This window comes from Ixodes scapularis, unplaced genomic scaffold (genome assembly GCF_016920785.2).
Source record: "Ixodes scapularis isolate PalLabHiFi unplaced genomic scaffold, ASM1692078v2 PGA_scaffold8__174_contigs__length_109621045, whole genome shotgun sequence".
Taxonomy (NCBI): domain Eukaryota; kingdom Metazoa; phylum Arthropoda; class Arachnida; order Ixodida; family Ixodidae; genus Ixodes; species Ixodes scapularis.
The window spans coordinates 47,351,036-47,423,124 of NW_024609883.1; the positions used below are offsets into that span (position 1 = coordinate 47,351,036).

Here is a 72,089-nt window from a genome sequence, read left to right on the forward strand (position 1 = left end):
AAAGGGGCTGCCTTCGCAAAGACTTATCTTCAGGGTTATCCCAACATTGAACACGAGAAGATTTGCTCCTTGTATGCTCTTGAAAGTTCGACCCAAAGTTAATCGTACAGTGGATGCTACCCTTGGCTTTGGCCTTCAGGCAGGTGCCGTGCTGTGCCTTATCTCTAGCTTGGAGACTGTAATCCCGTGATCCTACTTGAAGACCTGATTGGCCTGAAACAAGCATAGCGTTTACTCCAAACTGTAAACAAAAAGTAACCCGGATGGGAGTATTAAAGACTAAGATGCCGATTAAACTCCCAAGCCTAACGCATTCACTCCCGCACATGAGAGTATATAAACTAGAAACCACCACTTTACTCTGGTCTTTAAAAGACGGGGTATAAAAGCTACATCACCTGACTTTAGCCCCATTTTAAACTGGAGTTCTTGCATGACAACACTCCGCAAGACGAAATGGGAGTTGAAAATACTCCCATCCGTCCTCTCGTCTCGGGAGATCGGCCGCCATTGACGCAGCCGGCGTTTCCCCCGTCCCGCCCAATCCCGGCTCTGACGCCAACGGGTTTCCCGTAATGAGAGAGGCCGTTATAAAAGGTCCAAAGCGTTTTGGGCCTGGTTTCTGTCCAGAATCCCGACGCCGGGGAACACCAAACATAACGCCAGTGAAACACCAATCACAAAATACGAGATTCTCGCTCAATCTGCCGAATTCCGAAACGCTGAGGGGACCATGGGGAAGCAGACGACGAACCTGCTCTTTTCGGGCTTCTCGGGCAGACGCGAGCGTGATGCAACCATTGTGTGTCCACACGGCGTTTCTGGCGCATTTTTCTGGCGATGCATTTTTCCGGCGATGCATTTTTCTGGCGCGAAACTCGTTTCGCGAAACTCGCGGACGAGCTTCGCGAAATGAATTCGCCGCCTGAACAGAACAGAAAAACACGCAAACACGCGCGTGTGCGATTCTCTGAGTCCTGTCAACCACTCGAAAAAGTCGCTAATGGCTTCTCAAGAAAGCTCTCACGCGATCTCAAAAGGGGGAGCGAGCCGTTGGCGGGGCCAGAATTTCTCCCGATCTATCCAAGCCACAGCAGAAAAAAGTAAACAAATATGGTGCCGTCCACGGATGGATGCGTAGGTCATGTTTTTTTTGTTTTTTTTTTGGGTGCGTACATGCCGGCGGCGCGTGGCAGCTTTCTCAATTTTTTTGTGCACCCGTAGCGACGAGCGCGAACATTGAATCATGTCGCCACCAAACATGCTCTATTCGCGTCGTGGACGAGCGCAGCCCAACGACGGTGACGGTCCCAGAAGCCTATGCGCGAGCGTCCCATTCAGGAATTCGGGCAGTCGGGGACAGTGTGGTGTTCATTGCGCTTATTTCTGCGATCTGAACCTGCCGTTTTGAACCTTCTGTCCACGTGTTCCCGTGTTGGTGTGTATATTTAACGTTAGTGCGCTCGACTGGGCGGTTGTGCGCGTGGACGTGGACTGCTGCTAGGATGTGCTGCACCCGTTAAGCCTATCTCTCTAACGAGCTCGGGCCCATAGGCCTAATAGCCGGTGGTGATGGGGGGTCGGCAATAGCGGGAAGCTCAATGACGCGCCAAAGGTAGAGTAAATTATAATTAAGGATGACCTAATATGTGCGCTATAAATTACGATGTGCTAATAGGCACTGGCAGCCGTTTCTAATCAAAACAACCACCATCGAATGTACGGGAAGGCAGACCCAGTGACACATTTGAACCAATAGCCGGCCAGAAATTTTCAACTGGGGTGTCTCGCTAAGGTACACGACAGTAGCGGTACGCGATGAAAATGGGACTGAATCCTGCATTGTTTATAAAGGTTCTGCGAACTGCGCTACGATTTCAAACACGTACATTGCGTAATTAGGCATCCTCCGTTCTCTCCGGTGTCACCTTCTTGAGTCAGCGTGAAAGTCTACTATGATGATAACAGACCAGCCAGTGTCAGAAAGATGTTACTGTGGAATATCGATTTCATCGAAGCATTCCAGCGTACTCACCAGTGTCGCTCCCCCCCCGAAAATTCATGGTTGTCCTCTCACCCCCTTTTACCTTCCAACGTCAGTATGTTTGTTTGTGTGTGTTTCGTTGTTTTTTTAGGGCATTAAAAATCCAATGTGTTTCTTGTTCTGTTCGACAACCCACTACGGCGAGGGGCCGGTCCCACAACATTCCAAAGTAAAACGAAGGTGACGACGCTGTCCGTGAACTGCGTGAGAAACACATGTCCGGCTCCGGCTCTTCGTAAAGCTCTCGCCAAACTTGGCCGTAGCCTTTCTTCAGGCTCGCAGGTGCGAATGGCTTAGCTCCCGACGTCACAAAAGCGGCGAAATCCAGAGCTCGAAAGACGCTGGCCTGGCTTCGCCTAGGAGATTGCTGGCGGCTTGAATGAAGTTCCCCTACTTTTTCAGTCTCAAGGACTCGACGACAACTTCAGGGCAGCGCAAAAATATTCCAAAATACCAGTACTCTGACCTTAGGAACCCTACAATGAGGAGAAAACCGGACGGCAAAAGGGCAAACAGCTTAGCATTTTTTGTTTTCTTTTTGTCCCATATTTCTTCTTTCTTTTTTCTTTGGGGGGGGGGGGGGGTGTTTACTCGTCTCTAATTCTTTCGTTTCAGTAATTTGTTTTCTTTTTGTCCCATATTTCTTCTTTCTTTTTTCTTTGGGGGGAGGGGGTGTTTACTCGTCTCTACTTCTTTCGTTTCAGTAATACACGAACAAAAATGAAAAAAGAAAATACAGTCTAAAGTGGCTCATTACAAAAAAAAAAATAATAATACCGGGAAGTTCATCTGAGCTGTCTATGAAACATCGCGTGTCGATGAAATTATTGTACCGCCAGTGAGTGGCGACTGCCGGTGGAATTTCGGGGAAATAAATCTGCCAGCTGCTGGGAAAATAGACACAACCTAACCGCCGAACTCCAGAAACCTCACTCAAACTACACTCAAAATGAAGGGCTCCTCCACTTCCTCGAGGAAGGAGCGCGGGCCGGTGCTGGCCAATCGCGAGGACGGATCCGCCGTCGCGATTGGACAGCGCCGGCCCTCGCGCCTTCCTTGAAGAAGTGGAGGAACCCTTCAGTTTGACTGTAGTTTGAGTGAGGTTTCTGAATTCGGCGGTAAGAATGACCCCGGTTAGGGTGCCTTCATGTGCGCTTTGCTTAGGGTGGAGACATCTGGCCATTTTCTCCCACACGTTTATTGTTATTTTTTGTTCAGAAGCGCGTGAAAGAGCCTGTGCCTTCACGCGTCTGCGGCGCTGATTGTACTATGGCGACATTTTGTTTTCGTCGATTTTTTTGTATTTTCCCCGTGAGCGCGTGCTGTCGGCATCGGGTACTACAAAGGGTGGCATCACCCTAAACAGAAGGACATTGAGGCACCCTAACCCCGGTTCTTGTTGGCTTAATAATCTTCTCAGTTGTGTAACAGCTTCTTTGTACCTCTTCACATATCTCGGATTGCTTGCAAGTTTGTACTTGTTTACGGAGTAGACTGTCTAATAAACTTCTAGGAGATTTGAAAACAATGCCGTGTTTCCGTTCACCTGCCTTTTTGCAATCATCGAAGCGCATATGATTTTTAAGGGTTTCCTTCATGTCTTGAATAGGTTTATGAAGTTAGTTATGAAGCGGATGCATAAAGTGGTATGGCGGAGGACCTTTGAATCGGGTGCATCTTTGTTTCCTTTTAATTCAGTGAGTGTAGAAAGGGGTGCAGCAGTACACTATTGAACGGGGTGCTCCCGTGTTCCCTTTGAGGGCAGTAGGTTTAGAAAGGGGAGTAGTGGTACACTATTAAGGCTGGGTACACCTTCGAACGGGGCGCATCTGTGTTTCCTTTCAATTCATTGGGTGTATAAAGAGTTGTAGCCGTACACCATTGAATGGGGTGCACCTGTGTTCCCTTCGAGTGAGGTTTCTGTAGAAAAAGGTGTACATGTGCACCAGTAAACGGGTGTACACCTACTCCCATCTTAGGGGTCTACAACTATTCCTCCAAAGGGTGTAGTATATGTGACAAACACTTACACCCCCTGGGGGGGGGGGGGGGTGCACCCCATTACACCCCTTTTTTAGAGTGTTGTTTAAACCATCATGTTTTGACGGTATTCCCATTTAAGGTTGGAACCAGACTTGTACACGTTACTGAAAAATAGTAACGAATTACATTTACAATTACTCAAGGCTAAATTGTAATGTATTACAATTACAATTACCCTCCCATGAAAGTAACCGACCGTTACCCCAAAAAGTAATCCGTTACTTTCGTGGCGTTACTTTTAACATTATTGTCCTCAAGTAAGAAACAAAGGGAAGAGGGTTATTCAAGTTCTTATTGTTGCAACCTGTTCCATTTAACGACCTTGAGTATTTTGAGTAACAGCTGGCCCTCGAAAGTCTCGTCAGACATTTTGCGTTATTTCTTACTCAATATGTCGACTGCTACGCTGAGCACCATTTAAGCCGAGGCACTGGATGGGACTGCCATATTGTTCCTCACGAATGCTTCATGCTCTGCATTGAGCTTTTTCAGCGAAGCAAGGGAAGTACTATTTACCTCGAATGTAGAGAAAAGCTTCGTCTTTGCAGCCGTTGCCTGCTATGCAAGAGATTTAGTAGCTCCTTCCGATACCTTCGATACCCGCGATAACGATATGATGCATACGCAAAGACGGCGGCGAAGTATCGGATATCGTTATCGGAGTCATCGGAACGATCTACTGAAATTCTCCATTGTCTAAATCGCGAAGCTGTGGAAGTCATCAATAGCAAAATATAGTTGTAACAGTGAGGTGATAATTAAATAATAAATAATGTTTGGCTCGATATTCTTCTTCCAATTGGTTCTGAACAGCTCAAGCCTCACTTGAGACGTTGGTGAATAAAAGCAAGTTTCCAGTATATAAATATAAGTAATAAAAGAAAAAGAAAGACACTGATAAGAACAATTAATTAGCACGTAGGTTAAAACAAGGAAATGTAAACGCACGTTTGCCGTGTGTACCTTTCTTGGTGCCGTTAAAAAACACACGGAGCACAAATCGACTGCAGTTTACTCCGGTGTTCTCCAGATAGACGTCCGCTGATGCCACGGGCAGCAAAGGGTAGAAGTAAGCCGCGCTATAGCCCAACTCACGAATTTCACTCTTTCCTCAAGCCCAGAATATCAAGTCTACGTCTGCCACCATTATGTTTTATTTGTAAAAATATCTGCTTGAGATAAGATGGGCCTTGCTGGGGCAAAACAGGAAGAAGGAGAAGGGAAGACTATTAGCATTTTCTAAGTGCTCGCAAAAAGCTCACTCACAAAAAGTGTAGGGTAAACGGAGCGTTGCCTCGTGTTGTGACATTATGAAAATGGTCGTAGAAGGACATTGTTAATTCTTTTCAGTGCATTTACCGCCTCGAGCTTCTCGAAGGGCGCACAATCACTTGGTGTCCTCCTCTCCCCGTCTTCGATCGCAAAGAAAAAACAGAGGGACTAAAAAAAAAGCGGAAATGACTTGCCACCTCCGCCCTGCCCCCCCCCCCCCTTTTTTTTTGTTAGAAATGTTTATTTTGATTTTTGAAATTGTTGTTAGGGTCTAAAAAAAAAATAGACACAGGGGCTTGGTGTTGCAAAAAAAAAAAAAGGCTCTGCGGAACTGAAGTGCCAAGCCTCCCTTTGCGCTGGTCAATTCGCGTGATAGTGTCACTGCGCTCGACTTTACAAAAATGAAAAAAAAAAAAAAAAACTTTATGTAGAAGGGGGAAGGGTTGGTTCTGGCAAAAAAAAAAATGTAACGGATTACAAGGAATCCGTTACGTCAAAAATGTAAGGGAATTACTTTAAAATTGCTCTAGAAAATATGTAATTATTCCGTTACTAAATTACTGATAAATGTAAAGGATTACAAGTAATTTCGTTACTTGTAACGGATTACGTACAAGTCTGGTTGGAACAGGCTTCGGAAAAGTTCAGTTGGCAACTTTAAAAAGTTTCGAACATATTGTTATATGCTATCATCAGGAAACGGATGGGAATATAGGTTCTTTAAAAGCATATTTGCTATTTATACACAATAGCACATAGTTCACTTTAGGTTTAGACCAAAACCAAAAAAAAATCGGTTCAGCCCGACGTTTCAAACCCTGCTCGGTTTCTTCATTAGGGGTGATTCAATCGCGAGGAGCAGCAGTAGTTTTCATCTTCTTCTACCAAGCAGTTTTTGAAACGTCGGGCTGAACCGTTTTTGGTTTTTGGTTGGAGCTCTTTCGTCTAAACCGAATCTTTCCCCAACCAGACAGATTTCTGTCAAACATGTTAACATTCAAATGGTTCACCTTTCAGTTGATAGTGCGAAACCATCTTCTTAAGTTCTTAATTTCCTCCGTCTTTCGATTGGTTCTTTTCACGTGTGTTATAGCCTAAGTTCCTGTTTTTTTATTTTATTGATTAGGAGATTTTGTTACAAGTGGACTGCAGTGGTTTTAGCACGCGAACTCAAAGCGGCGCCAAAACCGGCGCCGACGTGCTGCACGTTCTAACGTGCCGGCGTGATACCGCACGATGGGTTCGTAAAAGAGATCGTGCTTGGATTCGGACGGGGCTGGTCGTGTCACTTCTTGATCCTGGGTCAGCGTTCTCGGACCCACTGAAAATATGACATGGACCTAATTTTATTCCTATTTTTTATAAACAACTGTCACGCGCTGCAGTGCTATAGCAAACTCATATTTAAAGCAGCCTTGAAATGGGGGAAAACACTGCGACGCAGGAAGGCCAACCAGCGAAGCTTTTGCGATTTGAAATGTTGTCCTGGCATAGTTTGGTTAATGCGATCTCACGGCAGGCACCAGGTGGGAGAACTTCCGGTGAGCGCACGAGCAAGGTGTTGACCTGCTTAGCGGTATGGCGTGCTTGACGTGGGAGGTAGGAGCGAGGACGTTCGTCGGGAGCAACTCATATATGTACAACTTACAAAAAATATAATTAAGTTAAATTACTGCGGGACTTGAGAAGTAATTAAGGTAGTGTAGAAATTACTAAAATAAAAAGTAATTCAGTAAATTACTAACTACCGTAAGAAGTATCGATAATCAAATTATTTTAAAGTTACTTTTATCATTTTTTTTACGATAACAAAAAGCACATAGGTTTTGATCCGTTAGCGAAATTCTGTCAGACAAATATAATGGTTCTTGTGTTTTCACAGAAATGCTTTAATACCTGTTTCTGCTGCTGCGTGCTTAATTGTTTTTTTGTTTTTTTTAATGTTGGTTCGGAAAATGATGTACAGCTGACGTACCATTTCTACTTTGAGGTTTAGCACTGCCTGAGCTTGATTTTGCAGATAGTGTTTGCTTGTTTACAGTGTTGGGTAAAGTACATCTAAAAGTACTTGAAGTAAAGTACAAAGTAAATGGGAGGTCATGTACATCAAGTAAAGTAGGAAGTACACCGGGTGCAATGTACTTGACAAAGTAAAGTACCATAAATACAATGTACTTTTAAAGTAAAGTACAAGTACTTTTTAAAACCAACTTTCATGATGCCCTCGCATCCGCTATACAGTATGTAATCGGAGGTGCGACAGTGTTTTCTTTAATGCGATTTCTGGGTAAATTTTAGTCGCCATAGTGCAGTTTTTTTTATTTTCGCTGACGAACTATTTACCAACATAAACTTATAAGGCACTTATTTGTATCGGTTTTATAGCCACCATTACTTCACCCAGAGAAATGACCAGATGACTTTTGACAGACAATAGCGAGTTTTCGCATGACGATACGCCATTTATTGTTTTTCAAATTTGAAAAATATATTTTGAAGTCGTACTTTTCTTAAAAAGTACCAGCGAATATATTTTTGTAAATTACAACTTACAAGTGCATGCTCAAGATATGTACTTTAAGTTTATTATTATTGTTTAATGTAAATACGTTGGGGGAATTACTAAAGTTTCTCGAACGATCTTCGAATCTTGGAAGACCCGAATATTCTGAGTTTTGGGAGGAAAGGCAACGCTAAGAGGTCACCGTTGCGTTACACTTTAGGACATGATTCTTCAAGTACAGCACGAAATACGGGAGCACCAGATGAGCTTCAGAGCGGGTGCTGCATTTTGTTGCCTCCTTTGAGGGAGGCTGCAGTGTGTACACCTCCTGTAGTGGGCCAGAGTTTCTACTTTGCGGAGAAGCGGGGACTAGTCCCTTTTTCAAATGCGTCAAGTCTTCCTGAACTTCGGGACACAAAGAAACGCCAGTCTTTAGTGCTAATCCCGCAGTTACTCTACCTCACTCACGACGTGTATGTCTGCTTCGCGCACTTCGTAGCAGGGCTGTTGCGGTGGGTTTCGGACACTTCAAATTGCCCCCCCCCCCCTCCTACCTACGCCACACGCTTGCGCACGATTCGTCCTCCGGATCGTTTTAAACGCTGCATACGTAAAACCCTTCATTTTTACGATCCCAATTATTCGCAAATTAGGCATAGGAGCCTATTCGCAACCGCTAACTCTCGCGAATTCTAAAGGCTTGAGTTTTGGCCTCAAAACAAGAGAGGTATTCGCGTGCCTTTATTTTTCGCTAATTTTGTGATTCTCGAACATTTGGGACCCGTGAAGTGTTTTGTAGGAGGCGGTGCAGTCACTTCAGAAAAAGAATGGCTCGAGCTTCGTATGTGGCACCCATGTCTTTTAGTGAGCTGCTAACCTCAGATGTAATCATGCTATTTTCATGTAGCGTGACTTGCCGTTGAAAATTATTTGTTTTTCAAGTGAAGTGGTACAAAACCTTTGTCACGCGGAGGGTAAGCAAAATTCATGGAGTATAAACAAGTTATTGATTAGGCTCAATAGTCCCTGTTGCTCCTTCGGTAGATTGGCCAGTTGCCATCAGCCATATAGTTACCGCGTACTACCGACCGAACTTCAAGAAAATTGATCAGGTGAGTCCGACGCACACGCGGCAACGTTATTAGATTAGCTGAGTTACGAAACTGTTTATACACGCTGCATGCACGAGCAGTACCCCCCCCCCCCCCCCCCCCCCTCACTCACCACGACTCGCCTCCCGTCGGTCGACGCTCCGGACGGCTGCTTTGGTACCTGCAGTGTATGCTATGGAATACGTACGTTTCGAAGGGCAGCGTCTAGATGGCGTTTCACCGTACTCTATGGTTACTCTATGAAACACACACAGTGCGTAAACGAAATTCTAGATGGCGCTTCGAACGACGGGAGGCGAACTAAAGTGAGTGAGGGGGGGGGGGGGGGGGGTTCCCTCTTCCGCGGGAGTTCCACAACTGAGGTTATCTAGTAACGCTGACACGCAGGCACTGAGCGAGTCACTTCTGCTGCAGTCGATGCCTCCCTTAGAGTGCATTGTGTAGGGGGGCTGGTAGGAGTGACGATTCTACAATGTTTTAAAAGTCGGAATCTTATGCAGTAATAATTTCGTGGCATTTGCGTCCTCTCCAAAAACACCGCAGCCGGAGAACCCACACTAAAGGCGCGTTCACAGAGGCAATATAAAACAATCGCACAATGCCACTAAATCACATCGCAAAAAAAAAAAAAAAAAAAAAAATCAGATATGGTCCCATTGGCTTGCGCGATGAGCGACTCGCTTCTCGAAAACTTTTGCTCCGAACGCCGCTGATTGGCTCAGCCGCTCTGCGACTAGATCGCATCGCAAAAAGTCGGGTCAGCTAGCGACTTCTCAAATCGCGTCGCTTTTTTCCCGCGACTAGATCGCATCGCCGGTGTGAACGCGCCTTAGGAACGTTCACACTGCCCAGCAGCGAGCGAGTATCGACGCGACTGCTTTACGCGTACTGTACCTTGGGCCGCTCGTGACACGAATGAAAAGTTTTATTTTTGTTGTTATATTGGTTGTCATGCATCTTTGGTTTGAAGTATCCGGCGGTGAAGTGTTTACAGCAAACCATCGCGTGAATCAGATCTCAACTTCGAGAGACACTCTTTCCTCAGCGCGCCGGCCACTGGATATCGGTGAAAACTGACCACCACCTCGGTGAAATAGGTATTGCATTAAGGCGATAAACAGTATGGGACCATTTTTTGTTGAAATTGCTTTCACAGTGATACTGTACGAGGCAAAAAACGCGATATTCTGCAGGTTCTTGGCCGCGACCGCAGATAGTCTCAGGGGCAGCCATCTACCTACCGACATTGATGACGACGATAGCGCGACAGAAGCGCCACCTTTAGTTAGATCTCGAGGCGAACCGGTGCAAACCAAATGTCAAGAACTATAGTTCTCCATATTCATAAGTTATCAGTGATTTCTTCAAAGTTTCAATAGGAAAATGGCGTCTGACGGTGTCTTCGAACTCTACAGCTACAGGGTATGGGCCCAGTTTTCCCATTAAAATATTCATAACATTATTTATAACTTTTGAAGAAATTAACGGCTAGTTATGAAACTTCATTCGAACCGCTAGCGATCGCTACCTTTGAGCAGAAATTGGACTTTCGGCGAGGCTCATTTTTTATGGTGAAAATAAACACGGTAGATTATTTTGGGGCGACACGCCGTACAAAAGTTAGGAGAAGGAAAACAAATTGAACTCCCCATCGGCACGCTGAAATAAGGTAGCTGTTGCAGCAGGTTAAAAACAACGTGCTCAACGCAAAAAAAAAAAAGACTACTGTAGGTAACATTCTAAAATTTTATTAAATCATCCCCTAAAAGGTTTTGGAGATACTGGTCGCCAAGAAAGAGTGGTATCTCCAGCTTGATTGTTGAAGAAGAAATTGTCACCGATGTAAGAAAAATGTGTACTTTGCTTAACAATTATTTCCAGTCGGGTTTGGCGCGTGATGACGAAATTATTCACCACTGTGAACTTCATAAATCAGCTTTTTCTGGTGTTGAGGATGTACGCATTGATCCAAGAGGTATATTTGATCTGATTTTAAACTTGAATGTCAAAACATCACTCGGACAGGATGGAGTGCCAAACATATTTTAAACAAATACGCTGAATTGTGCTCTCTTCACATTGCGGTTATATGAAAAAAATAACTGCATTTTGGACGCCTTCTACGAGACTGGAGTCCTGGAAAAATAATTCCAATACTAAAGTCAAGAGAAAAAAAGATCGAAGGACACCTAAGCTCTTCTTATGAGTTGTGAATGCGAAAGCATGTACGTCAATCTTGCTCTACCCGTGTTGGCGCGTTGTCTGGCGCTGAAGGACACGCAACGCCATGAGGTGGCCGGTCGTTGAAACTGAACCGCAGCGTCAGTTTTAACGACCGGCCACCCCATGGCGCTGCGTGTCCGGCAAATTGGAGCTTGGTCAACGCGCGCTAGCCAATGGAATCGCAGCGGTGTAAATGGTGCCGTTGGCTGTGGAAGCGCGGTAGCCAATGGGATCAAAGCGGTGTAAAAGAGTCGTTTGGCGTGGTTTGAAAGGTAATGACGTCGGCTCGATTCATGAGACAGTTAATGCTTTCACATTAATAACAAATAGTCAAGATTACCATCCAATTGCACTAACAAGTACAAGTTGTAATGTTCTTGAACACGTCCCTGCTAAACACCTTATAAAGTATGTCGATAATAACAACCTCAAAAGAAGTCACCGATATGAATTTAGACGAGGATGCTCTACTGTTGTGATGCTGTGCACTTGGATTTTGTTAAGGCCTTCGACCGTGTGTCACATCCAAAGCAGCTTCATAAACTCAAGTACATACTAAACAATGATCAAATTTTAGCATTGCTTGAATCTAATCTTATTGGCAGACAGCAGTTTGTCCAATTAAGGAATGTAACTTCAGATGACCTATCAGTAACAGGAGTACCTCAAGGATCTGTCCTAATGCCCTCGTGTTCATTTTGTACATCCTAACATCTGACCACGCAATAGTCGTGTGTGACTTATCTGCTCCGCATTATTCGTACAAAGTGCGCGAGGTTAAACGTTATCGTGATTTCACCCTTCCAAGAAGTCGATATTCTCGACTTCTTGGAAGCTGCTCTTGACAGATTTACAGTTTTTTACGAGGAAAACGAGGAGTCAGTGGATAAGCTTTGGCGCCTTTTCAAGCAGGTTGTCTTTACATGTATTGAGAAGTTTGTCCCAGAGCGTTCAACAAAAAGAAAGAACAGTCCATGGGTGACGCGAGATATCTTACATCTAAAGCGAAAAATAAATCGATTAGAAAGGTTCCAAGTTTAAAATTTAAGCTTTCACATCTACGTCAAGAGTTACGAACCTTAGTGCGCACATCTAAATATCGTTATTTTGACGTCACAATGCACAACTTCCTAAAGGAAAACCCAAGAAAGTTTTGGGCGCACTTGACCAAAAAGAGTGTGACGATTAAGGAGCTTAGTCATAGCGGAAGGGCGATTGTCGATGAAGAGAACATCGCCAAGCGAGTTCAATCACTTTTTTTCTTCTGTGTACATATTCGACAAGTCTGTCTTGCCGTCATTTACTTATGACAATTGTGGGTTCGGTGACTTAGTGGTCTCAGTAGGAGGTATTTTTGACAGTCTTTTGCGATTAGACATTAGGAAGTCATGCTGCCCGGATGAAATTCCTAATGTTTTTTTACATAAGTATATATATGCTGAATGGTGTTCCAAGTTTCTTTTTTTGGATTTACTTTTGCAGTTTAAAAAGGGGTGAGGTGCCACTAAACTGAAAAGGAGCTGAGGTAGCGCCCATATATAAGAGTGGCGAGAAAAAGAGTGTTTGCAACTATAGACCAGTGTCGCTTTTAAGTACGAGTAGCAAAGTTCTTGAACATTTTATTTTTAAGCATATCATAACTTTCCTGGAATCAGAAACGTTCTTAGTTTATGAACAGCACGGGTTCCGACGAGGATACTCGACAGTGACTCAACTTCTTCACATGATCCACAACTTTGCCTCAGCCATCAACAATGACGGTCAGGTTGACACTATTTTTCTAGATTTCGCTGAAGCGTTTGACAGAGTTTCGCATAGGAAGTTATTACATAAGCTGAAGCAAGTACTTGGCAATGAATGTCTCCTGGTGTGGCTGGATCCTTACCTCACGAACCGTAAACAGTTTGTTTGTGTGGGCAAAGCTGAATCCACTGAGTTACCTGTTCTTTCTGGAGTGCCTCAGGGCTCGGTGCTCGGTCCGCTGCTGTTTTTGGTTTTTATAAACGACCTGCGAGTAGATAAGCCCTTTATACAGTGTCGTTTTTTCGCTGATGACTGTGTATTATTTTCCCAGATATCTAGCGTGTCGGATCAAAAATGTTTAGATGACAGCGTTAAAATTATTTTTCATAGTGTCAGAAGTGGCAAATGAATTTGAATGTTAAGAAGTGTGTGCAAATGTCTATAACGCTGAAAAAGGTCCCCCTTTTCTTTTCCTATACCATTGACTCAAACGATTTAAAACTAGTTAATGAGTATAAGTACCGAGGTGTTACAATCACGTCAAACTAAAGTTGGGCTCATGACATTGGGCATGTTATTGCAAAAGCGTTCAGTAAATTGTGGTCGTTACGAAGGACTATGACCCAGTGTACTTCTGAGACGAAGCTCACGGCGTATAAATTTTTAATCCGGCCTCTGCTGGAATATACTGTTATATTATGGTTCCCTTGTTCACAATCGCATTTGATCAGCTAGAAAGCATAAAAGAAATCTCTTAGATTTATTTATAAATCCTACCGCAAAGATTCACATGTGACATCGTTGTATGCCGCACCCGGTCTAACCGAGCTATCACGTAGAAGGAAATTAACACGTTTGAAATTTTTGCATAACGTAATATATGAAAAAGTTGGTTTGAAGTTTATAAGCCTGCAGTATAATGATAGCTGTGATACAAGGCAAAAACATAAAAAAAACTACTCCGTAAGTTCCTTTGCTAGAAAGATGTTTTTAAATATTCATTTTTTCCTCGAATCGTGTGCGAGTGGAATGCATTGCCCCACAGCGTGACAGCTATTGTTTCTACTGCTTGGTTTGCTAGTGCAAATCAATGATCTTTTCTTTGTTGCCATTGAATAAATTACCTGTTTGTTTTATTTTCATGCCTGTATGTACGCCCACTAGCTTTCCCTGACGTTATCTTTCCACCACCATGCCTTGGCCCTCAAAAGTTGGCCGGCAGTATTCTCAAATAAATAAATAAAAATATGCCGGGAATTTGAAACTTAAGTAAAAATCATTTTGCCGACGAAACACTTATACATTCAAAAATACAAACATACGATGATCAGCAGAAATTAAATGAGCATTCAAATGTAGTGACGAGCTGAAGCAATGATTGGCAAATGAAAATCAAGAAAAAGAAAACTGTTGACATGATTGTAACGCGGAAAACAATACCGCCACAATTAAACTACAGTATAGAAGGTATGTCCTTAGAAAGTCTCCAGGAATTTAAATCCTTGCGTGTCCATTTAAAATCAAACTTAAACTGGAATTCACACGCAGAAAATGTTTGCAATAATGCATTATCACAATTTTTGACACTCAGACGGAAATTAAAATTTGCTACTCCAGAGTTAGAATTAACTGTATAAAAACCACTAAGCAATGCTTAAATATGTAAGCGCAGTCTGGGAGTCATTTACACACACAAAAGAAAAAAAATTCCATAAACTCTAAAACATCAAAAGTAAATTGCTGTCCGTTTAGTTTTTAATCGCTACATATCTACATTGTCCGTTTCCCAACTGACATCCGCTGCAAACCTCCTTCCTATTAGCACTAAAATAATGTTGAGCCGGATGAAATTATTCTTAAACTTGCTTTGGGGTCAATATTGCCGCGCGCAGGGCTGAGAAAGCAACGCTCGATCAGGGACCTCTATCTCCACGAAAACTTTTCTTGGCAATGCAGTGGAAGGTACAGGCCCGCGTTCCCTCCCCCATTTTGAGTGTACGCAGGCTCTCCTCCTCCCCCATTTCCAGGGAGAGGAGGAGAGCCTGCGTACACTCAAAATGGGAGAGGGGACGGGGGCCTGTACCTTCCACTGCATTGCCAAGAAAAGTTGTCGCGGAGTATAGAAAGTTCTGGTTTATTCTTGTACCAGACGTAACTTCTATCGTTTATCCCTGCTTTTGTTGTTCTAGAAAGTGCGTGTTCATTCTCGCCCCAAGTACGCTACGCTCGAACCTTCTCCGCCGAATCTTCCAGATAGTGACTCACCTTGGATAAGAGGCCACCCGCGACCTTGTCGAGTCAGTTTCGCCTCAGCGTTCGATCCTGCTGCTTTGCCGCCTTCGACGCCCGCGACGCTCTGTTGTTATCTTTCTTTTTCGTTTTATTTTTGGCCACAAGTTCGCCCCATTAAACGTTTCAGTTTCCCCAGTTATTCTTCCTTTCATTTGTTCATTCGTGACATTCTGGTGGAGGTGCGGGGTACCGCATGCCCGTGCAGCGGTCCCCTCCGCGGTCCCGCAGTGCAACTCCGAATCCAAGCCCCCAAGAAGCCAACGAAGACCAGGCCGGTACCCGATCAAGTCGCCGGAACCTTGGCCTACCCCCGGAACTAGAACCGTTGCAATCCAAGACCAAGCCAACAAGGAGGACCACGATGGCAAACCAGTCGGAGACCCCGGCCGCTTCTGCCGTCGTATATCTGCCCGTCGCACCCCGGACTCCGACGCCTTTCCATGGGGAGATCAACGAGGACGTTGAAGATTGGCTACAACATTACGAACGAGTGGCCCGCCATAACCGATGGACACCGGAGCAGTGCCTTCAGAATGTTTACTTCGCTCTGGAAGGCACGGCACGCACCTGGTTCGAGAACCACGAAGCGTCGATTTCGTCGTGGGAAGAATTGCAGGCCGAGCTGCGACGCACCTTTGCCAACCAGCACCGACGACAGCGTGCCGAAGAACTCCTGCGACCGAGAACCCAAGGGCCGACCGAAAGCGTCACGAGCTTCGTCGAAGACGTTCTCCACATGATGAATCGCGCCAACCCAAACGCTCCCGAAGAGAAAAAGCTCCGGATCTTGATGTGCGGCGTGAAGGAAAACATTTTTGGAGGCCTTGTTCGGAGCCCGCCTACCACCGTCGAAGGTTTCATCACAGAGGCCACCAACATTGAACGTGCCCTTCAAGCACGCGACGCCCACTATCACCAAGTTCCCGGCGTCGCTGACTTTTCGTCTTCCGTCTGCAACACCACGGACATCCGCGAGATAATCCGGGACGTCGTGCGGGAGGAAATCAGGAAGCTGCTACCTGCTGCCACAAGCCCGGCTACGCCCTCAGTCACTGAGATTGTCCGGAAAGAACTTCAGCAGGCGCTGCAGCCAGAAGTTCTCGCCAGCGCCGCCCCTGAACCACCGAAGCTGAGCTACGCCGCAGCTACCCGACGACCACCGTCCCCTGCTCACCCGTATACGGCGCCACCTTGACGTGAACATCTAGCGCCGCAGTATTCACGACGCCATGAAGATCGGGCGTACGTCCGCCCAGAACAAGCTGCTCCACGAAAGACCGACGCGTGGAGGACCGCCGATCGACGCCCGTTGTGCACTGCGGTGAAGCCGGCCACATTTACCGTCGATGCCCCTACCGACAACTGGGGCTGCGCGGGTTCCACCCGAAAGACCCGCGCCCAAGGTACGACGAACGCCTTCGTGACATGGAGGAGTATCTCCGACGTTCGCCATCTTCAACGCCGTTCCGCCGTGAGTCTCACTCACCGTCGCCCAGACGTTCAGCTTCTTCAGCGCCACGACCACTCCGAGAGAGCCTGTCGCCCTTGCGTCGCCGGGAAAACTAAGTGCGGCAACGCCTGGAGTTGGCGTTGCCGAAGACGACCGAAGTAAAGAGCCTCCAAGAACGCCGGAGCGCTCCCACGCTCTCGACGCTACGCATCACAACGACGTCCCTGCATCGATGTCCAACAACCTAAACATCAATATCGACGGCCTCGACGTATCGGCACTCGTGGACACCGGAGCAGACCACACAGTCTTGAGTGGGAGGCTCTCTCGCCGCCTGCGAATGGTGACAACGCCGTGGGAAGGCCCTCAAATACGAACCGCCGGTGGGCACCTCATCACACCAGTCGGGCGATGCACTGCTCGCGTCGAGATCCACGGTGAGACGTGCCCTGTGAAGTTCGTCGTTCTGCAGGACTGTTGGAGGGACGTTATCCTCGGAATGGACTTCCTCCGCAAGTATGGCGCCGTCATCCGGAACACTTGGCAAAACTTGGCAACTTCCGGAACTGCTGTGGAAGTTGCCAAGTTTTTCATTGAATCCATCGTCCTCCGGCACGGCGCTCCCGAAGTCCTGATTTCAGACCGTGGATCCTCGTTCATGGCCCAGCTGACACAAGAAGTCCTTCGTCTCAGCCACACCAGCCATCGTCGCACCACGGCGTACCACCCTCAGACCAACGGGCTGACGGAAAGACTCAACAAGACCATCGCCGACATGATTTCCATGTACGTCGACGTGGAGCACAAGACATGGGACAAGGTGTTGTCCTACGTCACCTTTGCCTACAATACGACAGTGCAAGAAACCACCGGGGTTACACCCTTTCAACTGGTTCATGGTCGCAAAGTGACGACAATGCTGGACGCAATGTTACCACACGAACCGGCTGTCGACGGAAGCGACGACGCCCAGGTGGTTGCCCAACGGGCAGAAGAGGTCCGCCAGCTCGCCGCACTACGAATTAAAGACCAGCAACATGTCGACGCCGGCCAATACAATCTTCGTTGCCGCGACGTCCACTTTCAGCCCGGAGACAGAGTTTGGGTGTGGACGCCGATTCGTCGCCGCGGTCTCAGCGAAAAACTCCTGAAGCGCTACTTTGGGCCTTTAAAAGTGCATCGGGACGATGCACTTTTAAAGGCGGGGGGGGGGGGGGGGAGGATGCCGCGTGCAGGGCTGAGAAAGCAACGCGCGATGAGGGACCTCTAGAAAGTTGTCTATCGTTTATCTCTGCTTTTGTTGTTGTAGAAAGTGCGTGTTCATTCTCGCTTTAAGTGCGCTACGCTCGAACCTTCTCCGCCGAATCTACCAGATAGTGACTCACCTTAGATAAGAGGCCGCCCGCGACCTTGTCGAGTCAGTTTCGCCTCAGCGTTCGATCCTGCTGCTTCGCCGCCTTCGACGCCCGCGACGCTCTGTTGCTATCTTTCTTTTTCGTTTTATTTTTGGGCACAAGTTCGCCCCATTAAACGTTTCAGGTTCCCCAGTTATTTTTCCTTCCATTTGTTCATTCGTGACAATATGTTATAAATTTTCACAAATATATTACCTACCAAAGCCCTGATTGTGCGACTAGAACCATATATAATATGTTGAGACCTAAAGAAATAAGAAAAGCGTTGTGTCTCTGGTCTGCTCGCGCATTAGCTTTGCAGACTTAAATCAGATTATAAAATAAATAAAAAAGGCTGAGCGCCAAAAAAAAAAATTTAAAGTTAAAAAAAAAAAAATTAAATTAAATAGTGAAACCGCAGCCCAGGGGGCGGGCCCGGTCAGCGGATTTAATTTTCCCTCCCTTTTTTCCCCTTTCCTTTTTTTTTTTGTTTAATCCCCCTCCCTCTTGGTTTTGTACTTGACGCACGATTTTCTTCGAGGTTGATTTTCATTCCTCGTCCTTTGGTGATGATTCTTGGTCCTTGGGTTTTTTATTGTAGTGGGAGGGTTGGTGCTTGGTTTGAGATGCTGTTTTCTCTCTTGTAATTTCTGTAATGAGCTCATAGAATGATTATCCCCCCCCCCCCCCCCATCGTCCCCTGTCGTGCCTGTGCCTAATTTTTGTTTCCTAGTGGGTTTCCTAGCAGACCAAGGAGTTACTGGTTATCGCTTTAAAACAGACTATTCTAAGTATTATGTTAAATCCACCGATCACTGGAACTGCCTGCCAAAGTACGTTGTAAATAGTGTGAGTGTTTTTATGGATTCTTTGTTATTTTATGTGTGATACCATGCCAGCCTTTGTGATTGTAAGTGGGAGGGTGCTATTATACTCTACAGTGTATCATCCTGCTTTAATTTCACGTCTGGTATTATTTTTTTATAAATAAATAAATACATAAGTAGGAACAACCGTTCACAGAAAATTGGTCTTTCCGTTTTGACGTTCGTGAGCAGGTGGATGCGTGCTCAATGCATAGTAACACAAACGCACAGGGCCATCACGAGGGCATGTATGTGCTCGCACACATGTGTAGCAGATACACACTCTCTCTTTGTCTCCAATAAACATACGCACAAACACACATACATGTGTATCCTGACGTGCTCCCATAAAAGATGTCCTATGGTCGGCTATGGAAAATTCTTTGTATGGTCGGCTTTAGCTATTTAGCCCAATTAGCTGAAGAATTTTCTATGTCTGTCTTTAGAATTTTTTATGGTCGCCTTATGGGCCTTTTTAGCTTTGTCTATGGCCCTATCGCTGTCCAGCCTAGCGCTTTTTAGCTTTTCTAATGGTTGGCTAAAGACTTCTCCGTGGCTTACCCTATGCCTCTCTTTAGCCAGCAAACTCTAAACAAAAAAATACTTCAAGTTCCCCCACTTGTGACCGCTACATGGTAGATATACATACATCTCTGAACACACAGAATAAAAGTAGAACACTACCCCACAAAACAGCAACAGCAACAACGCAGCGAAACCGCACTCCCACCCCTCTCTACATATGCTGTGTTCGCACTAGTTATATATGGCAGTCTAATTTTTGAATCCGACTTCGCCGGTGACCCATCATTTGTCGCAGAAACACGGAGAGGCGGAGCAAATATTACTCGTACTTAATACATTATTTAAATTTTCTCTTGGAATAGCCCCCATCTTATAATTCAACAGCCTGAGCAAATGAAATGTAGATCATTAGCCTAAATAACTAAACTGTATTATTTATCTTTCTGATAGGTTTGATGAATCGTCTTGACAATGAAGTGTTGAAATGCAGTACACTGGTGGTGAACATTACTTGATTGCAGTGTAATCTATTTTCAGTTTTGGTGGGGTAATAATTAATTTTAATTGTTGCACAAGTATTTCAATGGATTTTTGAAGCAAACAATATTACTGGTTTTCAAGACTCGTTGCAACAGCAGAGAGCATATCTTGGGTCAGGCTTTGCCACCTGTATTACAGAAATTTAGCATTGCTTTAATTTTCTAACCTGGAGCGTTTTTCCTACAAAAAGTGGGTGCTGGGAGTGATAAAGACCCACGTACCATGACTTGGGTGTCACAGCAGACGACTAAAACGAGACTGTCTTCGGTGATATAATGCGACCGCTTGAAAACATCAATTCGCCCAAGCCATAAAGTTCAAAAGACCATGTTGAGAGTTTTAGTGCATCGTTTAGCAGACCGCCGCTGCCGTCGTGAGCATGGAGGAGAGATTTTTAGACTCATTGCCATAAAGTTTTCAATGGACGGGTAAAGAAGATTTATTGGTTCCCAGTCCTTAGACTCGGGGCCATAAAATTTTCTATAGGCGGGTAAAGACAATTTATTAATCCCCAGTCTTTAGACTCGTGGCCGTAGAATTTTTTATACGCGTGTAAAAATTCCTAGTCTTTAGACACAGGACCATAGATTTTTCTATAGCTGTCTGTAGCTATATATATATATTTCTATGGCCGACCATAGAAGGCCTTAGGGGTGATAGCCTGCCAAAGAATATTTCATAAACGACTATAGACCATTTTTGTATGGGCTCAGACGTCCAAGTTCACACTGTGCACTCGAAAGTGTACCTACAGGCACCTGCAGTAATACCAGGGCGCCAAGAAAAGTGTACCTGCCGCTTTGAACTGATTTGACAAATCCTAGAAGCAGCAGCGCAAGAAATGGTCTGCCCACCGCCACGAATGGCAGCTTCGCTGCTACGTGTGACGACGTCGTGGTGACACTGGACGACACTGAACGTCTCACAAACTCCAGTCAGAAGACGGGGTACTTCGACTACTACGACTATGGTTCAAAGCAGGAGCAGACGCATCGGGAGAACATGCCAGCTTTTATGAGGTACGTGTGTGGGTGCCCGTTTATTAGGATGCTCCCCGCTTTCTTATTTTTGTTTTGTGGGCGATTGATATAGAACTGGTGGATCAGCGCTATTAAATTGAGCTGTAGACACTCAGCATTCTAACCAGGCACAAAACATTCTCACTGTATAAAAGTTTTTTTTTCTTTTAATGACACCACCGGATGCACCCCACTCCGCACTATGCGTCTACGTCGGTCTTGTCTTACTCCTAAAAAAAAAACAAAAAAACAATCGGGTCGTTAGTTTCCCGATAAACAGTACATCTAAAAAAAATATTGGGTTGTGTGCATGTTTACACATACTAGAAATTGGTCTGCCTCAACGGGCGACGAGTCTCATAGCTGTAGATGAGAAAAAAAAAAGAATTTAGCCAGTGCAGTACAACCGCTAGCCCAGGGTTTTTGACGTGCATCACGCAGTAGTGATACACGACGCACGCCAGTACGATGCTCATCCAGATTGAAAATAGCACTCATATATATATATATACAGGTTGTTTATCTCGTAAGAGTGACCGAAATTCCTACAATTAGTGTATTCCAGGTAAAAAGAAAATTTTCTAGAGGACCGTATTACTCGTGGTGGTGGACGTCAGAATATGCGCAATACTTCCTAGTTCCCCAATTCATCGGAAATGACTCATTAACTTTTTAATTCGTGAAAATAGACATATGGCTCCAATGAGGAACTTGCCTGAGCGCGTCATCGAAAAACACGATATTAGTAATTTTCAGAAAAACGTATTGCATTGCGATTATTAGTGCAAGGGTGCTATTATACTCTGTGGTTTACCCTTCTGCTTTCGCCTGACGGCTGGCAGTATTTAAAAAAAAATAACTAAAGAACGGTCTGATTTTATGGATTCGTTTTATTGCCTGTGCGATCCTATGTCAGTCTGTGCGATGGTAAGAGCGAGGGTGTTATTATACTCTATGGTGTACCCTCCTGCTTTCCCCTGACGGCTGGCAATATTTTTTTAAATAAATAAATAAATAAAAAACGGTTCTCAGAAAATTGGCTTTCCCATTTTGTCGTTGGTGAGCAGGTGGATGCGCGCTCCCCGCATACTAACACAAAACGCGCAGACAGATCATGATGTCATATATGTGTTCGCATACATGTGTATAGCGCATACGCGCACTCTCTTTGTCTCCAATAACCATACGCACAAACACACATACATGTGTGTCCTGACGTACTCAGACGTCCAAGCTCACACTGTGCACTCGAAAGCAAACCTACAGGCACCTGCAGTAGTACCAGAGGGCCGCGAATAGCGTACCTGCCGCTTTGAACTGATTTGACGAATCCTAGAAGCATGAGCGCAAGAAATGATCTGCCCACCTCCACGAATGGCACCTTCACTGCTGCGGGTGACGACGTCGTGGTCACGCTGGACGACATTGAACGCCTCGCAAACTCCAGCCGGAAGACCGGGTACTTCGACTACTACAACTGTGGTTCAGAACAGGAGCAGACGCTTCGGGAGAACATGTCAGCTTTCATGAGGTACGTGCCCGTTTATTAGGATGCTCCCCGCTTTATTTATTTTTTTTTTTTGTGGGCAATAAATGTTAAACTTTGCGGTGCGATAGGCGGTCGATCAGCGTTATTAGATTGAGCGGTAGGAACTGAGAATTTTCAGCAAGCACAAAGCATTCTCATTAATTTTTTTTTTATAACGTCACCCCCGGATGCATACAGTCCGCACTTAGCGCCTACTTCGCTCTTGTATTATTCCTAAAAAAACAACCGGGTCGTTAGTTTCCCCATAAATATCACTCAATCACTATATTACTGCCCGATAAATGGCGAATAAACTTTTTATTTAGTGAAAATAGACAACGGTTCCGATTAGAAACTTGCTGAGCGTCATCGAAAAACACTAAATCAGTAATTTTCATAAATACTTTGAGCGCGTGAGAAGCGTAGGTTTGCACTAAATTTACCGCTCGTGGAGCAGGTACAAGGCTAGCGGTTGCGGTAAGGCACCCGAGTGATTTTCTTATCTCTTATAAAAGCCCGAGTCTTGTAGCTACTCCACGAGAGGTAACTTTAGCGCACTACTACGCTTCTCACGCGCTCAAAGTCCCCCTGAATATTACTGATTTAGGGGTTTTCAATGACGCTTAGCAAGTATCTTATTGGGACCATATGTCTATTTTCCCAAATTAAACGGTTAATTAGTCCTTTTGAATTAATTAGCGAACTAATTAGTTAGTATCGCGTATTTTCTAACGTCCGCCACAACCAGTAATCGGTCCCGAGAAACTTCTCCTCTCACCTCAAATACACTAATTTTAGGAATTTTTGTCTCTCTTGCGTGAAACACCCTGTATTTAAATTGCAGAACAATTTTCAGCGATATATATTGCAATAATTTACAATGTATATGTCTACAACGTGATAGCTCCTTTTTTTAAGTTGTAAAATTTTCGGCCAGTATTTTAATACATTTTTCCCTCTTGAAAAACTTGACTATACGAAGTTCATATCACCACAAGCTACGTACACGGAAGTACGCTACACGAAAACATAGCAGCTGTTTGGCCGGTCTGCGGAAACGTGTTTCTTTTTTTTTTTAATATTTGATACTGTGAAACACCCGGTAACAGGGTATGAAGAGATGAATTATGCGCTCACATGATAAATCTGAAGGTAAATACGCAAAACATATCACTCTTCCAAAGGATTCGATACACGATGCCTTAGTACAAAACAAATTCACATGGAGATGCAATTATATTCCTAACATAGATCACACTTGGGCATCAACATGAGCAAGAAATGTTTTAAAATACTGCCGCTGAGAAGTTCATGATACATTCGATTTTACGTGCACGTGGATTTCAGTCCTCACAGCTGAGCTTCGTCAGTCACGCGCTACAACGTTTTCTTAGTCACCGTACCAGCGAGACTGCTCCATACTGGAAAACTCCATAACTTGGACGGTGTCTGCTTGACTGATGTGTTGTAGCTGCTGCATTTCAACAGGAAACTTGACTTTCTTTTATAAATGGCTAGCGCGTGACGTTCTGGCAACATGTAGGTGGTCACTGCCAATTTTTCTCGCAAAGTAAAACAAATTTGGTGGTGAGAAATCTATGCTGAAGCGCGGCCGGATGGGAAGCGCGCGCTTTCTCGCGCTTCCAGTCCGGCCGTGGCTGAAGAAGGCACGCGATCAGCAGCAAGGCCTCTTAAATTGCAGCTGATGTGGTCAGTGCGAGGAATGTATTCCAGAGAAACTAAATAGTTTTGATTGGTGCGGCGTTGTGATGAACGGAGAAAGCGTGCGGCAACATAAAAACGCGATTTCTGGCACGAATGCTTGTGCCGAAATATTGTTCCAGTGGCCACGCTCTCTTGTTTCTGTTGTATCTGTCTCAAAACTATTTATAGCGTTATTTTTTACCTGAAAAATAAATTACGCATCAACGAACACTCATCGCCTGCCCATTTGTAGCTCTAGCGGTTCGAACAAGATGCCAAAGTTTCACAACTAACGGTTACCTTGTTCAAAAGTTATATAATTTTCTGAAACTTTCAGTGGGAAAATATGGCTTCGTTGCCGCCATTTTACCATTGAAAATTTCAGAAAATCACTTATAACCTTTAAATAAGGTAACGGTGAGTTCTCAAACTTTGACCTCTAGCTCGGAAAAGAACCCTGTTTTTGTTTTATTTTATTCTTTTAGGGGGGAGGGGGGCACATTAAGATACGGCGCCAAAGTACCTTTACAAAAAAAAAAAGTATGTTTCAAAAACTACCCTCCCCCTTATTTTCTGTCCTTCCTCAGGTTTTTGGACAATAATTTTTAACTGTCATTTTTCACCCAAGGATGGGGAAGTTTAAGCCAAATACGGACGTTGTGGAACCTGGTAGCAAGAACATAAGAACGATCCTCCCGAATCGTGCGAAAGTTAACCTCTAAGTGCCTGCCAATGTCTCGCTGATGGAGAGAGCTCCTCAAATTTTGAAGTTTCTTGTGCCTCTGAGGCCACCGGGGTCTTTCTTTTCATATACCCCCGCTGGGTATATGGCAACGTACTTGATTCGGTGGGACAAGGCATCGATATACGAGAGTACAACGGGTCTGGTAAATAACTTTTTTTTTTTTTTTTTTTTTTTTTTTAGGGCTACTGTAGCCTTTAAACATTCTCACAAGGGTCGATGTGTTTCTCTGTCCTGGTCCGACATCTTTTTTTGCGCTGTTGCCACCAAACAGTATGCACCATCAACTAGCCAAACTGCATGACTTGTTATGGAGAACATAATGTGCAAATCGTAATAGTTGAGAAAAAATTTGTTTCCGAAGAATTGGACGGAACTTAGCGCCACCTAGTGTAGACATTTGCAATTATTCTGCCTGTGACTGCTGTCTCGTGGCTTGCGATTTAACCTTCTTTCCTGCTTCGCGATATTTCCTAAACCGTGCAATAAGCCAAGTGCTGCTTTCAGTTCACTCTTTCGGGAACTATCGTTGGTTTCGCGAATGGTTTACCACTCCTGTCTGATGTGCGTTACTAACGAAGAAAATGTTCCTCGGGTAATTGCAGAGGTGAGACCTGATGTGTGCGCAGCGGCCGGTTTGAGTTTCTTCGTTTAGCATCGCAGTGTTGAAAACGGGAAGACTGAGTCACAGCGTTCGAAACGCCTTTCCTTATGAGCACGGGGAGCCCGCGCCGGTAGTATAGATATACAGGGTGATACAAGGAGACGCCAGGCTCTTTAAATCGACCGCAAAATTCGGTTTCTTAACCTAACGCGCTATGACATTGTGCAGCGTTGCGCACGGATGGTGCATTTTTTTTTTGTAAAATTTGCAAAGAGCGAACTTACCTGAGGGAAAAGTAAAGAAAGAAAAAGGCTTAGCTCCTATGGAAACGCAGCGAAGCCACCGGTCTTCAAACAATACGGCGCCCTATGGTTTAAAGACCGGTGGCTTCGCTGCGTTTTCCAGGAGCTAAGCCTTTTTTTTTTCTTTACTTTTTCCTCGCTTTTTGTAAATTAAAAAAAAAAAAGACGCACCATTTGTGGACAACGCTGCACAAAGTCGTAGCGAGATAGGTTAAGAAACTGAATTCTGCGGATGATTTAAAGAGCATGGCCGCTCCGTGAATCACCCAGTATTAGCGGCGAGAAGTTTCGGTGGCGCCCTCATTCGATTACCTTTCGTGACGTCATTACCTTGTGAACAAAAAGTTCGATGGTGTTTGTAATGGGCATGGCGGAAACCTGAAATCATAGCGCTATCAAAGCAACGCATGCCAACACCGTCAAAATTCAAGTTCTTACATTCCTCTTATTTCCGTTGATGAGACACCCTTTGCTGACGTCATAGTCAGTATTCGACCAATTGTGTGTGGGCCGACCACAGCGACGCTTTCGATCGCTCACGTCACCAATAGTTCGTGAAAAGCTGTCACGTTTTCATTTTGTGCAGATCCCGCTTCGAAAGGAGAGACTTGCTTGGATGTGCGCAAAGCGGTTGACTGCGTTTCTTGCAATAGGGAGTATTCACTGGTGGCCATAGCTGTGTGCGCGAATGCTGAGCGTATGCTCACGGCGAGCTTCCACAGTTCTAATGCAACGTGCATTCCGCACCATCAAGAGTGCCGGTCTTAGCAGCCTATTGATGTTAACTCGTTCTGAGCATGCGCTCTAAACAGCACTCACGAATATGGCGTCCAGTGAATACTTCCTATAGCTGCATACCAGGCCCGGGGGGGTGGGGCATCGATGGTGCGAGGTAATTGCCTGTCCGAAAACTATGCTGGCTCTTTTCGGTTGACTCGCGGCAGCGCTGCGCGTAAAGACTAACACTATGCGTAGCGTCCTAACATCCTCATTAAGCCTTACGGAGCTCGATTCACTCGATTTGAAGCCGCCATATTGTAACGCACACGAGGGAGGAACTTTGCTGCCCCGTTTCCAGGGGCGAACGTTGCTCTGTTTCTAAAGGAACATAGGGGACAAGATCGTTCCTCACTTAGTGAAAAAATATAAATACCTTTTCCTTTTTTTTTTTGTTAGGAGTGCCGGATTTTTTTATACAGGAAAAGCCCCGACATTTCGCCAGGAAAAACAAAATGACTTTGCCGTAATAAAAAAAATAAGAGGACAAAATGGCGGTCGAGAAAGGGTTGCGTCAGCGTTCGACCAGGATTCGGATCCAATCAGACGCCTTGTGACCAAGAAATGGCGGCCGTCAATCCTGCTTGATTAACTTTTGACAGGGGTCTATTTTGAGACCGTATGTGTATGTGTGTGTGTGTCTGTGTGTGTGTGTGTGCGCGCATGTGTGTGTGTGTGTGTGTGTCGAATACTTTATCTTTTTGCCTTGCCTTGAATTAGGAATTTTTCCCGGTTCGCCGTTGACGTGGACTTGCGTCCGCAGGTTGCGCCTGCGTCCACGGGTGCTACGGGGCGTGGCGCAGAGGAGCACGGAGGTGACGCTGCTCGGAGACCAGAGGCTCTCGTTTCCCTTGGGCATCTCGCCCACGGCAGCCCACAAGGCGGTGCACAAGGATGGGGAAGTGGCCACCGCAAAGGGTGAGTCCAACGACGTCACCGTGTGAGCATCACGAAGACGCCGCCCAGCTATCTCCAGACTATCCCACTCGACTTCAGCTGGCGTCTAATCTCGTTCTATTAGCGATGTGCGCGACCAAAACGTCGCTGCGGTCAGCTTTCCACGATTGGACAGACCTTGGGCGTATGAGCGTTGTCAGAGTGTCAACTTTGACGGTGTTAGTTCCGTTTGCGATGGTTCCTAGCTTCCACTGTGCTTTCAAAACACACCATCGCGCTCGTCGTCGCACCTGGTGGTAAGTCGCCAGCGTAACAACTGGTGACGTCATGGCGAGGCAAAGCCCAGTCGTGACGTCACGGACGGAAAACATTAGAGGGCGCCACCGAAATATCTCGACGCCAATAGACTCGTAGGTAACTCCTTGAAGACAGCATAACAAAAACAAAGCAGAACGCATGAGAATTCTTTTTCTTAAAATCTTACTCCTCACACCTTTTTGTCGACTCATCATTCGGGTAAACGAAAGAAACACGAAATGTGTCGTGCCTGCATTAGGATTTTGTCGTTATTTATTATACAGTGGGTTATGAGGAGCATATAGTTATTACGATAAACGCTAGAGGTTCAGGTGGCGCTAGTGTGCTGTTGCATTTTAAAGAAGGCAGCAAGCAGTCTAAATTTGACTTCCGGTAATGCATTCCAATGAGAAAACACAAATGTGTTTTCTCTTCGCGCTCGATATAAGAGCAAATTCTGCTTATTGTTGTGTCAGAATAGGAAGTTTGGAACGTTTTACAATCGGATGTACAAAAATATGTGTCAGTTAAAGCGTTTTTCTTTGAAATTCGTGGCGTTGAAATCGGCGCTGAAGTAGCCCAATGCACAAGTACATTACGCGTTGACGTTACAGACTGCTATTATAGGGCACGAATTTACGCATATGGTCAATACTATGAAGCGTGCAGGGCGAATCAGCTCGAAAAAAAAAAAAGGATGCTAATATATGTTAAATCAAGCAATCAAAACTGGCATCAAGAACGAAGCATGAAGTTATGGAACGAAGAACACGTTCTGTATTAGTAACAAACTCAGCATTTGTAACAAACTGTGTTTCCGCCACCTGAATGCTAATATAAAGCTCTTGAATAAACCCTATGCACTTTTTAATTGTTCTTTTAGAGCGCAACTCATAGGCACCCGCTTCCGGGTTGAGCGGCGTCGCTTTCAGTGCCGGCGTCGGCGTAACCGTGCGTTGCATTTGGGGACGTGTGACGTCACACGTTACGTCACGAGGGTTACCCTTACGAGGGAAACGCTCACGAGGGTTATCCGTACGAGGGCGCCCTTACGAGGAAGACCCTCAAGAGGGTTATCTTCACAAGAGTAACCCTAACGTGGGTTACCCTCGTGAGGATGACCCTCATCAGGGTTACCTTCGTGAGGGCTAGCCCCGTGAGGGTTACCCTCACGGGGGTCACGTTACCCTCACGGAAGTGAGGGTAGGGTAATCATCGTAAGCTTACTCCCGCGAGGATAACCCCCGTGAGAGTTACCCCCGTAAAGGTTACCCTAACGGGGGTAACCCTCACGAAGATTACCCTTACGAGGCTAACCCTTGTTACCGCCGTGAGGGTAACCCTTGTGATGGTTATTCACCCGAGGGTCACGAGGGTAACGTCAAAACGCTACCCTCGTGACGCCACATGTGTCGTCATTATGAAAAACACGGGACGTCACGTTACGTATGACATCAGCGTATCTAACACTGTAAATATTTCCGCTAATTTAGCGGGGAAGGAGGAGGCCACAAACCCTTCCCCCCATACCCTCCCTTCTCCTCAAGAGCTGAGCTCTAATTCGTCGTTACTGAGAATTGTAAACGGCTTTCATGTTTTTTGCTTGAATTGATAGCTTATATTGACATATCAATGTTGTACAACATAGACCTGCGCCTTAATTTTCGCTAACTTAAACATCACTCAGTAGTAAAAAAAAAAACATTAACTAAATAAATTACTCTTTTATAATGTGAATTAAGCTACATAGTACCCGTTACGACTAAAGAAACTACGCTGATGCCTATTATTTGCGGGTGAAGAGAAAAACATCACGTGCGGTTTCCCATAGGAACAGGAGGACTGCAAAAGTAGACTGCTTGCGATCTGCTTCAATTTGCAACCGGAAATTCCGTAGACACTAGCGCCAGCTCAGCCTCTAGCGTTTTTTGTAATAACTCTATGACGAGGAGCTTTCGGCAATTTCGCCCGAACGCACAGAAATAAAAAAAAAAATAAATAAATAAAAAGAAAATAATGGTTCCTTGCTTTCGAACTTTCTAGCGCTGCTGTTCTGAAACTTTCTTATCTTATGTACGAACCCCTAAGACTACAATCGCCAAAGCTTAGGCCATTCGTAGCTTTTATTCTCCATTGAGCAAAAACGTGTCTTGCTGTTGTCTGTTGGCATCCTGTAAAGACGCAGTTTTACTGCTCATGCATCATACAAAAAAACAGTCTGTATCTGTGGCGTGTTTCTTCCTGGTGTGACGTTCCCTTCAGGTTGCTCATAAAACAACTGTCTGCAGACTTCTTCGAAGCATGTATATATAAAGAAACCATGCTTTTAACATTCTTGTGGTGTGTTCGCAGATAATTATGTCATCGCGTGTGCAGCGAACACCGCGTATATTGCATTTTTGTCTAACGCACGCGCAGTGTGAGGGCGGCTCAAGCCTACGTATTATTGCCAAATGCGTCACCTTACTGATTCTCGATGTCTTCGTTACCAGCTGCTCGGGATGCGAAGACAGTCATGGTTTTAAACACCTTCAGCCACACTTCTATTGAAGACGTCCGGAGAGCGGTCCCGGATGGGCTCTTCTGGTTCCAGACGGGCATCTACAAGGATCGAGATTTTACCAGACATCTCGTGCAGCGCGCCGAACGAGCGGGTTTTAAGGCGGTGCTTCTGACCGTGGACATGGCCGTTCCCGGATGCTGGAAAGACAAGCTCGGCGCAGCGTCCACACTCTCGAGCGATCCGCCAAAGTACGTAGGTTGACAGGTGGCTCGGCTTACAGCATTTGAGAGGATTTTTTGACAGCTGACCTTCCCGGGCGAAGGTCAGGATGCATTAATCGAAACACCACGTATGGTGGTTAAAATACTGGACACTCGTGTCGTCGGTGGGGCGATGGGGTGGATTGAAACACACTGTAGCACCCATAGCATTTTCGACATGAACAGGGCGATGAATAATCCTTCCCTAGCCGCGGCTAGGGAAGGATTATTCCTCGATATCAAAGGCAATGTTTCACTGCACTTTTCGCCGCAGCTTTTACCGAGTACACACGGGTAATTGTTATTCCTTTAAGATGTTTTATGTACACGAACTACGCTTTCTGACGCCATGTACACCAATTTGTTGTTTGCAAACAACACATTGGTGTATAAATCCCCTTCGCCTTCACGTGAGCTATATCAACCGTGTTTCCTCATTCGTTTCCCAGAATGGCCAATCTGCTAGGCACTTCGATGCACCACTACACAGAAGGGGCAGGTGGCGGTTACAGCGACATGATCGACGCCTCCGTAACCTGGGCCGACGTCACCTGGCTCAAGAGCATCAGCAAGTTGCCCGTGGTCGCGAAGGGGATTCTGACAGGTGCAATTCTTTTGCAATCATCTCGAGAAGTGGCTGCTGTAAGAAGCGGGCTGTCGAAGCGCGAAAACAGCCGCAGTCGAGTCGTTAATACACCGTACGAAATAGAGCCTGCAAACAAGGTCGAAGGCATGCTTTATTTCCTGTACGAAGGTCCGTCACGTTGGTGGTCATGCAAACACTGTGCGCGGATATGTTCGATCATGCTCGCGAATACGTGTGCTGTACGTGTTCGGGAGAACGGGCGTGGGTTGTTTTTGCGTCTGTGTCGGAATGCGGCCGGCGCGCGTGCACCTGCTTCCTGACGTGGAAATGGAAAAAACAAACAGTTTTCCTAAACGATCGTTCGCATTTGTTCTTGTATTACTTTTTCCCGCGAGGTTTTGCTCATTCCACTCATTTACTATACCGCACACGCCATAGGTAGGACTGGTAAGCAGCCCACAATACTGCTCGTGCACTTACCGAGTCTTTTGACATCTGCTGCTTGTTGTGCTCTCGCATTATAATTATGTATGGGCTGAAACTAAAATAGGAAAAACAACTTCACATGTTGACTTTCTTGAGCTATTTTGTTTTACTTCGACTCAAGGGTGCTGTAAATATCAGGTTGCTGTGGCGGTGTAGCGCGTGACAATCAATCAAGCAAAAAAAAAAAAAAAAACATAAAAAAACTTGGTCGTCTTGTACGACTTGGCGTATAAAAGAAAAATGCAATAAAAACACACACAAAAAAAAAGAAACGAAAATTGCACGAAATTCGGAACATATTCCAAGTCTCGGGTTAAGTTGCAGCATTGCAATTAAAAATATTTCCTCACCATTACTTGCAAAACGGATCAAGCGTGGTTATTTCCACTAGTTCAAATAATCTTTTAACGAAACTGTAGCGGCCGTTTACATGCAGTACATGCCCTCTTTTCTTTCCTTTTTTTCTTCTTTCCGATAGCAGTTTTGAACATTGTCGCATGCTAGGAATGTCGTACAATTTCCGGGCGAGTTTTCTATGTCTGTTCCAGCCCTAATTGCGAATTGCGCTGATTTACGATCTAATACGCACATGGCTCTACTAAGTACCGCTAGGCGCACACGCCGTTTTTGCGTCGTAAATAAGTACAGGCCTGCGTGTGCTTGAGCTACGCAGTTACTCTAAAGCCGCACCTCCCCCCCCCCCCCCCGCTCATGCATCATGCAGTGTCCATAGGACAGGTGGTTCATAGGACCAATACAGCGTCAGACAGTGTTTATAGGACCAACGTAAAACGAAGTATAGTAGAGTATTTGCCGGTACCACCATCTACGAAGCAGCACCGGACGGAATGCGAAGTTTTCTTTAGACGGTATACCTTCGCAGAGGGGTCGACAAACCTGTGTGAGCACGAAAAGAGCTCACCACAGTGACAAAGCAAAAGAAACACGCGAAATAAGAACACCACACACGTGTGCTAGGAATGCCCGAGAAAAAAGACTGCCTCGCGGACAAATCCGTGTTGTAAAGACACGAAGAAGAAGTCCATTCACCACACTTAAAAAAAAAAAAAAAGAGAGACCATGATCTTGTAGGTTTGAGAACTAATTTGACTATATGAGTGAGAAAACAATTAACGAGGGAAAAAAATAGTAAAGTTGACTTACCCTCACCCTTTAGGCTGGCAATGCCCCTCTAGATTATTTCGCTACTATAATCACCGACAACTTTAAGAGACGCAGGGCGGGGCTTATTATGTTCGTATTTCTTGCTTTGAGATCCGCTCTTGGGCGTTATCTTTCAATGCCACAATATTGTTGGCTGCGGAACAATAATATGTTGCCCGGGTCTCCCCACGACCTGCGTTTCTTAAACATATGGGGTGTTTGAAATGCCAAGTCTCCGTCTAAAAGGGACTTTACAAATCGGCGCCTGCACGTAGCAATCTAAACTTTTTGCCAAAGGCGTACTTGAACGGTCGGTTTTAAACTGTAAACTTACAAGGCGTAGCTCTCCTTCTGCACAAAATAGGGCTTAAAAAACTTGCCAGGGTCAACGGTGGACGGTGGCCCTGGCACTTTATATAGGAAATGGCCGAAGCGGAAAGCTCTAACTTTCACACTGAGCAGGTCTATTTTAGGTAAACGGTCAGCTAGAACGAGAGGGACAAACACAGACAGGGAGAAACAGAGACATACACACCGCTGACTATCAACTAAGACTTTAGATTTCTTCTTCATCACTTCGACCCACAGATTCACACCTAAAGTAAATGAATGATCCTAAATCCTTACAGTACACTACTAAATCAAAATACTGATTAAATAATATGAAATTAAAATTGAAACTTAATAATTACATTAAATTATTAATTATTAATTTTGGTCGAACCCACAGACCACTGCCGAAACATATCCCTCCTAGTCCCTTTCACGGCGCCGTGCCACACTGCAAAAACTGCCTTTCTTTCTTGCTGACCGTGGTGGAGGGCATGCTCACGCAGTCGTCGCCGGTTTGCTCAATGGCCAGGGCCTCGAGGATCTCGTGCGCAAAAGCATTCCTGTGTCTGTTAATAATGGAGACGCTACTAAACCGTGGCCTGCACCCGCACGTGCGGCAATGGGCAGCAAGGTGCCCAGCTCCCGTGCCTTGCACCGACGCCGCGTGCTCCCTGACTCTGTCGTTAACGCAGCGTCCCGTCTGCCCAATGTAGCAGCTCCCACATGACATAGGAATCTTGTATACCACACCGGTCTGGCACATGGTGAACTTATTCCTGTGTGCAGTATTGCAGGTTGGCTGGCAGTTCGTGGCCCGATTTACTTGGCGGCACATAGAGTTCCCCCTGTTCGGTGCCGAGCACACCACCCTGACGTTTTGTCGTGCGGCGATCTTTTTGAGCCGGTGGGTGACACCGTGGATGTAGGGGACTACTGCGAAGTTCGCTCGTGAAGTCTGGCTGTCTCGCTCGGTACTGGGTGATCCTCTTGAAAATTTCCTGCAAATTGCTTCACATACGGCTCCAAGGAGGACACCTGGGTACCCGGAGTCACGAAGCCGGGCCATCTGCTTCTGAAAGCTGGCGTCAGCTTGATGGTTGCATGACTTGCGCAGCGCTGACACGAGCGCCGTGTTGGCAACACTCCGTTTTACGGTTTTCGAATGGCAGGATGCAAACGGAAGAAACCCTTTACTGTAGCGAGGTTCGTACCTCCAGCATACATGTCCATTCTTAAACTCAAGTGCGAGGTCCAGGAACTTAATAGACTTGCCCACGGGGTGAAGAGCAGGAGTGAAGAGCAGGTCGGGGCAACATTCGCCAGCTTTCAGAAGCAGATGGCCCGGCTTCGTGACTCCGGGTACCCAGGTGTCCTCCTTGGAGCCGTATGTGAGGCAATTTGCAGGAAATTTTCAAGAGGATCACCCAGTACCGAGCGAGACAGACAGACTTCACGAGCGAACTTCGCAGTAGTCCCCTACATCCACGGTGTCACCCACCGGCTCAAAAAGATCGCCGCACGACAAAACGTCAGGGTGGTGTGCTGGGCACCGAACAAAGGGAACTCTATGTGCCGCCAAGTAAATCGGGCCACGAACTGCCAGCCAACCTGCAATACTGCACACAGGAATAAGTTCACCATGTGCCAGACCGGTGTGGTATACAAGATTCCTATGTCATGTGGGAGCTGCTACATTGGGCAGACGGGACGCTGCGTTAACGACAGAGTCAGGGAGCACGCGGCGTCGGTGCAAGGCACGGGAGCTGGGCACCTTGCTGCCCATTGCCGCACGTGCGGGTGCAGGCCATGGTTTAGTAGCGTCTCCATTATTAACAGACACAGGAATGCTTTTGCGCGCGAGATCCTCGAGGCCCTGGCCATTGAGCAAACCGGCGACGACTGCGTGAGCATGCCCTCCATCACGGTCAGCAAGAAAGAAAGGCAGTTTTTGCAGTGTGGCACGGTGCCGTGAAAGGGACTAGGAGGGATATGTTTCGGCAGTGGTCTGTGGGTTCGACCAAAATTAATAATTAATAATTTAATGTAATTATTTAGTTTCAATTTTAATTTCATATTATTTAATCAGTATTTTGATTTAGTAGTGTACTGTAAGGATTTAGGATCATTCATTTACTTTAGGTGTGAATCTGTGGGCCGAAGTGATGAAGAAGAAATCTAAAGTCTTAGTTGATAGTCAGCGGTGTGTATGTCTCTGTTTCTCCCTGCCTGTGTTTGTCCCTCTCGATCTAGCTGACCGTTTACCTAAATTATGTACCAACTAGCTCAACTTCAGCCAGGTATTCAGGTCTATTTTACCGTGTGAAATTTCAAGGCGTGGTTTTCTGCCTGTAAAAAATTAGAGCAAAAAAAAAAAACTTGCCAAAGTCAAGGTTGGGCGCGTTCGCAGACGACAAAGTTAGCGACGCTATTTATTTGTGGCACCATCTCCCGATAGGCGCAGAGAGCAGACAACTACGTGCTTCGTCTGCTCGCTGCGCCTATCGGGAGATGGCGCCACAAGTGAAGCGTGGCTAACTCTGTCGTCTGCGAACGCGTCCAACCTTGACTCTGGCAAGTTGTTTTGCTCTAATTATTTTTTTTTTTTTGCAGGAAAACGACGTCTTGAATATGTACACGGCAAAACTGAAATGCTGAGTGTGAAGTTTTGAGCTGTCCATGTGAAGCGCCGATATTTTCTGCTCGTTTACGGCGGAAGATCCGCTTGTGCCATCCTATTAAATCGCTGCAGCAGTCACTCTTGCGCTAAGCTGAAAGGAGAAAGACATTAAGATTTTTGTTGCGCTCACTCCCTGCGTTTCCTTTCAAGATATGTTTCCTTTTCAGCAAAATTTGTTGAAAAAAAAAATGTATTTTCCTAAATACGGTTTCTATAGCTTCTGGTCGGCCCTAGTAACTAGAAATTAGTCGATTAGAAATTGATAGCACGATTCAATGAAACTGCCATCTCGCAGAAATGTGATCCTGTTTGTGTTTAGCCTGACATAGTAGATGAAGTCGGTTCTACTTACGCCGCACACGGGGGCTACTTCCATTATCAGTGCCTTTATGATTCAGCATTGAAGACAACTCCCTCACTCTAGATGAAAATGAAATAAAAGGCTTCCTTTGTTTTGTCGTCGTAGACGCGCACAACACGTATAATACGACAAAGCGTGCTTCGGTTGTGACAGGGGATCTTTGTTGTGATGACTTCGGGGGGAGGGGGGGCCGTATTTTGGCAAACAGATTGCCTTTAAAGCAATAATATGTACATGCACTTCGGCAATGTCATCGTTTGGCTGCGTCAGAAATACGGCCAAATAATTCTCAGCTTCGCTGCTCGGGGCGCGACGGTTGTATCGACTCCCCAAGGGGTCTCAGACCCCCCGCCGAAACCCGTAAGGGGTCTGATATCTCCCGAGGCCCCCCTGACTTCAAGCACTATCGGTGGTCACGTCGCGGTTTACGTTCTGCTAAAGGCTGGGTCAGAGTTTTGCGCTTGACCGGGATCAATTGCGCTACGACCGCTTGTGACGGCTCACGACGAGATAGCACGCTGGTGCCGTCTAGCGAAAAAGCTTTGGAACGCATTACATCTGCGTACATTTTACGCGCTATTATTTCGCAATGAGCTCGATATAGTTCTAGCAATGGTATAGACCTTTCCAGCGCTTACCACCCAGGCGAAAAATGACGAGTCACTGGGCTCTGGACGCATACGAGGCGGCTTATATTTTGTGGAAGAGGGCTTCTGAGCACGCTCAGAAAGCCTTCCACAGGTCAGAGGGAAAAAAGATGGCAGCGCCCCGGAGGTGATTATTGGAAAGGTCTATACGGAGAGCAAGTTCGTCTGCTGCTTGAAAAGGAGTTGTGGTGACGTCAGAACGCCGAGCTTTGATTGGTTCCGATTGGAAGACCAGTGGGTTGAGCTCAAGGCAGCTAGGATTGAGGTCTATCCACTATCCCCTCATCAGAGCGAATCAGAGGTCGGCGTTCTGATGTCTGTGCAATCCCTGAGCAAGAAGCAGACGAACTTGCGTTACGCGTATCTGCTAGAGCGCGCGTAGGTGGGATTTCGCAGATACCGCACAACCTTCATTTTGGATTCGGCGACACGATAAGAACCTATATTTTGCTTCCCGAGTGCGAGCTTTCTGTCTGTGATTACACTTCGTCACACGCGCAGCAAAAGTCAGGCGGAAGGATACCAAGCACGTGATGCAATTGAAAGGGTTTCGTTGCTATCTTACTGATTGCGCCAGCGTGCTAATGAACAGTCGATCACAGTCGAACGCAAATGTGCCTCGAACGTGGGTTCAATGTTCCAAATCTTACAGCCGAAGATGCGGAGGAAGCGATCAAGCACGGAGTCTCAGCCATCTTAGTTTCCAACCACGGCGGTCGACAACTGGACGGTGTCCCGTCAAGTGTAAGTACCGTTGCTGTTGCTTAATTCACTTGGTAATGGGCGATGCAATCCGAACCGCAAAACCAGTCTAAAACCCGGAACCCGTTGTGTGTGTTTTTTTTAATGATTTTCGTAGCTTGTTGCGGCACGAAATTGTGTGGTACTGTTTGGACGACGCAGCTAGCCCACTGGCAACGGGCGAAGGCGGGTTCGAGTGGGTTGGCTGTTGCGTTGGTTTTGAGGGTAAAAGCGCTAAAAACAACGGACAAGTAAAAAAAACGAACATCACAGAGCGCTACTTGAAATTGAAGTTTATTCTCGAATAAACTTCAGTTGAAAGTAGCGCTCTGTGTTGTTCGTCTCTTTCACTTGTCCGTTTTTAGCGCTTTGACCCTAAAAAAAACATGGATCACCAACTAGCCCAAGTGCATGCCCTCCTATGTTGCATTAGCCGCAATGAGAAAAGGAAAAAAAGCGGAGTAGTGGATGGGGCAGGAAAGACAGAAATCTATATAATTTTTGAGCTACTTTGAGAGGGAGAATGCAACAAAAGCAACTGCTTCTTAAGCGTTTCTTTTTCTTTTGTCGGGATCCGAGAAGCGATAAACCCACCCTCTCTCCTACTCCACTCCCGGACATGATTTGCGAAAAGGGCAGTAGCCAATCTCTTGATTGGCTACTGCGGAATCCGGGGGCGTTCAGATCCAAAAAAACGTTTAAAGGGATGCTGAACCAAAATCTGGATTCCCCAAAAACACACGGCAAAAGCGTGCAACGGGATGCTACAAACACCAACACATCACTCATACAGCGATATCTCGAACGAATGACCGTATTTTTCAAAAAAAGACGCGCATTTGGTAGGAATGTTGACGTCATGTTTCTCCGAGAAGGAGAGGGAACGGCCTCGCGTCTTCTCCGCCTCGCGGCCTTGAGGGAGCGAAACGAAGAGTGGGGGAAACTAGGTATCTTGACGGTCACGCGCCTCGTCGGCCTGGTTCAATCTCGACTTCTTTTTCCAAAAATACGGCCGTCCATTCGAGGTATCGCCTTACTAGTAGCGTTGTAGGGATGGAAGCGTCCCGCCTACATCTCCAGCGTTGTTTTTTTTTAAATCCAAATTTCGGTTCACCATCCCTTTAATACTTTCAACTTTCAGCACCCGCAAACGACGGGTCGGGAGCAGGGTGGGGAAGGGGGGAGAGGGGCGCACCTCACTTATCAAGAACTCCACATATAGGACAAAGAGAGGCTTAAGAGGCAGTCGCTTTTGTCGTATTCACCCCCTGGCGACTACTACCTACACCTCCTAGACCAGGAAGTACTCAGCGGTCTTTCCGCATAGACGAAATAAAGGGCCATAAGGGCCGAGCTAGGGCGTAGAAGAGAAGGCAACACGGGTGAATTTACCGTCCTAGTAACGAGTTATTATTTCTGCAAGCGTGTTTATTTTCTTAAATGCCAACTGTGCACACTATTCGTGTTACGAAGCTATTTTTTTAGACTGGCAAATTATTGTTGCACGGAAACATAGATGTAAAACGCAAGAACAGGGAAGGTGTATAATGGAGATGTATGGTGTTTACTAAAAGGGAAAAAGATTGAGAATGATGTAATTATCCCAACAAAATAGATTATTTTTGAAGAATGCTTAAAGCACATGATAAAGATTGATTGAAAACGTCATTACACATCACAGTACAATCACGGTTGACGTGATGAACGCATGTAATCACTGCATTCTTGCTTGAAACTGACACAACAGTGTATTTGAAGGCAAAAACTAGTGGTTTAATGTTCCCCTTGGACTGGAATTGGTGTTGTTTGCGCAAAAAATTTAAACAAGAATTTTTTTTTTTGAAAGGAGTTTATTATTTTTTTTGCAGAAAAAATTACCTGGAATCTTGCCACATATCTTATAATTCAAGGCACGAAGATTTATCGTCAAATAAAAGTTTTCTTAGCTTACACCGCAACATTAACAAGAAAAAAAACTGTTGTGTCCTTCGTCCCATGTATGCAATAAAGTAGGAACATTCCTAATTAGCCAGATATATTGTTATAAAAGCTGGGTTGTAGATACATTAGCGTGGCAAATGTATTCCCTTCCTTTGCTTACATGCAAGTCACGTCATATCAACTTATCTGTGTCAGGCAGCAATCAGTTTGACGAAGACTCTAAACAACTCTCCTGGTACCGAACAAAGTGATTTCCAATGTCATCTGCTTTTAAGTAAGGACACTGAACCGAAATTTGGATTTCGCAAAGTAAAGCTGCAGAAGTGTTGAACCAGACGCTACTTTTGGAAAAGAAGGGCGCGATCAAGCGAGTTCTTTGACGTAACTGTCCTCCGGGAGAATTTGAGAATGAGGAGAAGCGGCCTCGCTTCTCTCCTCCTCGCTTCGGTTCACCAGCTTGGCGGGACGTAGCGAGGAGGAGAGAGAATGGGAATCGTGACGTGACTTGTCTCGTCGGCCTCGTCGGCTGGGTTTGATCGCGCACTTCTTTTCCAAAAAATACGGCGATCCGTTAGATATATCGCCGTATGAGGGATATTTTTTGGTTTTGAAGCTTCCCGCCTATCCGCCCGGCCTTGTTTAGTGAGCTCAAAATGTCGGTTCAGTATCCCATTAAACTAGCCTTTCAGACTTGGGCCAGATGTCTGGGCCTGCCCTACTCTGAACTGAACAATAAATATATAAATAGATTTCCGAGGGACAACATAAAAATATGTCATGTGGTCCCTATCCGGAGCTGTTTAGGTTTTCGAGTCTAACCATTTTTGTGAGTTGTCATTTGTTGGACGCGCTCTATAACATTGCTATGATTGACCTGTCGCGTGTCCCGGCGGAAACGATACGTCCAGGCATTTTCTTAGAGCGTTTACCTATGGACGTATTTGCTCGAATCATTTTAGCCGCGTCGGTACGTGCGTCCGGGAGCAATGAATGCGTGAAGCGAGCGGAATGGACTTTTTTTTTCCAATTAAAGTTGGGAAGGGGGTATGTGTATTCCCGTATGGGTATGTGTGCGTTAAAGAGAGCTTGAGAGGACAAAATTTATTTTCACTTCACGCAGCGGCGAAAACCCCAATCGCGATTGGTGTTCGAAAGGGGTGCTGCACAACTTCTCGGGCCTCCTCCACGACTGTGTGGCGGAGGATCGCTGTAGAAGTAGCGCAAATACCCTTGCGAACACAAATCAAACGTCGAGCTTCCGCCGCTTGGTGTCGTCTTTATGGGAAAAATATGTCGTCTTTATGGCTAGGTGGCGCCAGTCTCCGTCCGATACAAAGAGAACAGCCGGCATTTATTCATTCATTCATTCATTCATTCATCCTGTTTCCTTCTGCAATCCGTTACGAGATCCTGAACCCCCGAGACAAATCTAGCGGCGCGCATGCGCAGTATCCTTGCCTTCGCTGCGGAACGGGTAACGGAGGAAGAAAGGTGGTGTACGGAAACTCCCTATTAGGCAACTTTAATAGGTCGTTCCGATACCTCGGGTAACAGTACCCGATGACGAGATGGAGCACGCGCAAGGGCGTTGGCGGAGTATTGGGTATCACTATCCGAGTCACGGGAACGATCTAGTAAAACTCCATTATATGTCTTTGAGGGCGTTCCTGCGAATTCTGAGAGAATAAGGGACTGCTCTCTGTGCTCCGTTTGGTGCGTAGATCGAGGCCCTCCCCGAGGTCGTGAGGGCGGTCCGGGGTCGCGTCGAGGTCTACATGGACGGAGGCGTGCGTCGGGGCACAGACATCATCAAGGCGCTTGCCCTGGGAGCCAGGACGGTCTTCGTCGCACGACCCAACATCTGGGGACTGGCGTACAACGTAAGCTACATGCTCGCGCACGTCGAACGGTCATCAAACATTGCGGTCGACCTCCTTACCAAAGTGATTTCGTACTTTCAGTTACATTTTCATTTCTTAAGCCTAGATTTCTTTTTCTCTTTTTTTTTTTTTGTCTAGACCCCCAGATTTTGTTGACAGCATCAAAAGAAAGTGTGCAGATGTGTTTTCGTTCACTTCGGGTTGAAGCGTTCCAGTTGACTTCCAGTTGTTAATGTCAGTAAAACGTTGGCAGATACGTTTATAGCTCTGTGTTGAAATATTTTTTTAATTGAGTTACTTGTATTATGCTCGTTGAAAATCAGCGGACATCGTTTGGGCCTCACGTCAGCGGACATTTTCTCTACTTTGTGTAAAACTTCCCTTTCTGCCGCTCCGGTCAGCGAACATGAGCAGGAGCCCACTTCACTTGCTTGAAGAATAATAAAATATATATAACCGGTAGAGAAATGCAACAATGAAAATTGTGAGTCGGACTGAATCAGCGTGTTAAACCAGACGCCTAGCGTGACCCACCCCAGTGGTCCGTTTCCTATGTACACGCGCGGAGACTTTTTCGAAGTCCTACTGAGAGGAAAGGCGGTTTCCTGACTGCCCGCGCGCGACCACAGTCTAACGTATGTTTTGAGCAGGTGTACTACCACGTTGTATGATATGCTCCCAACAGTGTTGTATCGTCGTAGCCATATCTCAAGGGCAGATGGACGTCGATCGCTTTATCAACGTATAAAGTAGCATTCGCGCCTTATTTGTTTTTGCATAACCTATGTCACAGTTAGGACCATCGTACGAGAAAGAAACACGATTCAGACTTATCTGCAAGCTGGCTTTTGTGCGATCTGTTTTTGACCGCGGCTTGAGGCGTCCTGTCTACTCCTTTAGGTTTTGCACGAACTGACTCTTAAGATTACTGCGTGCACGCTTCTGCGCTCAGCCACCGACATGCGAGACTTGTCTTACCACCGCCGGGCTAGACAGCCGCATTCCTTACGGCCTTTGCTTTTGATTTAGGAGCAGTGAGAGTTTTTCTAATGCGTAAGGGCACGATAACGCCACCCCTCCGAGTACTGCCTGAACCACCCTGAACGACTGCTCTGACCCCCTTGATTGAAACTATGTGCCAATGTACTCGAATGAAACAATTGTAGCGCGCTGATTGAAATAATTTCCGGCTTGCGATAAGCAGACGCTTGGTTATGGGAATTTGTCACCGGAATATTCGTAGCTTGAATGCCGCGTGCCGAAGTTTTCCCTTCAACTCATTGCCACGGGGCATTTGAAGCACGGATTTCGTTGTGACTAGCTTTCGAATCTGTATGCAGACTGTCTTTTGTATGGTGTATGGGACCCCGTCTTAAATGAATACTGAACAAAACAATTTATTGTCCATAATAAGTGGCGCACGTTCTTTCCTCGAGCCAGCAGCCGCCGGTGCACGCGAGCACACGCAACGAAATTGACGTCATATAGTCCCCCATTCGCGATTAAAGTAAACGTGAAATGTGTGGGCTTCGGTCCAATGCAGAATGAAAACAGGCTTTTTATCTCCACAAGTGAAAGTTACGGGTTTGTTAGATTAATTAATTGCTTACCTTTTACACGAGATCCCAATGTAGAGATGAAAAGCTTCTCTTAATACTCCGTTTTCCTGAAGCTCATTCATTTCACTGTCACATCAAGCTTCAATGGGGGACTACGATGTCCATTTCGTTGCGTGTGCTCGCGCACATCGGCGGCTGCTGCCTCGTAGAAAGATCGTGCGCCACTTATTATAGACACTGAAATGTTTGGTTCATCATCTTTTGAAGTCCCTGCCGGCAGGCGGCCTCGAGGCCTGAAGCTCAATCTATAACCTTGAAATTCCTCCAATTCAACCTCGGAGCCAAGTGGTCAACATGGTGAGATTATGGGGTCTCGCTAGGACCAGTTAAAATGCTCAGGAGGGTTGAGATTGCAGCGACCTCGCCGTGTTGCGGTGGCAGAGAAGAACTACACCCATTGTGAATAAGGATGCGCGCCTTTTCATTTAGCTCCGCCGTGATTTTACCCCCACGACCCAGATACTCAGAAGGCCTGCTTGGTCTTTCCCATGACGTCACACTAATGGTGGGATAACGCACGGTGATTCTCTTCCTTTTTCACACGTTATCATATTTGCGTGACCAATACCCGGAGGTGTCCTCACACATAGTGTTACGTTTAGTGTGAAGGTGACCACGTGGAAATGCCTTGCATCTATACTCGTTGTTACGTCAGGAAACGAGAAAGTTGACGCAATGTTTATGCACTGCAGAACTTCTTGGAAGACTTTGTTGTCGCAGGAAGAAGCTTTGCTTCCTGCAGTTGAAACGTGTGTGTCTTGATAAAATATAACGGCAAGCGAATCTCGAATTCGCCCAGATAGATCTTAATTCACCACATAATGAAGTAAATCAGAAGTGCTCCGCGAGAAGCAGGATCGTCTCTTAGTAAACCGTTCTTGAGGTGATTAGGAGTATAGCTGCAGTCGATTGTACGCGCGATTCTGTCCTGCAGACGTATGTAGGGCCTGCTTGGAATGTCAATCTTTTCCTAACGCACCTTCCAGGGTCAAGCCGGCGTGAGTAGGATGCTCGAGATACTCAGGGAAGAGCTGGACCGGGCACTCGCACTGATGGGTGAGTGTGCACCTGGTATCTCACAAGTTGCGTAAGCAGAAGGACGCTGGAGGAAGGGACAGGTGTCGCAACTAGGTCAGAAAAGGGGGCTGAAATTCCAATCGGGCTTCGCGCATCTCCCGCCAGGGGCACTGACGGGTTGGGGATCCGCGCGGCCTTGAAAACGTGTGGGCGAATAAGGGCGATTCCTGGAGCTCCTGTAATGGTGCGCCCTCTCACGGGGTTTGTCAAAAATGTGAGCGAACCTTCGACGCACTTGCTTCATGGCGAGGAGGCGCCGTTCAGTCAACTGTATTTTTACACCCCGATGCAGGAGTATATACCGGTAAAATTAAAAACGTAATTGTTCTGGAATACAAAGGGTCGGGGGAAACAATTGACTAAAAATATAGATCAGGAATTTTAAGCATAATTCAGGGGCTGCTTTTTGTGTTTATTCAAGTTCCTACTTCAGTGTTACAACCGACACCTCGAGCGTGGATTGTAACGCTGTTGTTAAATGTAGTGGACCAAAGCAGTTACGCTCTGCGATCTACTGAGCATTGAACACCGCATTTTACGTTTACGTCCTCAAAAATAAGGACTTTGCCTTGCTATTGTAATAAATAAATTTAAAAAGATGTTCGCTTATTTCGTGTCACTAAAATCTTCATTATAGTTTTTTTTTTTTTTTTCAATTTAGAAAATGTATTTATCAAAATCCCCTTTAAAGAGTTAAACACAAGTTGTCTAAATTATTTCCTTTGTTTTTTTGCTTCTAGTTTGGTATTAATAAAGATTGCTTTATAGTCTATAACTGCTTTCAAAATAGTGAGGCTCAATTCAGGTTCGCTCAGTGTTTAATGTAATAAATGAAAAGATGTGGGCTTAGCTCACATAATTATTAATCAATGAGTGAAAATGATACGGAACCTCGATGCGAAGGACATACCAGAACTCATACTTTTCAATATATCGACAGATTGTTTGTCTCAATGAGTATTAAATGAAGCTGGTTATGGAAAGAGAAAATAAGCCTATAAAATTACCGGTTTCAAAGCATTAACAAACACAACCACCTTGTGGTTTTAAAAAAGCCGTATTTTTCACCTGATTCACGTAATTATGGCTGGAAAATTGATCGATTAACCTTCCGACTAATCAAATAATACTTTGATCGTGATTAATAGTTTGTATCGTTTATTTGGTAATATTTTGGACGATCAAAAAGAAAGTAAAAATTGCACGCTTTCAGCACGCTGACGCGAACGAGTACACCTTTACGAAGTGCAAACTTTAAGTCAAATATTAGCCTAAAGTAAGTTAGGGCAAGATTCTTAACTTCTGAGAAGTGCAGAAGGTTACACGCATCCCGGCCATTTCAACGCCGTTCAAGTTCCCGTTTAGCGCAGCGGATGAGGTCGCTCGTGCCGGAGAATATGAAAGAACCTCTTTGCCTCCTGCAGCTGAAGTAATAATCTGTGAGTGTGGGCGTCTTTGAACTGTTGTCAACTACACATCAAGGTTGAGTTATAATGAAAATCGTAGATTGCACCGTTTATTACATATTCAAGCCAAAAACAAAATGAATCAATTTTGACTTTTGCAATATTATGCCCAGAAATAAACGAGACCGATTAATCGATTAAAGAGTGGTGATTAATCGGGTAAATACATTTAATCCGTCCAGCCTAACTCTTCATCTTTGTTCTTTTGCTAAGTTCCGCTTAGATGAAGATGATGGAAGAACCTCGCCTTCATCGCCGTTCTTGCTAATTTCTGCTTATGTGCAGCGAATCGAAGGCTTAGGCACAGAACAAGTCTCAAAACCATCTCGTTTGTCAGCGCTGCACGATATTCTTGAGATGGAACCTAGAGGGATACTGAACCGATATCTTGGGTGAAGATTCTTAATTGTAATGGAATTTATAGCACATTGTCTTGAGCGAGATTGTGTCCAAAATCCATTAAATAAAAATATAAATATTGCACCCTGGTGCGCGTTTCTAGAAGCTGGCTTCTTGACCACGTTAATTGTCCGACTATCGAGGATAGCTTGGGCAGGCGCTCTGCGCGGTCTCGGCTAGGTATCGTAAACTCCCGCCCGCTACACACGGCATAGCTACTATACTCCGCGACAACTTTTCTTGGCAATGCAGTGGAAGGTACAGGCCCGCGTCCCCTCCCATTTTGAGTGTGCGTGGGCTCTTCTCCTCTCCCCGGAAATGGGGAGGAGGAGAGCCTGCGTACACTCAAAATGGGAGAGGGGACGCGGGCCTGTACCTTCCACTGCATTGCTAAGAAAAGTTGTCGCGGATTATAGTCACCCATCCAACCGGTGTTTGGCACCCTCGGCCCGTTTCGTGGGAAAAGTGGCGCCATTCATTGTTGTAGAATTGCTCGAGGCACGTGCCGCGTGCCACTTCTGGGAAATTTGTGGCGTCTGAAATCTAGCTCAGTGCTGCGCTGTGCCGCCTTAATTTCACCAAGGGCTGCACGTTGCACGTGCCTCGTGCATCGACGAACCTTGTGCAACTTTTGAACCACGAAGAGGCTTTAGTTTCGTGCTCGTCAAGCGTGCTCGTACCTGCTCATACCTCGAGCTTCTTCGGCTATGTTATGGCGACGTAAGGCAACAGCAGCTGCGGCAGGGGCAGCGAAGTGCCGTCTGATTAGAAGCGCGAGCATATACTAAGGTAGAGGCATAAAGTTCTGCCGTATGATACTCCTTTCACCCTTGCTGAGACTGGAAGCTCCGTCTCCAGCACGAGCTCGCTGGCCTCCACAGTGCTTTGGCTGCGCGTGCCTGCCCGTTCAGACTTGTGTTAGCAAGGGCAGAAAGCTGCGACCCGGCCACGTTGTCGTCGTCGTCGGATGGCATGCTCAGTACGAGGCTCCAGGTCACGGTGTAAGATACACTCTTTAGGTGAGGACACGGCGGGGATGAACGCACAGCTGAGATATCAGATAGTGTTCGTTCGACGGGCATCCGAAAGGCTGCATTATTCCGCGGCCATCGTGCCCGCGGCTGACAGTGTTTCCGGCGGCCAAACGGCGAAACTGTGTGAGAGCGAAAAAAATTATCTCGTTGCCATGATACCCTGGTACACCATGGTCTTTCTGCACGAGCGACAAGCTCGCTGGAGCTCTGCGCGTGCGGAGCATGAGGCGGCACGAGCCGTCTTTGCCGTGCCCACGGGTCAACAAGTCATCTGCCGGCGCCGCTTGAAACCATAGTGAGAGAGAGAGTGAAAAGCGAACTTTATCTGCGCTGCGCGAGGAGCGCGCTGTCCTCGCCTGAAGAGTATTATCTTACACCGTGCTCCAGGACAACTTTCACCGCCATTTAAAAAGGAGCCAACCCCGCGCATGCAAAGCTTTGATCGGTGCTGAAGGTCGGCGAGCGCACGGGTACCCTCAGCTTTGGCTTCACTGCCTACGGAAAACGCACGCGTACGCACTTTCAACGTCCGTTCCAAATAATCACAATCGTCGTTCTTGTAAGACAATAAATGGGAGCTAGTTCCGAGCAGAACCCGTGGCGTCATCTATGGTATAGTTTTCGCGAGAACGCGTGCAAATAACCTGCGAGATCAAACCCCTTGCTCGCGCCAGAGCTTTGACAGCGTTGTACACCAAGTATGAACTAGGGTGCCTTCAGAAATAGCTACGTGCGCGATCGAAAGTGTCGCGGTGGTCGGCCTCCACATTTGGCCGAATGCTGACTATGACGTCAGCAAAGACGTTCTCATGAACGGAAATAAGAGGAACGTGAGGACTTCAATTTTGGCGGTGTTGGCAGTGTTGGTTCAAGAACGCTACGATTTCAAGCTTCCGCCATGCTAATTACAAACACCATCGAACTTCTTGTTCGCAAGGGAATGATGTCACGAAAGATAACAATACGAGGGCGCCACCGAAACATCTCGCCGCTAATTGGCGACGTGCGCGACCGAAAGCGTCGCTGTGGTCGACCTTCCACGATTGGCCGAACGCTGACTATGACGTCAGAAAAGGATTTATCATCGACGGAAATAAGAGGAATGAAAGAACTTTAATTTTGACGGTGTTGGCAGTGTTCCTTTGAGAGCGCAATGATTTCAAGCTTCCACCATGCTATTTACGAACACCATCGAACTTGTTGTTTGCAAGGTAATGACGTCACAAGGGGGAACCATAGGAGGGCGCCACCAAAACATCTCGCCGCCAATAGTCTCTTTAATACTTAGTGGAAAACGTTCTCAAAGCTGCTGGTGCGAGCCTGGGTCTTGATCTCGCAGATCATTTGCATGCGTTCTCGCGCAAACGAAACCATAGATGATGCCACGCGCTCGCGCCACTAGCTTCGACAGCGTTTTATAGGGAGTATTCACTGGACGCCATATTTGTGGGTGCAGTTCAGAGCGCATGCTCAGAACAAAACTCGCATCAATAGGCTGCTAACAACGACACTCTTGATTGTGCGGAATGCACGTTGCAAAAGAACTGTGGAAGCTCGCCGTCAGCACGTGCTCAGCATTCGCGCACACAGCTATGGTCGCTTGTGAATACTCCCTATGGGCGGCCATAACTGAGTGCGCGGCTGCTGAGCACGTGCTGACGGTGAGCTTTCACAGTTCTTTTGCAACGTGCACTCCCCACGATCAAAATTACGTATTTTAGCAGCCTACTACTGTGAGCTCGTTCTGAGCGTGTGGTTCAAACATGACCCTAAAATATGACGTTCAGTGAATGCTGAGTATGAAATGGAGCATAGTATGAACTAGGGCGTCTTTATGTGCGCTTTGCTTAGGGTCATGGCATCCGGCCATTATTTTGTTCTGAATTGTTATCTTTATTTATTTTTCTAACGTTGGTAAGCGCTTTTGGCGCTGACCAACGTTAAGAAGCACTCTGTTGGGAAAGTCGCCCTTTAAACCTGGGCCACTGGAGTCCACCGAGACCGAGCTAAACACGATAACAGCGCCACCCTGGAGCGACGAGTTGAAACATGAAAGTTGCTTTATATGGCTACTGCAAGATGGTCCTGCGAGATGGCGCCACCGGCCCTTCCGTAACTCGACAGAACCAGTAATTGCAGCCGTGCATTTCACGGAGTGGCCGCTGCGGGATAAATGGCCGTGTTGCGATCACCATTAGCTTGGTACTGGGATAAGGATCGGCGCCACCTTTTCAGAGCAGGCTCTATTGCAGTTTCCCAACTGAGTGGTTCTAGTAACGGTGGCCGGGGGGCTGACTGAGTTACGGCGACATTTTGTTTTCAGCGATTTCTTTGCATTTCCCCTGCGAGAACGTGCTGTAAGCATCGGGTATTACAAGGAATGGCATCACTCAAACAGAAGGACGTTGAGGAACCCTAGTATAAACTAGGGTGCCTTCATGTGCGCTTTGCTTGAGGTGATAACAATCTTTGTAGTACCCAATACCGACAGCACGCGTTCTCGAGGTCATTTCGAGGTCATAGGTCACAAAATGACGCCGTAGCACCGACAATGCCAGGAGCTCATGCCGGAAACGCGCCTTCTCGCGCTCAAGAAAAAAAAAGAAAAAAGAAGAGAAAGCGTCGGGAAGAAAATGGTCAGATGTCATGAGCCTAAGCAAAACGCACATGAAGGCACCCTATAGAATGAAAAAAACGTATATACAGGACAACAAAGAACGAAAGCGAGAGCAAGTAAGCAAGCGTCAGCTGCGCCATGGCTATACTGCAGAAGGCCTCGCTTCCACCGTCTGCTTCCAGCTGACGGTTCGCTCGATCGGCGCGATCGTAAAACTTAGTTCAGAGAAATACAATATTCTGATCGTCATCCATCTGTGTGAATGGCGTACTTGGATGCTGTTACCAACCGGGGATCTCGCTCGGGCATTATTTTTGCAACTTCACATTACGTTTCGGTTTTCCTTTAACGGGCACTCTCGCCACTTCCGCTGCGCTAAAACAAAGTCACGTTGCAGCAACACACAAAGTCATCTCCGTTTCACGTTAGGTCTGCCCGCAGCCGATGCCTGATCCGACAGAGCCGATCAAGTAGCGCCAAAAAGTACATCGTCACGACGCCCATCGTCTTCGTGCGTTTTCAACCGCCGACTAAGCCAATCGCGTACAGAACATGGCGCAGTATCACGGGGCATTCACTGCGTGGCTGGATTACACGGAGACATTAAACGTACAAAGATGACGAGAGCCTTGATGATAGAATTTTGCCGCTGAGTGATTGGCTTCATCGGATCGCACCGGCCGCAGTCGGACTTGAAGTAAAACGAAACACAATCCCCCCACCACCTCAAAAAAAAAAAAAAAACAAAAAAAAAAACAGAAGGATTAGTGGAGCACGTGGGGCTCTCTTGTACATGGTGCGACATCTGCCGGGAGAAGCCTTGCGATATTGTGTCGCTAGTCGCGCATGCGCGTAGCTGAGCCAAGCAGCCAGTGGCTGTTTGCGTCCGGGGCGCGACCCCCGATTTACTTCCGGAAGGCGATTGCTACAAAGCATGTTACTGAAGGTTGTCCACTTTTTTAGTCGTCGCATGAAACTCGTGATTTCTTAACGCGAGAGCGTTAAAGGCGGGCGCTCAAAATTTTCTTCAGCGTGGCAGAAGATTCCCCCTCTTTTCTTTTTTTCCTTCTCCCCTTTCCTCCTCCATTTTCCTCCTCGCTTTTTATGGCCTTCTCGCGCGAGTGTTAATGGGCTTACCGGCCCCCCGACAAAATCTCTGTAACCCTTCAAGGTTCTCTGCTTCAATCCCAAACACCAGGGATTGGTTAGGCACGCTGGATATGAGCTCGAAGGGTTCGGGCTGGCTCGCTTTTCTTCTTTTTTTTTTTTTTTTGCTCGTTTTCTGCAGTTCTAAAACACACTCAGATAGTCAACACCAACTAGCCCAACAACAAGTTCTTTTATATTCAGATACTTCCGCATGCGGCCACACACGCTACAACACCGCATATTTATCTCGAGTGAACGGAACTTGAACATCACAGCAGAAGGAAAAAAGATGGGTATTTTTATCCGAACTTTGAGCTCTACCCAGAGAGTTGAAAATTTGTCGTTCTAACAATGGCACACTGAAGAGTGATTGTATCACTATTGTGTTTTTGTTTTTTGCTTTTTGTACAAACTAATAATCATGAGTAATTACAAGTCAAAGATATTGCAGTCAGAGGGACACAGTCTGATCATTTCTGGGGCATAATGTATAGGTTCGTACTACAGGTGTTTTCTAGAGTGACGGCCGCCTCGTTGAAGCTACTAAGAAGAGTAAAAACAAACTTCCATGAAAACTGAAACGGTTTATGGCATATTTCATGTATCTTCAGCCTTTGAAAAAAATTTCTTCGTGGCCAAACGTGCATTTAGTTTCTGTCAACGAATGTAACTGAAAACTCGACACCCGACAAATATCTTGCGTATTAGCAAAGAGAACGAGAAACACGGAGATTGAACCGCAAAATCACAATTTTCTTCGCGTAAAATAGTGCAACTAGCAATAGTAGCATATTATGCCATTTATTAAAAGACAGCAGGTATTACGAAGTTTTCATTCTCTTCTGTTCGCATTTGTTCGCTGATGAAGAAATGGAATGCCCAGATAGCCTCTGCAGCCCTTACATAATTGTTTGGGGCTTTGTCAGGGTGGGCGAAGGCCATCTCCAAAAAAACCCAGGAGTTCGGAAGCTGTGCTACCGCAAGTTTTGGGGCTGCTTCGCTAATTTGGGCGTCTGGCGTTCCCCGATAATTAGAAAAGAAGCGGAATAGCGGTCAGCTCGACGTCGTCACCAAGCAGGAAATCATGCCGAAATGTGTTTTTGAACACGTGCGAGATCTTTACCCGAACCCAGCCGGGATTCGCCACAATTCATCTACGAAAAAAACTATAAAAAGGGGTAGGCTTAAACGATTTCGCAGTTTTTGAATATAGTCATGCGGACTAACTGTCCACAAGTACGGAAAGAAATGCAGTAGAAATGCAGAGCTCTATTGTGTTCTTTATGTCCATACTTGTCTTTCGCGCTGTACGCCAATTAAAATGAATTCTGCAATATCTGTAGATTATGCCTGGTTATGTTGTCTTTAAAAGAAAAGTAATCAAGCAAGTTCGGTATCGTGCCACGATTTGTGCATATACAATTTTATGTGGAATTCAAAGTCAAAACAGTACTTCCGCAAGAAATAATGCATCCGTCGTTCTTCGTCTTCCTGAAGCTATGAACTACCGATCTCGGCTACAGGACTTTTGGGTCCACAAAATATCACGCTCAGTATAAAATTCGCCTTTTCTACCAAAAGTACTGGAAATTATTTATTTTTCAAACAGGTCGGGTGGTGATGCCTGTTTGAGTGTAGGACCGTTGACTGGGCACTGGTTTGCGCCAAGAGTGCAGTGCTTCCTTTCATGCTGCCCGCGACGAGAGTTGAAATTTGAATATAGTAGAAATAAAATCAACTGACACCCTTAGAATTATTTTAAACTTGCGCTTTCTTCAGGCATTAAGATTTTGATCGTACCTTTTATTCATTGTTGTCTTCGATGAGGGAACAACTTGCCGAGGAGGCCGCGCTGTCCGCGTACGCGGCTTGACAGATAAGGTCGCGAATGCTTTTCACGAATCTTTAAAGACCAAGCATAAAAATGAAAGACGCAGCCACTTTACGCCAATGAAACCAACTTTATGTTTTGGGCAGACGTCTTGCAAGAGTGGCAGTATTTTAATTAAGCCTAATAAATTGAATGTTTAGGACTAAGTACCAAACGTTTTTTAGATGTATTAAGAACCAAAATGTCAAATGGAAAGTTCTAGAGCTGCTTGAGAAACACCCGACTAGCTGTTTGCAACGTGATAAGGCTCGCGTGGCTTCCTTCTGACTAGTAATAAAGCTTATGAAACATGACAAAATACCCCGTGATAAAGCGCCCGCACCATCAAAAACTCAATTTCGAATGTCCCGGGATTTGTTTTCATAGGCCGGAAAAAAAAAAAAAAGAAAAAAAGAGATGCATGCAAGACGCGTGCCCCACGCTTTATTTATATCAAAAAAGAACTGCCCTTTGTTTTATATACAACGTTTATTGTTTTTTTTGTTTTTTTCACGTACTAGATATTAGACAAAACGTGGAAATTAACGTTTTGTAAATGCAGGCGAAGATTGGGTTCAAGAAAGAACGCAACAAAAACCGACTGATTACCTAACATTTGTTAATGGACTTTTTGATTATAAAAGAAAACGGGATAGTTGATTTATAAAGTTGTTGGGCATAATCGAAAGCCACCAAATTGTCCAGTGAAAATTAGCGCCATTGCGGTTTGTGTAGGTGAGCTATACGGCCAGGCGAGGATTAGGTTTAATAACGAACGCAACTGAAAAACGACCGATTGCCAAAAATTCGCTAATTAACCTTTTAATTAGAAAAGAAAACGGCATCTTGTATTTAGAAAGTTGTTGGCCATAATCGCAAGCCACCAAACCGTCCATTCTTAAAAAGATGTAACGCGCGTACACTATTATACGGCGTCCTCCTAAATTGGGCGCGAAAATATAGTTCTGATTTTATGTGGGCTCCATCTCCGCGTGGCACAGCCTAACGCCATGAAGCCAAAGCGACAAATCATGCGCATCGCTGTGACAACGCCACTGTAGAAGGGGCGAGGAGTGCGGTGGGCGAAAAGATTGCGGTAACACGATTCGCGTCCAAATTAGGCTTTTTAGGACGCCGTGAACCACTTCACGTCCACTACATCTCTTTAAAAATGAATGATTTTGTGTTTCTGATGAGTACAGATAAGGCACAAACCGCAATTGCGTAACTCTGACGTCTTTTTTAGAAAAATGTCTAGTCGTTAAAAAAAAAAATCGCCCTGTATAAGCACGATTGTAAGGCAGTTCTTTACGTCCGGCAACATCATTACGGCATGGAAGGACGTTGACCACTGATCATACTCTGTGTATGATCTGTGGTCACTGTTTTTTTTTTCGTACCAGAATGAGCAAACATTTGATACCAAATAAAATAGATTGAGCATTCACCAAATTCGGCTTGTTTACTTGATTCAAATCGATATTTGATTTGATTACACTTATTTTGAACCCGCACACGCCTACTTTATTCCCTAATGAGTTACAAGTGACAATTACATTTTTTTTTGTCGTGCGAGGTCATTACAATTTATTATTAACAATCGGAGCTCTGCGATTACGCGGAGGAGGCGCATTTGAAGATATTCAAAATTGTTCTGAATACACAAACAACTTCAAACGACTTGCTGTTTGGGTCGTTTCCGACACGCAGGACCAATAATAAAGCCAAAACCTTATAGAGGAGACTATCTCTATCAACTCAACGCACAAACACGATGTGAAGCGTGTCTGCGTACGTTGGAAAAGAGATACCGGCGAGCAAACCATAGCGTCGAATGTCCATGCATCAAAATGTCCGTGCACCGAAATATCCGCGCACCGAAAAGTCCCACACCGAAAAGTCTTTGCAGCAAAAAATCCATACACTGAAATGTCTGTGCACCAAAAAGTCCGCACCGAAATGCCCAAGAGCAAAACGCTCTACACCGAAAAGTACTAGACCCACTACGGATAGGATCCTCCGTCACCTCTGCCGGTTTACGATCGTTTATGATGATTCAGAACCACTGGTCTATGGAGCACCATCCCTAATATACAGAAAACGCCGCTCGTACTTCCCGTTGTCGCCATGAACACGCCTAAACAACGAAAGATGCCAAATCAGATATTTATATTAAAATTGATACTTCAATGACTACTTCTTTGAGCAGAACAAGGCATTTGTGCTCTCACAACAGCAAAGAATCGTCTTCCAAACCAATGCTAAAAAAGAGCCAATGCAACTCGTTGGGAAGAGCAAGTGCCAAGCTCGCTCAAAACAGCTCCTCGGTTGGTTCAGCTCCTTGTCGCAGGTGTGCCGGCTGGCTTCTGGATAATCTTTTCAAATCCTTGAAGCTTTCATTTCCTCCACCCCAAACTTGTCAAAAAAAAAAAAAAAAAACAGTTAGCAAAAAAAAAAGGAAATCGGAAAATGGCGAGGAGGATACGAGAGGCGATTTCCTCCTTTCACAGTGGCGAGAAGGAAAGTGAGGGTCGGGTTCCTTCTCTCTGCTTGCGGGCCGGCCTTTAAGGAGCTCGTGTCACAGAAAATCCGATGTCGGTTGCGTCAGGTGAAAATCTGGGATTGGTCCGTGGGCTCATGACGTCACGGCCGCATGCCCTCGCGCGGAAATTAAAAAAAAAAAAGAAAACCACAACGCTCACGTGAAACTTGACGTCACGTGACATGTAATGCCGAATTAAATGTCGCCGCAGGTCTCCAATGGTTTCACTTTATAAAGTATTTCATTTACCCTAAAGATATATTTTCAAAATTTTTAGGCGGGGTTTGAAGCCAAGACCAATCGTTTGAGATCTAGACACGCTACTCATTAAGCCGCACAAGGCACGCTCGCACTGCTTGGGAACGAGCGGGAGTTATTATGTTTATATATTTCGGTATCGGGGGGAGGGGGCTTTCAACTATTAAAGGCGAAGGCTAAGCGTCCTTTTATAATTTTTTTATCCGTCCTTCGAGATGTGAAGATATGTTGCCTCCATTATTAGAAAAACGCGAAAAAAAAAAAAACATTTTGTTTTAGTCATTTGAAAGAAGAAAAAAAAACACGTGCCATGTCACTACGCATTTATTTATTATAAACGACTATAAAAAAAAACAAAAAAACTTCGTCTCACCCTACGATGGACTAAAGGCAGATGCTACGAACCGCCAGATCCAATCACGAGCAACTTAGACATTGTGTGGTATTTCGCTTCGATGCACGTATCGGTTCCCGCGTCTCCGATCACTGATGGGAACGGGCGGACAGTGGTTCGGAGGGAGCAATGAGTCACTCAACAATTTTACATTGCAAAGAAAGCCACGACGTACTGGCTCTTTGCAGTGTCGAAACTACAAAAATGATGCAGCGTTTTTGGATTCGGAGCATTTTTGTCCAATCTTAATCAACGTTAGGCATGTAATAGTTTAGCGTGGAACGTGATTGGACCTGGCGGCCCGTGGCTTTCACCTTTAGTCCATCGTAGGATGAGACGAAGTATAGCTCACTGCAAGGGTGTTGTTCTTTTTTTTTTTCACAACTTGAACCTCTAGGACAATATAAATATGCGCACGTATAATAAGAAAAAAATCTTTCTGATGTCGGTTATCAAGGGTTGCGCATGGAACACGAACAGTCACTGAGTACTTGGCTCAGCTGTCCGCATGCACGACTCGCGACACCAGATAGCACGGCTTTCCCTGGCAGATGGTGTCACAGGTATAAACTATACGCTCTCGTGCTCCGCTGGTCCATTTCGTTTCGTTGAGCACTGTACAATGCCAGCTCGTGACGTCACGCCGATCTAGGGGTGCCGGCTGTGCGAATCTCTGAAAGATCTGCTGGCGGCGCATACGCAGTGGTGTAGCCAATGCACCTGTGTATAACAGTGCGTCGATGTGTATGATCAGAAAGAAGGCGGGAAATGATATTGCGCTTTTATACAAAGCAAGTTATTTTGATGTAGTTTAACACCTGTAACTGTGGTGACGAAAAAAAAAAAACTTTCAATCGAAGGGACTTTTTCAGATGGGAACGTCTGGAAACGTTCCTTTCAGTGTCTGTTCTTTCGACTAAAAGTTTCTTTTCTTTCCTGCACCACAGTCTCAGGTGTTATACGACAAGATTAGCTAGCACCAGCTCGACTGTGAATTTAGTTTTTTCACTAACAAGTTATCGTGCCTTGCAGGGTGTTCTTCCGTCGATGAACTCCGTCCGGAGATGGTTGTTCACCAAGAATACTACTACGATCTTCTGAAAAGACCCCAAAAATAGCCGTGACGGCGGCTGGATAAGAAGTAAGAACCCGCGGCTTGAGGCTCGTTACCTCAAACCGACAATAAACAGGAAATCGCGCAATGCATCGCTTCTCGTTTCCTTTTTTTTAACATAAATCAACGAGGCACACAACCGAGAGGGGAAGATCGGTGGTGGCCGAGTGGGCCAGCGCACGCCAGCTCGGAGCACGTGGAGTGAAAGCTCACGGTGCAGAACCCAATGGACCCCGGGTTCAATTTCCACCCCTGCCCGTCTCGATGAGGATGAGCATCGCACCGGCGTGCGGGCAGGTCTATCGCAGCTGTACTGCACCGGCCAAATTTCTCATCTACAGTGGGTAGCAATGTCATCGTGTCTCTCGCGGACTAACCATCCCCGTTGTATGAACAACTAACAAATAATTACTTTAATGTTTGACGATGCTCATGTTACTCACTTCTACATTGCAGAAAACGAACCCTTGAAAATATTTCCCAATATCGTATTGACCCTAAAGCCGGAATCGCTCCGGTCGTACATCGTACAAAATACACAGTGTTTGCAGCAGACACGACGAGAGAATTCTTTGCTCATACGTCTCGTGCATGTTCGAAGAATGTTTGCTTCATAGTTATGCACACTTCAAACATGTCTGCAGAAAGTTTTTTTTTTTTTTTTTCTGAATTGCCAATATGACAGGAGCATTATATGAAGAGGAAAAAAAGCTTAGACACAAGAGAGTTTTAGGGAACCGTTTTTACACATCCGGTACGGTACGGTTAACCCTCCGGTACGAACTGCGCATGCGCTACAGCCTAGGGCACGCGCATGTGCATTGCGCACCGGAGGGCCCACCATACCCTATCGAATGTGCAAAAACGGTTATCTAAAACTCTCTAGTGTCTGCAAACTGTCTTTTATGTGTTGTATGACCAGATGGCCGCGGCTCAAGAGTAGCCTCAGGCTACTCTTAAGCACGCAGGTCAGTACTTATTTACGGAACAAAACCGACATGCGCAGTGAAAAGAGTGTGAATGCACAGGCGATAGGCTGCTGGTAGCTAATCGTTTCGTTTAACACCTATACATTTTTGCGTGAAGGGAAAACCGTCAAGGATGGATGTGTTTTCAGCAATTCAAACTATATACAATATGAGGATTCGCAATAAAAGAGCTAGGTTTTAGAAGTTCCCTTCTGATTCTGTTCCTTCGACTAAAGGGTTTTGCATTTTCTGCACCGCAGTTTTGGGCGTTAAGCGACATGACATGTGCAGCTCCTGGTACTTTGTGCAGCCCAGACATGCGCATGAGACAGACATAACTGTAGGTATAGAGTGTTACATTTCCCCGAATACCTATATCTTCAGTACAAATTGAAACCATCAGAAATCGTCGAAATTCCCATTTAAGGCTACAGCACATGCGGAAAAAATCAGCCGGAGATCAGACGAAATTTGGAACATGAGACAATTCTTTCGTGCATATGATGGAAAAACGAGGGTATTTACTGACGTGACTGGGAAACATAGCTTCGTTGAAAGCTAATTTCCTATTTATGTGCAATAAGTACCTACGCATGATTCGTTCTTCAAATTATGAAGTGTAACCATTTTTTTGGTTCCAACTTTGTACGATTTTTGGTTGGTTCTTTTCACATGTGTTCCACCATTGAGTTCTTCGTAGGCTAAGTTTCTCGGTAAATAGTGGACCTAGTTCCAATTTGTTTCTTTCCCTTTTTGTATGAGCTCTCATTCACAGAGCACACCCTATCACGGCGTAGTGAAATTTCCCATAGCGGTACTATATTTCGCAGTGTTTAATGTTTTCGAAATAGATCTGGGTCAAAGTCGGCAGCTGTTACTAAGGGGACAAGAAAAACTTCACTTCATATCCTGTAGCGTGCGTTACAAAATACGCTTGCCGAATGAGTCATTCGCGTTTACGATCAAAGTGTGTCACGCGCCCACAAAGGCTCCGATGTGAATGCCGATACGAAATTTCGAACGCTGCGGTTAGGCTGATAGCTCACAGTGCACTTGTTCGAACAGATTGGAAACGCTATCCCTTGAATATTGGTTTTTTTGCTTTTCTCTTCTGTGAAAGGAAATAGTACCGTTAAATATATAAAAAAAAAGAACAACGAACAATCAACTTGAGCATTCATACAGAAACTTGTACATCTCACATTTCCAAGCTCTAAGTTGTTGGCGATGATGCACACGCATACCGAATAAAAGATAGAGGAAACTCTACACCGTACCCAATGTTTGCAAATCCACAACCCAGCGTGCAACCTGCACATCACAGCCCATATTGCACTCGCGTGTTCGTCGCTTCGGAAAGCGAGCAAATCGAGCGCTGTACGCACAAGTGCTGAAAATGAAACCGGGGCAAAGCCCGTCACTGGAATGGTTTTTCAGGCATGGGCTGTATCGAAGATACATGTATCTTCGATACTATCTTTGGATACATTTTGCGTATCGGTATTGGATATGGCTCGTCAGAAATTAAAAACGGCTAGAAAATGTGCACCAATAATGGTTAACATGTTCGTGTAGCCAATATTGGCTCGAAAATGTGCATTAATATTGGTCATTATTGGGTCCATAGTATATGCCGATATGGTACAATCCATATAGCGTGCGTTGCATTTTTCAATATTGGACAATATTGATGCCCATATTTCCCATTATGGGACCAAAATAGGACCACTATTAGTGTTCTTCCTGGGTACCTGTTTGCAAATTCTTTAAATGGTGAAGCCTCTGATAGTAATTTGGCGTCAATACTGCAATTGCAACATGAGCCATGAAACCATTATTTAAAAAGTTAATCGGATTTCTTTTATAAATAAGCAAACTTACCACGATGGTTATTCACCACCGAGCCTTACACTTACACGGCGAAGACGGCACCCGCGTGCAACTCTCACCCCTTATCAAACACACTTCTCGTAAAAATACTCAAGTGATTTCAAAATAGACTACTTCCATAAATCCGTCACTGCGCGTGTTGCATTCTAGAAACCTGCGAGTCAGGATCGGAGAGCGTATGAAATTAGCTTCTCACTGATTATCACAATGCACGCCGTGCCATTACGCTCAAATGAGGTGCTTCGAGTTTTGGAAGAAGTCCACTCGCTACATGTTCCGTTGGCCTCCGGTGTATTTCAGAGTCTAAAATACTGCACATGTACGGCATGTCAAGGGTGTGAGGCGTTGAGGCGTATGCTGCAAAGATTGGAATGTTTTTTTAGAGCGCAGCTCTTAGGGGCCCGTTTCCGGCTTGAGCGGCGTCGCCGTCGGCGTCGACGTAATCGCGCGGTGCATCATGGGAAATGTCCCATAATGCACCGCGCGAGCCCCCCACCAAGGTCACGTGACCTCGTGGGGGGTCACGTGACCCCCCGAAGTCACGTGACTCCCCTGAGGTCACGTGGCCCCCTCCTCGAGGTCACGTGACCCCCGCCGATGTCGCGTGACCCCCCGATGACGTCATCGTCACTGATGACGTCACCGGCATCCACATCGTCATCGTCATCATCACTGATGACGTCACCGGCATCCACATCGTCATCACTGATGACGTCACCGGCATCCGCATCGTCATCGTCATCATCACTGATGACGTCACCGGCATCCACATCGTCATCGTCATCATCACTGATGACGTCACCGGCATCCGCATCGTCATCGTCATCATCACTGATGACGTCACCGGCATCCACATCGTCATCGTCATCATCACTGATGACGTCACCGGCATCCACATCGTCATCGTCATCATCACTGATGACGTCACCGGCATCCACATCGTCATCGTCATCATCACTGATGACGTCACCGACATCCGCATTGTCATCGTCATCATCACTGATGACGTCATCAGTGACGTCACTGATGTCGTCACCGGCATCCGCATCGTCATCGTCATCATCACTGATGACGTCATCAGCGACGTCACTGATGACGTCACCGATATTCGCATCGTCATCGTCATCATCACTGGTGAAGTCATCAGTGACGTCACTAATGACGTCATCGGTACCCGCATCGTCATCGTCACTGATGACGTCATCAGTGACGTCAGTGATGACATCATCGGCATTGGGGGTCACGTGACCCCCAAGGTAACGTGACCCCCCCCCGGTTAGTTTAACCCCCCCCCCCAGTGCCCTTCCCTCCTCCTCCTCAAGAGCTGCGCTCTAATTCGGCGTTACAGGGAGTTGTAAGCGGCTTTCATTTTTTTTTCCAGCATTACGCTGCCATTGGTAGCGCTACATATTCTATCAAAATATTTTTAAGTTCAATGGGGAAGCGACATCAAAGTTATTTTCTTGAATCGGTAAGATCTACCCAGTATGAATTGTTTTTATATCTGGCCATACGATTGGACAGACGAGAACGTTCGTGCAGTCTCCTTTTCCAAACTCGGAAAGTAGACGGTGCAGGCCTGGGTTTGTCGGAATATACCTGGGCCTAAGTAGACTGAAATTATGCTATGTTTCACACTTAGCGTGCAACGCTGTCAAAGCTGCTGGCGCGAGCATGGGGCTTGATCTCGGTGATCATTTTCACGCGTTCTCGCGCAAACAAAATTATAGATGAAGCCACGCGCACGCGCCAGTTGCTTTGACAGCGATGCACGCTAAGTGTGAAACAGAGTATAAGGCGCCAGTATCATAATATAACGTAAACAGGTTGACGGGTGCATGTAAGCTAGTTTAACGTCCACTTCAACTGAATAAAACGTGTTTTCAGGAGGGCGTTGAAGACCTTGCGGCGGCGTCTCACAGCGTTGACACCTCGCTGGCGAACGCCACCTCGCGTAAAAAACGAGGCGGGCGCTTGAAGGCTAGTCCGGGGAGACTCCACTTTAAAAAATACGTTCTTAGCAACAACAAAAAGTACTTTTCTAGTTTTGTGATTTGTTAAGCAGATGAGGTGGATTGAAATTTGGGCTATTTCAAAATTCCCGGGCACCGCTGCCCGCATTGCTTTTTCCGACTCTAAATATGGCGGTTTCTGCATGAACATTAGAAAGAAGAAAACCAATCTACGATCGGGGAAAAAAGAAGAAAGGGACACATTTCACGAGGCGCCAAGCAAGCGCGCGAACATTTGACTCCATGTTTTTCATTTCATTGTCATTCTTCCTTAGTGTGTAATACAAACCAGTTGATAGTCAGCGCTTTGTCCTGTGTTCTCTTCGTCTCTGTGTCCTCGTCTTAGTCGCGCTGTTTTTTCAACATGAACTCTCACCAACTCGCCCAGTTATCTATCCATTGCGGCTCTTAAAAGCCTAATGACATTTGGGAAATCATGCAGCAATTATACTCTCCAATTACATGTGGGACAAGTATAGGCTAAAGCCGCTGACATAGGACATCACATAATACTGCAGTGGATTCCAGGTCACAGCAGCATCAGCGGAAATGAACAAGCTGACAGGGCTGCTAAAAATGGACACAAACTCAGAAAGCTTCAAAAAGTTCCATTCACCAAATACGACATAAAATGCTCCATAAAGAAAGTAACTAACACTATGATTATGCAGTCGTGGTCTTCATCAGTTCATCAAAATAGTAAATTACATTTAGTGGATCCAGAATTGACAACGCAACTACCAGATACCCTACCTAGAAAACTCGAAACTTTGTACCACAGGCTACGACTCGGGGTGGCTTACACTGGCAGCTATAATTTTCTTCTTGGCCGAAGTGACACTCCAACGTGCACCACATGCAACTGTGACGATCTTTCTCGAACGTGGACGAAGGGGGCCGAAGCACCCGCCGAGGAGAGACGACACGCAGCCTGGTTGTGAGGGTGGACTATGACTGGCCGGAGCGCGTGCGCTCAACGGCGTTTATTAGTGCGGTGAACAATGTTGCCCGCCGAGCCTGGCGGCCGCAGACGGGCGGACTGGAGGGGGGCGCCACTAACTTGTCAGACTCCTCCCCCCCAGTTTGTTTTTCCTGAAAACAAAATGACTAAATACACGACGCGCACGGCCGACACCATCTCGGCGTCTGGTCATGCAAAGTCCCGGCCTGTCGACGATGAAGGTCACCCCGGCGAGTAGCGGTCAGGTGGCCTCCTCTGCCGTGCACTCCGCCTGGGCACTGGTGTCGACGGGCCAGGTGTGGCAACGCCGGGCGCTGCCTGAATTGGTCGCGCTCCACCCGGTGGAGCTGCAGGGACCGGATTGGGGAGTGGCACCGGTCCAACTGGTGCCACAGGAGTGGCGACGCTTGTCGCCTCCGGGGTGGATGGCGCTCCGCTGGCCGCTACTGGTGCTGTTCTCGGGCCCCCAGCAGGCTGGTCCTCTGAAGCGACGGCCGAGGGTGCAAGCCAGGTCCCGAGGCGAGGCCTGACATGGTCGGCCTGCCGGTGCCAGGTGGTCCCGTCGGGCATGCGGACGAGCAGCGACGAGGCACTCGCTGGTGAAACCACACGTCCGGCAGACCAGGGTGGGCCAGGACGGAAGTTCCTGGCGTACACCGACGCTCCCGGCTCCGGCAAAGGCCCGGACGGCACCCTCGGTCAGCAGCCAGCTTCTGCTTCAGCTGCTTCAGGAGCGCCGTGAACCGGAGGTCTGGATGCAAGACGTCCAGGGGGGTCTTGACCATCCGGCCCAGCAGAAGCTCGCAAGGGGCTCGGCCAGTGACCTCATGCGGTGTGGTCCGGTATTGAAACAGTACCCGGGCCACCTGCGTTCGGAAATCCCCGGGCTCGCTCTTCTTGAGCTTGTCCTTGATGGTCTGGACCACTCGCTCGGCTGCACCATTGGAAGCAGGATGGTACGGCGGAACCAGCATCCGGCGGATCGCATTCCTCTGCAGCCAGTCCAGGTACTCGGCGCTAGCGAAAGCGGGACCATTGTCGGACACAATAATGTCCGGCAATCCCTGCGCCGCGAAGACTTGCCGCAGCGCCGCAATGGTCGCGCTTGCCGATGGACTGGTTACTGGCAGTGCCTCCACCCACTTCGAGAAGGCATCCACCACCACCAGGAATTAGTGGCCCTTGAAGGGTCCCGCATAGTCCACGTGCAAGCGGGACCACGGCCTCTGTGGGAACGGCCAGGGGGTGATCTCCACATGGCGCGAGGCTCGCTGGTTCTCCTGGTAGACCTGGCAGCCTTGCACCTGGTGCGCGATGTCCTGGTCCAAGCCAGGCCACCAAACGTGCGACCGTGCCACCATTTTGGTCTTTTCCACGCCAGGATGCCCTGCATGCAGCAACTGCAGGACCTTGGCCCGGAGACTTTGTGGAATCACCACCCTGGAACCCCACAGCAGGCAGCCCTGCTCCAAGCTCAGCTCGGTGGTCTTGTGGCTGAACGCCTGGTGACGCAGCTCCTCCCCTCGGGCAACCGCCTTGACCACCTGAGTCAGGACCGGGTCCCGGCTGGTCTCCTGCGCCACCGCAGTCCTGGTGAGCACCCCCGGGTAGGCCCGCTCCAGCAGGAACACGTCAGCTGGCTCTGGAACGGCAGCAGGCACCTCCGGCAGAGGCAGGCGGCTCAGGGCGTCGGCAGGTCCCAGGTCCTTCCCAGGGCGGTAGACCAGCTTGTACCTGTAGGCTGCCAGCGTCAAGGCCCAGCGTACCACACGAGGCGATGCTTGCACTGGGACAGCCTTGTCAGGTCCCAGCAGCCCCAGCAGCGGCTTGTGGTCCGTGACTGCCTCGAACTGCCGGCCCCACAGGTACTGATGGAAGCGCTGGACCCCGAAGATGAGGGCCAAGCCTTCCCTGTCGAGCTGGCTGTAGCGTTGCTCTGCCGCATGAAGTCGACGAGAAGCAAACGCCACAGGGCGTTCCTGACCATCCTGACCCCGGTGCGACAGGACGGCTCCTACCCCGTACGGCGACGCATCCACGGTGAGGACTACAGGCTTGGCCGGGTCGAAGTGCAGCCGCACTGGAGCCTTAACGACCAGCTCCTTGCTGCGCTGGAAGGCCAAGTCCTGCTCCTTCTTCCAGGCCCACTGCTGCCCATCACGAAGCAAGCGATGCAGCGGCTCCAGATGCGTCGAAAGGTTGGGCAGGAACCTCCTGTAGAAGTTGATGAGGCCGAAGTAGCTCTGAAGCTCCTTCTTGCTCTTGGGCTTCGGCGCCTTGAGCACGGCCTCAATCTTGCGGGGAGCCGGGGCCCGGCCAGCCTGGGAGATGATGTGTCCCAGGTACTCCACGCTGGGGGTCAGGAACACGCACTTGTCCAGCCTCAGCTTGAGACCGGCGTCCTGTAATCATGTCAGGAGTTTGCGCAGGTTCTGCAGGTGGTCCCCGTCGTCGGTACCGGTAACCAGGATGTCGTCCAAGTACACCGCCACGTGCCTCATGCCCCTGAAGAGGTTGTCCATCTCCCTCTGAAAGATGGCTGGGGCTGAGGGAACGCCGAACGGTAGGCGCGTGTACTGGAAGAGTCCCATGGTTGTTGAAATGGTGACATACTTCCGGGCGGCATCCTGGAGCACCAGCTGCTGGTAGGCATCTCGAAGGTCGAGCTTGGAGAACTTCTGTCCCCCGGACAGAGCCGACCAGAGATCTTCTACCCGAGGCAGCGGGTACTTCTCGACGGTAGCGACGGGGTTGGTGGTGACCTTGAAGTCCCCGCAGATCCTGACGCGGCCGTCTTGCTTGAGGACTGGAACGATCGGTGCAGCCCACTCGGAAGACTTGACGGGCACCAGGATTCCCTCTCGCTGCAGCCGTTGCAGCTCCTGGGTGACCCCGTCCTTCAGGGCGAACGGCAGCGGACGCGGCTTGAAGAACCGAGGCCGGGCTCCCTCGGGAACGTGGATGCCGACTGTCGTGCCGGTGAAGGTGCCCACCCCCGGCTGGAACAGGGACTACAAGTCGGTCAGGAGGCTCGGGACGTCGTTCACCACGTGCAGCGCAGCTTCTTGGTACTCCAGCAGCCGAACACCCAGCGAGTGAATCCAGTTCCGGCCCAGCAGCGTCGGCGACGACCCCTTGGTCAGGTAAAGGGGAAGGATTGCCTCCCTGTCGCCAAGGCGAACGCTGACTTGGGCCCGACCCTGGACCTGGGAAAGTTGCCCGGAGTAGCTGCGCAGCATGACGTCAGACGCCTCGATGGACACGCCGGGGAAGGTCCGCTTGAACAGCTTCCCGGGCATGACCGACACAGCTCCATGGTGATGGGGTGGCCGCAGATTTCAACAGACACCAAGTAAGGTGGCACAGACGATGGAGGCTTACTCGTCTGCCACACGTCGAAAATCTGCGGGTTCTCGGCCACGACGTGGACCCTGGCTGAGGAGGTAACCGGACCTTGTGCCGCTCGTCCCCGCCGCGTTCTTTTGCGACGACCACCCTGGCCGCGGGCTTGGCTGGAACCCGGGCTTGAACCAGGCTGCTGCTGCTGCTGCTGGCCGCCGCTCGTCCTCCCCCCTCGGCAGAAACGTGCGAGGTGCCCAGTTCTCCCGCACGTGAAGCATTGTGCTTGGACGAACTGGCACTGTGAGGGGGAGTGGGCAGCACCGCAGCGGCTGCAGGCACCGCTCCTTGTCGCCATCTTGTTTACCGCCGCTTCCGCTGCTTCCGTCGACGGCGAGCCGGCCGCACGCCCAATCTCGCTGGCGTCCTTTGCTGCGGCTTCTATCGCCAGCGCTGCCTTCACCGCGTCGTCCAGCGAGGGGTCGGGGAGCTCCAGGAGTCGCGTCTGCATGGCGGGGTTCTTGATGCCGCAGACGAACCGGTCCCGGAGTAGCGAGTCCAACTGGTCGCCGACGATGTAGAGCATACATTGTCCGGATGCGCTAAGTACCAAACACAACGCGAATGCATGAAAAGAATACTTCACCAGCTGGACCCCAGACCATTCAATGAAAAAAAAATCCTAGGCCCATGAAAGAACAAGCGGTATCAACGCATCGTCTTAAAAGCTCTGCAAAAGTATGTCGAAGACACCGGACTGATTGATCAACTTTGAGTGTGTGCGTGTGTGTGTTGTGTCTATGTGCGCGTGACTTACTCTTGTTCTAATCGTCTTTATTCCCCTCTACCCTTCCCCACAAAGTAGCCAGCCAGAGAAAGCACGAACTCCGGCTTACCTCTCCATGCTTCAATAAATATCCATCTATCTATCTATCCACGTACTTTTGTGAGGCGCGCTGATGTTTCTTGACTCGTTCTCTCAGCTCACTCATTGCTGCTGTCGGATCAGTGGAGAAGTCTTCCGATGGCCATCCGACAATATTCAGGTTCGTTCAGGGGTGTCTGTTGTGCAACAACAGACACCCCTGAACGAACCTGATATACGTGATTCGCCAGTGCTTGAGTGAGGAGTTGCACGGTACACTCCGATGTATTCAGTTAGCGCTTCCTCAATGTTTCGTTGCTCAAATAGTGCCAGCTAGATAAATCCTTTCATAACTCGGTTGAATCTCTCGATTAGGCCGTTTGCCTGCGGGTAGTATACGGATGAAAAACTGTGACGAATGCCACGTTCCCGTAAGAAATCCTCAAAGTCTGCCGATGTAAATTATCTTTCGTGATCGGAGACGATCTCAGTCGGATACCCTTCACGACTGAAGAGAGTGAACAGGAATGTCGTCACTGTGTCAGAAGTCACAGTGCTGGCAAAAGCAATTTAGGGCCAGCGGCTGAAATAATCCATGACGGTTATAACAAATTGGTGGCGCTGTGCTGCCCCTTCGATTGGACCAACGATGTCAATACCAATCTTCTTCCGGGGATGCGCGGGAAGTGGTATGGGATGCAGAGGAGCCGGAGATGTCTTTGCAGACTTGTCTGCTGTCTGGCAGATCAGACAACCTCGAACAGCGTGTTCCACTTCGGAATCCATGGCTGGCCACCAATACCACTGTCTCAACCTTTGTTTTGTTCGTACTATTCCCAAGTGTGAGTCGTGACCCAGGGTGATGACCTTGGTAGTCATCGTAGATGGGACGACAACCCGTTCTCCACGTAGAAGTAAACCATCCACCTCTGCAAGCTCAGATTGCACTTGGTAGTATGGTAAAAATTGTGTACCTAGTTCACCTTTCGATGGCCATGCTGCAGAAAGAAAATGCTTAACTTCTTGAATCATAGCATCAGCAGATGTTGCAATCTGGATGTCCTTCTTGGAGATAGGATGTTGAGTTATGGCCGAAATAACTTCCTCATCCAGATTATCAGGTGGTGTTGAGCCCTGGTCGACTTCGGAAAGCCGAAACACCGATCAGAACATCACCACGAACCCCGGAAGTCATGACCAGTTTTGCCGATTTAGCAATTTTTCCGCTAAATGTAACTTTTTTTTTAGATGTCTATTGGGATAAATTGCTTTTTCGCGGTTGGTAGTATTTTTCACGGTTTTCTAGTCAAACTGGCGTTTGCTCTAGAACTCTAAAATAATCTCCAGTTTGCATTTATCAATCGTAACTAGCTTAATTTTTGTGCTCATTTAGTGATATGCTCTTGATTTTCCCTTATTCTTAACGAAATTGTTGTGAGTGAGAATAACGCTTCCAACGCTCCTTGAGATAATAAAGCAGCAAACATTTAAACATGCTTTCAACCGATTTGTGCCTCCATGTATGAATAGACCGATCTTACCAGCCAGTTTGACTACGCCCCCGCTGCCGCGATGCATCGAAGGACCTTGCATTCTGCACATGCGACAGTCCCGCTGCAGCTCTGCGCAAGTGGAGCACGAGACTGCACCAGCCCTCGCCTGCTGTCAAGCAATGGCCGTCAGTGGTGCCACCGTCGGGCTCCCGATCCGCAATCCAGCCTACTACAATGGACTTCCCAGTAGGCTGTCTGCCTCCTGGGAACTAAAGCTATGGCGGCGTCACGCACGCGCCGAACGCTTATTAAGATCGGTCTATTCGTTTTACAAGTCCGCCAGATGACATGGCCTGGTGAACTATACACAGCAATACAAAAAAGGTGGCCTATATAGGGTTTAAAACTATGAAACCGGTCATTGGAAGTTCCAAGCAACGTGAGACGAGTCAGAAAGCTCTACTGCAGAAGATAACTTTTTTGAAAAGCATGTGAATTTAATAACGAAAGCTTTTACCTGCCAGAAGTTGAAAATGGTATCTACGAAGATGTATGACGGCAGGTATGACTAACAACGCTCCTGGTAACTAATGCTAACAGGGGGTGTACATTGGTTTGTATGTGGAAGAACTCCGGTCAAGCAGCAGACCAATCTTCTGAGGATTTTTTTTAATGTATTGTTTTTATTCTAATTACAGCTGTGAATTATGGTATAAAGTGATTTTTGCCGTGCGTTTTCAATTTAGGGGATTTTAGCGGGTTTTCGAAATTTCTTCAGTGGGTTTTTATCTTTGAGTTCTCAACACTGGTCATGACTGCACGAACTGGCAGAAATAAAGCAGGGAAATATAGGTTTTGATGTAAGTAATTACATAAGCAATGTATGCAGCCAATGTCTCCTTTTTATTCATTTTTACCAGTTATCAAAAAAAGAAAAAAGATATAGTATTCATGGCAGATAATCGCGATACATTACAGGGAATAACAGTAACATGTGGAAAGGAAGCGGGCAACTTGGGCGTGAGGTTTAGTAGTGACAAGTACGGAGTAATGGTGATCATCAACGAAAAAAGGGAACCCATAAAATTACGAGGGAGTGTAATAGACCATGTAGAAAATACAAATATCTAGGAGTATAGCTCAATGAGGGAAGGAAATATCTGAGGAGCGTGACAAAAACATAATTAAAAAAAGGAAAATAAATTCAGCTAATATGCAACTCAAGACATTAGGGAATTATAATAGATACGAAACGGTGAGTGGTATATGGGAAGGAGTAATGGGTGCCAGGACTGTCTTCTCGCAGTGGAGTGCTGTGCACGCGATCAGGAGTTCAACCCGATTTTGAAATTGGACCAAGCAGCGTGGACTGGTTAGAACTTATAACGGATGCGAACACCCTAAATGATGTGACCACACCAAAGGCTGGTCGTTCCTTGAGAGTAGGGAGGCAATTAGTGAATTAAAATTTGCAGAAAGGTTAACTGAAATGAATGATACCCGGTGGACACAAAAAGTATTCAGGTGCGTATCTATATGTGGAAAGTTTGAACACAAAATCGGCAAACCGAACCTTCGAGCTGACAAATGAATGCCTGCACACTAGAAATGGGGCTGGGCAGACTAGTTTAGTGAAAAAGAGAGTGAAAGAGGCAGAAAGTAAATTGCGAAAGAAATGAATGTAAGATAAATCAGCTTTAACAGTGCATAGGTCACAAAAAAAGGTCATAAGAAAGGAAAATGTGCTTGATAATTTACGTGAAAGTTCTTTGCTGTTCGATGCGACAGTGGGAGTGCTACAGACAAAGAAGTACGTCGCAAAATTTCAAGAGATGGACATATTATGTGCCGTGTGCCATAGTGAAAGTGAGACATTAGAGCATTTGGTGTTTGATGTGGGCGAAGCTTCGTCCTGCCCTCCTTGAAAGGGTAGCGGATCTGGCGGTGGCGCTGGGCTTTGCTCGTGAGGAAGGAAGAATGGAGGAGAAAAGTTACAATCACAAAGAGGAGGTTAGAATATTTATGAAAATTATCCAGGGAAAATTGATTGATGTAAAACTAACTAGCACAGCTGGGGACAGTCGGAATAAGAAAATTGGAACTCCCTCCCGCGTAGCTCCGGCCTAAACTCTCAACCCTGTTTCTCAGTGGGCCCGGCGTTGGGGTAGTGCCGACTAGGTTCGACCAGTGGAAAAGTGGCGATTCTCTGACTGGGAAAACGAAGGGAAGGAGGCTGACGTTTTTTTGTTTTTTTTTTAATATCTTTTAAATGTCATTTTGGCGATATCCCACGCCGCCTGGTGATAGTTACAAAAAAATAGAGGAGAAGCAAATGCGCTTAGCAGGACGAGGGGAGGAATAATACTTTTGTTTTGTAGGCTAGGGGGCGCAAGCCACCGCCCTTTATAAAGGGTTCAGCTATTAGCATTCATCCACCCATTCAACTGGTCGAACTGACCGCATAAAAAACACGGACAAAAAGATGGAAGAGACAACTTTAGAAACAGCAACAGGCGTATCCAACGCGCTTCACGCAGCTTTTTGCTTCGCGACTGTGGCTTCTCTGCATCGCGACACTGCATGAGGAGAAGCGCCCTCGAGAGAGCTAACCTCGAATAATGCACATCACTGCGAAGCTTCCGAGTTCGATAATGCAAACTAATCTTGTACCCTTTCAATCGTTTTTATAATTAAAAACATAGTTTGTTCTCGGATATCTACCGTAACGATTCACTAATTTGTTGGGGCTTTGGTTATTAAATCAATTACTAAAAAAATAAAAAAACCTGGTTTTTCCAAATTTATTTACGTGTTTGTTAAATGCAATAAAAGGTAACTTTGAACGTAGCAACTACACGTCTGTGTTTAGCTAATTTCTTAAAACAACTGCTTGAACATTTAATATTCAGCCTGTTAAATTCGTCTGGTAATGTGCCTTTTCGTTTCTTGTCACCAAGCGTGTTGATAGGGAGCTGAGCTCAGAGTGGTAGAGAAGTAAACTTTCTTATCTTGCTAAATAGACAAAAATTGCTAGAACGTCGATTATTTATCACGGCAATTCATATAAAATAAAGATACAAAAAATACCAGTTTCTCAGCGGCGGCAGAAGCTCAAATATGGCGCCCGCATTACATAGTCGTGACTGTTGTCAAAGAGTTATTGAATTACCTCCTGTAAAACAGTAAGCGTAATAAACTACAATTTGCAATAAATTAAAAAGAGATAATACGTTAGACTAATTTACACACTAAAATAAAATCACTACCAGAGTGTAGAACGTCTTAAATTATGAACTACAATATTTTAGCTATGTTGTAGAGTGTTTTACTAGGTCGTCTTTATGGCTCCGATAACGATAACCGATACACCGACGGCGGCTTTGGGCTTTCGTCGTATTGTTTTTCGGGTATCGTTATCGGGCTTATTGGGACGTTCTACTAAAGTTCCCTATTGTCTTGCAAATTCGTTAAAGTGGAGATTGTGTCTTTTCAGTATTTCCGAAAAAGGAAAATCTTGGGCGATATGCTCACGAAATAAAGATTTTGCAATTTTCTTTTTTGGCGGA

At 46.6% G+C, this 72,089-nt stretch overlaps 1 protein-coding gene across 1 annotated transcript; it reads left to right on the plus strand.

Annotated features, from left to right (window-relative positions):
* The first annotated feature begins 22,366 nt into the window (after nt 1-22,366).
* LOC8024033 (hydroxyacid oxidase 1) lies at nt 22,367-57,083 on the plus strand. Its single transcript, XM_040207439.3, has 8 exons — nt 22,367-22,557; nt 27,447-27,601; nt 30,370-30,628; nt 31,090-31,244; nt 37,547-37,638; nt 41,298-41,456; nt 44,062-44,131; nt 56,914-57,083. The coding sequence occupies exons 1-8, from the start codon at nt 22,367-22,369 to the stop codon at nt 56,997-56,999; spliced, it is 1,167 nt and encodes a 388-aa protein (XP_040063373.3). The 3' UTR covers nt 57,000-57,083.
* The last annotated feature ends 15,006 nt before the right edge of the window (nt 57,084-72,089 follow it).

Bases quoted from the DNA above. Each gene is read 5' to 3' on its own strand.
- LOC8024033 (XM_040207439.3), top strand. From the start codon at position 22,367: ATGAGCGCAAGAAATGATCTGCCCACCTCCACGAATGGCACCTTCACT. The intron at 27,602-30,369 runs GTGAGTCCAACG...CTTCGTTACCAG, and splicing joins GGAAGTGGCCACCGCAAAGG to CTGCTCGGGATGCGAAGACA. The intron at 31,245-37,546 runs GTGCAATTCTTT...CAAATCTTACAG, and splicing joins CGCGAAGGGGATTCTGACAG to CCGAAGATGCGGAGGAAGCG.